The 72,089-nt window shown below is 40.3% G+C and overlaps 4 protein-coding genes across 14 annotated transcripts; all 4 read right to left on the reverse strand.

Annotated features, from left to right (window-relative positions):
* Positions 1 to 2,667: 2,667 nt before the first annotated feature.
* On the reverse strand, positions 2,668 to 19,089 carry LOC131228206 (uncharacterized). Of its 10 annotated transcripts, XR_009162751.1 has the most exons (8): positions 17,974 to 18,270; positions 17,765 to 17,854; positions 17,607 to 17,684; positions 17,404 to 17,491; positions 5,158 to 5,202; positions 3,575 to 3,651; positions 2,915 to 3,182; positions 2,668 to 2,821 (listed from the first exon to the last, which is right to left on the reverse strand). XR_009162751.1 is itself a non-coding variant. In XM_058224086.1 (7 exons), the coding sequence occupies exons 1-5, from the start codon at positions 18,087 to 18,089 to the stop codon at positions 3,612 to 3,614; spliced, it is 444 nt and encodes a 147-aa protein (XP_058080069.1). In that variant the 5' UTR covers positions 18,090 to 19,089; the 3' UTR covers positions 2,668 to 2,821; positions 2,915 to 3,182; positions 3,575 to 3,611. The 10 variants fall into 10 exon arrangements, 6 of the variants coding, with proteins under 6 accessions (XP_058080069.1, XP_058080068.1, XP_058080067.1 ...); XR_009162750.1 differs by lacking the exon at positions 5,158 to 5,202 and having other exon boundaries at positions 17,974 to 18,268; XM_058224086.1 differs by lacking the exon at positions 5,158 to 5,202 and having other exon boundaries at positions 17,612 to 17,684; positions 17,765 to 17,891; positions 17,974 to 19,089.
* Positions 19,090 to 23,519: 4,430 nt separating this feature from the next.
* On the reverse strand, positions 23,520 to 24,567 carry LOC131228207 (uncharacterized). The gene is made up of 2 exons (XM_058224090.1): positions 23,922 to 24,567; positions 23,520 to 23,827 (listed from the first exon to the last, which is right to left on the reverse strand). The coding sequence occupies exons 1-2, from the start codon at positions 24,276 to 24,278 to the stop codon at positions 23,810 to 23,812; spliced, it is 375 nt and encodes a 124-aa protein (XP_058080073.1). The 5' UTR covers positions 24,279 to 24,567; the 3' UTR covers positions 23,520 to 23,809.
* Positions 24,568 to 53,823: 29,256 nt separating this feature from the next.
* LOC131228208 (wings apart-like protein 2) lies at positions 53,824 to 58,994 on the reverse strand. Of its 2 annotated transcripts, none has more exons than XM_058224092.1 (6): positions 58,856 to 58,994; positions 58,555 to 58,586; positions 58,467 to 58,522; positions 58,247 to 58,335; positions 54,466 to 54,542; positions 53,824 to 54,077 (listed from the first exon to the last, which is right to left on the reverse strand). In XM_058224092.1, the coding sequence occupies exons 3-6, from the start codon at positions 58,477 to 58,479 to the stop codon at positions 53,954 to 53,956; spliced, it is 303 nt and encodes a 100-aa protein (XP_058080075.1). In that variant the 5' UTR covers positions 58,480 to 58,522; positions 58,555 to 58,586; positions 58,856 to 58,994; the 3' UTR covers positions 53,824 to 53,953. The 2 variants fall into 2 exon arrangements, with proteins under 2 accessions (XP_058080075.1, XP_058080074.1); XM_058224091.1 differs by having other exon boundaries at positions 58,223 to 58,335.
* Positions 58,995 to 61,061: 2,067 nt separating this feature from the next.
* Positions 61,062 to 64,222, reverse strand: LOC131228088 (putative disease resistance protein RGA3). The gene is made up of 2 exons (XM_058223918.1): positions 64,130 to 64,222; positions 61,062 to 64,028 (listed from the first exon to the last, which is right to left on the reverse strand). Exons 1-2 carry the CDS (start codon positions 64,220 to 64,222, stop codon positions 61,062 to 61,064), a joined length of 3,060 nt encoding a protein of 1,019 aa, XP_058079901.1.
* Positions 64,223 to 72,089: the final 7,867 nt, after the last annotated feature.

The raw sequence follows: 72,089 nt of genomic DNA on the forward strand, positions 1-72,089 counted from the left end.
GTTGGTGACACGAACTGAGTCACTTGGCTCTGCCATGATGTGAGCATATTAATAACTAGACAGGTTTGGAACATGGTTCTAAAACTCTCCTAGTTGACTCAAACCTCAGTTTTGTTGACTCTTGCCAAAGTCACTTAGGGCCCTTAAATAAGTTACTTTTTAACTTATGTTAAGTAATTAAGTTACTTTTTTCACTTAAGTTTGTTTGGCAAGCATAGTTGTAAAAGTAACTTATGTGCTAAAAGCTACTTATCTTAATAAGTAACTTTTTTAGCTTTTTAAATTTATGACTTTTCTACTTCTCTCTCATAGTTCATGTCAAAGGAGGCTCTCTCACGGTCCATATCAAAGGAAGCCCTACATGGTGGATTGTCCACCTTGAAGGTGGGCCTCACAAGGTTGACGGTTCACATAAAAGGTGGGTCCAAGATGATGGATGATCCCATATTAATGTGGGCCTATATATGGATGGTCCACATCAAAGGTCCAACCATGATGATAAAATGCCTACATCCAAAGTGGGCTGGTATGATGGACAGCCCACTTCCAAGGTGGGGCCTACATGATGGACGGTCCACATCAAAGTTGGTTCTGCATGATGGGCAGTGGACATAGAGGCTGGGCCCCACATGATGGATGGCCCATATTGAGGTGGCCCTGGATGATAGACGGTCCACATCAAAGGTTGGCTCCTATGATGAATGACCCACATCTAAGGTGAGCCCTGTATGATGTTCAACCCACATTGAAGGCGGGGCCCACATGATGGACTGTACACATCAAATGTGGGCTCCACATGATGGATGATCATGCATCACTACTATTCTATTCGACTGGAACCTTATTTTCTTCTGCTGGCCTTCTCCCATGTTTATCGACCCATCATAAATGGCCATATTCCACGTATTTTATAACGCATGATGTAACCAAAAGGCTGGACATCCTTTCAACCCAACCATCGTCAATGGGCATATCTTGACCCTTCATTTATGGCCGCCATCAGTCAAGTCCCCAGTGATTCATTTTTTCGTCCTATGGATCAGCTACATGGAGCTTTCACATGGTCAAGCATTGTACGGCTGATAGCTGATTAGGGCTGTTGTGGACCGCTTGGATGGGCTATGGGCCAAAAAATCGTGGGCAACTCTGACCATCCATTTGTTGTAAAATTTATGGCTGAATGTGGAACGGTTGCTCCATCTTTCCATTTGCTGTCAACGGATCGGACGGTTGCCTAAATCCCTTAGCTAATTTCTCCGATCCACGTTCTTCATCACCTAATGCCTCCCATATCTGACCTTTAGTATAACCAACGGCCCAAATGATCCAGAAAATGGGCCCCACAGTTCAATGATCCAGAAAATTGTTCTGAAAGGTCATAACAATGATGAACTGCACAAATAAACCATTTTTATTTTAAGAACTGATCGCCTACAGGTGCTTGTACCATTATTTGTGGTATAGGGCATTTTTAGCCATTCATATAATAATGTCCCACCTGATGAAAGGCCCAGATCTCATACCCATTCTGTGTTCAACATCTCACACCAACTTGTGGGGCATGGATGATTTCAATGGCTGAGATTTGATTTGTGATGATATAGACATGAAACTAGCCATTGATCTTTTCAATCAGTGGTCTGTTTGGAATTGGAAGTGACTGAGAATAATATGTTACTTATCACATACAGATTTGATATTTTCTTTTAAAAAGTTAACTTATCAATGTTGGATTCTGGTCCAAATATCGGTAATAAAGAAACCAGATCAGACTTGTTTGATGGTCCAGGTCCTTGTTGCTTGCATGCACGAGCATTGTACATGCAGAATCTAGGCCGTTCATCTGGCATCCTACCTGCCAACAAATGGGCCACTAACTAGATCTCATGGTGGAAATGCGTGGTTGAATTTGTTGATGAGTGTGGTGGACTCGCCTGGTTCTTGGACTGGAGCATGCTCCAGATCTAGCCCACCATTGCTGGATCCGCCACGCACATCTGATTGCCAGGTTGCAACATCCTACGGTGCATGTTCACCTCTACGAAATATCTAACGCTCCGACGAGAATTTGCTCAGCCCAATGAAACTGTAGATGTGAGGCCCACATTTTGGCGGTCCAAATTGTTCGTGTGATGTAGGGAGATGCCCAAAATCATTCCAATCGAGTTATTCTAATCATGTGATCAATAGCACGAAAATGGAGAGTCAAGATTCATTGGATAAATAAAATAGGTGCATTCATCATTTTGAAACATCTTATAGATAATCCTACTTTATATTTCTTATGATTTTAAAATAACATTTTGATTTGATAATTCTAACTATGGATGATTGAAACAAATGGGCCCATTCAAAGAGTTAAGATCATGCAATCAGAGTGTTTCTTATACCATGACTTGCTTCAAGTTGCATGAATGAATGAATGATTCGGATCAATAGTAGGTCACCTTTTGTTTGTTTAAAAATCTTGTGCAAACATTTCTACTTGAGATAGCTAACTCATCTAATCCTGATCATGCAACTTAAAATTTGGTCAGATTACCACTGCATATGTCAATGAGCTGGGCTCGGGCCCACAAGATGGGCTTAAGCCAACCTATTTTAAAATGTGGGCCTGAAATTTAAGCCCAGGCATGACATGCTTGAGCAGGAAACATGCTTCCCATATAAAAAATAAAAGGCCCCATTAAACTAGTAAAATACTGATTTATTTATTTATTTTTACATGGCAGTCCTACATTTAAAAGTGAATGGTTGCATATGGAGCTATAGCGCTGGTCTATGAGACTCCAAATGCTGCCATTATCAAAGCAAAGAAAACCTGCAGTTGAAAGCAATCACACAACCACAAATGAAAATCAGAGTAAGAACAAGAAGAATGAGAATGAGAAGAATGCAGAGATTCTCTACTTACCCTGAAAACTTTGGAAAATGTTGTCTTCCCATCTTGTACAAGATGAGCACCGGCATAGAAAATGAGGGTGTTGGTGCAGAAGACCACGAAGAAGGAGAAGCCAAAGCCTACGCCACTTACAATTCCTTGTCAGACTCCATGCTTCATTGGGACCTCGCATTTCTCTTGGTAAAGATCCATTACCTTCTATTCTCCACAAAAAAGATGCAATTGTCCGAATACCACCAGCTGCATCATTTGCCACTTGACTGGCTTCCTCATACATCTCCTGCAACCAACCTCACAATCTCTTAATACTTATATGCATAATGAGAAAATTTGAATGGCAGTGCCACTTCAAATAAGCTAGACTAAGCAGTTACACACAAGGGCTACTTTCAAAATGTCTGTCAGTAAACATTGGTATGTAACTGATCAAAAATTACAATAGAACGGTTGCCAATTAATAGTCTCGGCAAGTAAATGTTATGCAGCACATAGCATACTAATTAATCTTTTGGTTTTTCTTTTACACACTATGATGATCAATTCTATTTCTGACCGAAATTTCTAATGATGGGAAGCTTTTGTGCAATATTCTCCTTGAGATTTAGTCATCAACATACAACGCAATGAGCAAGCATTCTTATAGAAATTCAATGTTCAAGGTCAGTCACAAACCTTTTGGTGCTGATCCCTCTACTGCCCAAATTTACCTCTAAACTTTGGAAGAGCGCTGCAAGCTCTTCTTCAGTGACCTAAGTACACAAAGAAATGCATATTGAATGTCAGCACTTTTCAGTTGTAAGTTCTAAATCAAACATACCCAAATTACAAAAAGAAATAAAAAAAAACATCAACAAAAATAAAATTAGACAAAGGTAGAATGCAACAAATATATGTGTACATGTGGTAAAGTACAGTTAAAATATGTTTTTAACTGTATGTGTGGTACATGTGCACAGTGATCAGGACAATTGCTTTGTGGTCACTAGGTGGACTGCCAATACCTAAAAGGCAAGGCAATCCAACTGGGTAGCCATTCGGTCAGTGGCTGAAAAGGTACAGTTAAAATACAAACATCCATCCACATTCAACAGGTGAAATTTGCCATAAATGGGTGATTAGAGCAGTCCAATCTCTGTCATTTTTGGCTCATTGCTCACCAATGTAGTGACAACCAGCGAACAGTCCCAATCACCATATATACTTGCCATGTGCAGGATATACTTCATATAACTTCTATGAAACAGGTAACATGATAGCATTTCCTAGTGGAAGAAAAATTCTTTATGCACGATAATCATATGTAAGCATTTGTGCCATGAAAAACATATTTTAAATCAAGTTCAAAGGTCGCATTGGGATGCTCATTTCAAATGAACTGCAATAATCTAACTAAATATGGAAGAAATGACCAACACATGAGTGGCGCCATTTTTAGTTCATAATTTCATAATGACAGCTAGTTGTGAGTCCATGCATTTGAACCTGAACAGGAAACTACTATAATCTCAATTTGGGCCAAGACATATATCAATAATGGAATCGAACTATCCTCACTTTGGTCCAAATCCACTTTGGACCACTTTTGGGAGTTCTAAAATAGCAGCTGGGCAGAACTGATTGCTGCAAAAAGACCACATAAAACTGACAGGCAGCTTGATTTGAGTGGAATCTATATTTCATGCCAGCTTGACAGAAAACATGCTGCCCAGCTTGACAGAAAACACAATGAAGGCAGAACTCAAGCTAAGTCAACATCTTACTCAAAAATTCAACTCATGCCTAGTACACATTAGGATTTTCGAATTCATGTTTCAAGACTATTTCATGTTTGTATTGGAAAGAAAGAGTGCTACTGTATTTAAATGGTTTTAGAATTCACCTTGATTTTGGCACTCAAAGCATCGATCTTCTGAAAAATAAGGGGGTTCTGCTTCTAATATAAAAAGGGTATTTTTCTAGGTTAGGCCTGAAAGATATATATAAAAAAAAATAAAATAAATAAAAATAAAAAGACAATGGAAGAAGAACAATATAAAATTACAAGTTGGGGTAGCTTTTGATTCCATGATTTAAGTTGTTGTTACTTGTTGCTAATAGGGTTTCTTCAGTTTGATCTGAAGCAAAACCCCAATGAATCAGATCAACAACCATTCACCTAAAAAGGAAAATGCAACCCACATTGATTATTGGATAAGACAAAATTTACATGATTCATCGTAAGGTCGGCCAGACAATAAAATGGCAATGTACATCACTCAAAATATTGGAAGTCATGTATATGTGTTGTAAGGTTGAAAAACCTTTTTTTTTTTTTTTTAAAGTGAAGATATATTCATTTCAGAAATGAACTATACAACACACCCACCCTTCAGGCCCGCTTGGGAAAAAAAGGACTTAAGGACAACGACCTATCATAATACTTACAAAAAACCATCTACCCTCTACACCCACGTGAATGGGCCTGCCTAAAATCTCCCAACCCAACCTTATCCAAGAACAAAAGACCCCTAATCTCTGAGGAGAGGTCACCAAAAGAGGAAGAGAAGAAGAAATCTTGAACTTTTGAACCTCTATGAGCCATCCTATTCGCCAGTCTGTTTCCTTCCCTGAGAATGTGAGCAATGGACACAACGGCTCTCATACGTAACCCATGAATCCTCTGTAACCAATATTTCCAATGCCAGTTCGGCTTGGAAGTACCGTTCAAAATTGACACCACCAATGTGGAGTCCGACTCGATCTCAATACGATGGAAGCCCATTTGCAAAGAAAGGCACATGCCATTGTAAACAGCCTGAAGTTCAGCCCTGGAGTTCGACCCCACCCCGTACCCCAAAGAGAAAGCAAAGATGAAGAAACCATTATCCCTTCTACAAATACCTCCACCCCCGGAATTACCTGGGTTGCCTAAAGCGGAGCCGTCGACATTTAGAAAACAACAAAGACAAAGGAAATTAGAAAAGAATATTCACATAGTTCAAATAAAAATAAATTAGTAATCTAAACTAACAAATAATTAGCTAATGAAACATTAAAATCATGCATGATCATGTCAAGAACTAGCAGACTATCTGAACATTACCTATTCTCTTAAAAAATAAGAACTCCAACAAAAGAACAAAAGAGTAAAAAGGACAACAAAGCTTGCGCTCTTTTGTCACATGGGTCATCGTAGCTATAAAAGAAAATGAACTAAAACTTAGAGTGAGAGTAAGTCCTTGCAAGAAATTTCTTCACAACAAGAGAATTGAGGCAAGCTTGAGGCCTAAGAATCTTTGGTTTGACAAAGGAAATTGCATAAGAAAAAGAACTAATAATGATGAAACGAAGTTTGTAGAGAATTTTCATGCTTCAATTAAACTGTTCCATAAGCAACATTTTTTATGGCATTGCTAAGACTCTTTGTCCATGTAGATTTTGAAGTGGCATGTGTCTAGGACTGTCTACGTGTCTCAAAATGTCAGCTTGGCAGACCTCAGAAAGTAAGTGTCCAAGTAATAGCTCTGGCAAATGCCTAGAAGATGAATTGACATCATATCCAGAAAGGGGTTGTTTGTTTGTAATATATATCACGACAAGAAAATTGGCCTTTGCTGGCGGTCAAAACCGCCGGTAAATCTTTTACCCGCGGTCAGATAACAGCCGGTAAAGCCTCGTTCGGTAAAGGCTTTACCAGCGGTCAAGACCTTTACTGACGGTTGTGCTGGACACCGCTAAATCGTCAGTTTTTACTACACTACCAAAAAATTGGTCAAAAGCTCCGGATAAAATTCGTAGCTAAATGACTAGCCCCACGGTACGACCATAGCCATTGGTACTGTAGCTCTTTAAAAAGTGCCTACGGATTAAATTCGTAGCTATAGAAGTCATGGCCACCGACAATCCGTAGCTATAGAGAAAATTTTCTTATCAAAAAGTTTTTTTTAAAAAAAGAATAAAAAAAGAAAAGGTGACCCACATGTATCCTAGTTGTTGTTGTTGTTGTTGTTGTTGTTTTTTTTTTTTTACTTTAAAAAAAAAAAAAAAAAACACCAGTCTAAACAGCTAACATACCTTGGTTAATGTCAATGATCTCCTTGTTGCCAATGATTGCCATTGTTTCCAAGGGAGTGGTTTCTTCTGTCGATCTTTGGTGAGCTGTGTAGCAGTAAAAGGCATCAGCACCAGTTAGCAGTTAAAATTAGCTCACACTCCAAATCACCATTCATTGTGTTCTGAGTGGCTGTGACATGTAAAACACAGATCCGTCTTGAATTTACCTTGACATAATATAATAATGGCAGAGAAAAGGAAGTGTGCCAGTGTCACCTGTTTGAAGATAAAGCAGGGAATTTGTAAGACAATTAGAAACACTACATACATACATAAAAACCAAAAAGAAAAGATTCAAGGTCTAAGTCAGAAAATAGACAAAAAACAAAACAAAAATATAACTTTTTTCTGGAGTAATACTATGACCGTTGATTTTGGAGAAGTGGGGTCCATGTAGATAATCCAAACTGCTGATCTAATGGACCAATAGTGGATGGGACCGGACCAAACTCACTTTTTGCTATTCTAGGGGAAAATAAACTAGGTTACCTTTAAAACATCCATTGTCAATCCTTATAGATGCCTAAAGCCAAGAACACGAACTCGAACATGACTCCCTTGCTTGAACTTTTCATCCAGCTTGCAGACTTCCTCATCAACCACATCAGATATCTGTGACCCACAAAAGAAGAATCTTTACATTTTCAGCCTGGGTTGTAACAACAACACCAGAAGGATCTTTAAATATGAACCAATCACAAAAAAAGAAGGCAATGCCTTCATCAGTATATTAAGAAAAGCTAGAGAGGAAAGAATTCAAAATTAATGCATGAATTGGTATGTAAATGTTATATCTACTTTTGCAATTGATGCAATATTTGAATGTGGCCCATCATTTATATGATCTGGAATACACGAAGGGTGCAGCAGTCAGACAGTAATGACGGTTGTAGAGTGAATATGGGTGCAGAAATCTTGGGTTTTATCTAGTGACGTAAAAGAGCAAACCTGGCATTATTGATGATGAGATGAAGCCTCAAATCACAGAACGTGCCCCTGTTTACAACCAGATAGAATGTCACTAAGAAGTCTAAGATTGGTCTGTATTTTCCCAATTCCTTATAGGATTCTATGCATGTTCAAAAAGCAAAAGACAAACAAAATTTTAGAAAATGAAAATGAAGACAACCAGCTTCCTTCAGCTGTCCGTCCATTTCAATCATATTAAAATTTCATTGGTCTAAAATATTTCTGCAAGATGATAATAGCCTGGCAACAAATGTAACTGTATCAGCAACTTTTTGAAGACCTAAATCATGCTGTTTAATATACTTCATCAACAGAAAAATAAAAATAAAAAATCAGCAACTTACCTCAGTAATCAAGTAAAGGTTTTCTTCTTGCAACACATCCTCAAAATTTGAAGACATCTATCCCATGAATTAGATATACCCTTTCATGGTGGGCCATGGGCTTAAAAATGAGGCCAATCCACAACTTAGGTGAGCAACAACATAAACAATGGTTAAGAGTGGATGCACATCCATTGAAACCTTTTTTTTTTTTTTTTTGTACAGCGGACCCAACGAGATGTGGTTTATACATCTAGGCCATTCATTGTGACTTAGATAAGGGGTCACAACAGATTTTAGGCTATTTCAAAACTAAGGTGGGCTCCAACAAATGCTTTTAAATGTTTTAGGCATGATTTCTCATAATTTCATATGGAGAATCCAAAAAAACCAACAACAAGAAGAAAACTTAATGTCTATGGAGAATCCAAAAAAAACAAATTTACTAAAAGGTATGACAGCAACTCTTACAACTTGCGGAGAATCCAATGACCGTACTGCCTACGGCCTTCTGAGGACTCGGTGTTTCTTCCTGTCAAAAGAAAACAATCACAGTATAATAATCATCTTTCAGAAATTAGAACCCATATTCAAAAACCAGGAAATAGCAAACGAGAAAAATACCCAATAGAAATTCCATGTTCATTTGATCAGTTCCATGCAATTTCACACACCCAATTCATCCAAAAAATCAGAAACATGACTTGTATGAACAACAGAAGCTCCTTCCATTCAATCAGTTCCATGGAATTCCATGAGTTCACCAAATACAATAACAGAATAACCATAATGATTTGAAGCAACCTGCATAAGATACCGAGAAATCAATGCTTAAAAGAAAATAACCAAAACCAATCTAATGAAAGAGATGATATGACATTCAACCAAAAAAATAAAGTGCCAGAAGTGAAATTTCTTTTATTAGAATAATAAATGCATACAAAATATATATAATTTACTATTAAAACCACCTAGACCCAAACTGGACAGTACCTAGACCTGATTTTTAATCAGGTCCTAAAGTTGAGACCTGAACCAGTCCCAATTGCTTAATGGGTCCCATAAATGAGACCCAGATGTATTAACATTGGGTTGGATTCATCAGATACCCATTGACAGCCACACATGCAATTGAGTGCAATATTAGCCACATACCAAGTTGGTGCAAAAACTCTCTTGATTGTACTCATGTCTGGTCTTCTCTAAGCCCAACCATGGAGATGTTTGCATACGTCCCTTTGGCGAGCAATCTCAATTCGCAGATATGGTGGTCCCCAGCACTGATTTCTGAGTAGGAAGCTTCTTCAGCCATTGGATGAGGGGCACCAATTTGGATGTATATGCTATTGCCCCAACAGTAGGGTTGTTTTGAATCCAACAGCAGGCCACAGACAAATCCATCACCAGCAGTTAGGCCTGAGAATGGGAATTCTAGAATCAAGAACTGTAGAGTTAAAACAAACATGTTCACTAGCTGCACAAAAAGAAAAAAAATAAATAAATAAAATAAAAGAAGAAAGCAAAAAAAGAAGACAATACAATGTGAATTTTAAAGACAAACATTAATTTATTCTTCAAGAGCTAATACGGGATTAGTTACAATCGAAGTGGTCAATCAGATAAATTGGGAGATACATGGTAGAAAAGTCATCAGTAATACAGGCAATTACTGTGGCTATAGACAATAACCAAAAGAAGAGCTGAAAGAAAGCATTGACAACCATGCCTACCTTCTCCTTTTGCAGGGTACGAAGATGTGTCTTTGAAGATGATGATCAATTTGTCTTTACATTTCCAGCTGAGGACCTCAAAACCTTATAAGGAAGAAAGAGAAAAAGAAAAGAAATGAAAAAAAAAAAAAAGAACACAAAATCACAAGAAAAATGGAGCAGCAGGTTGTAACAAATCATAGAGAAATGGATACACAATTCAGATTGCAGATATTTAGATTGTACCAGAAAAATATCACAGGGAAGTAAAAAAGAAAAGAAAAACACAAAAACATAGGGATGAAAAAGGCAATTGAGTTTCAAAATCACACAAAATCCTGCAGCTGTTGTTGAGACTGCCACAAGGTACTGTGAAACCAATTGGATGAAATGAACCTTAGCAGGTCAGAGATGAAAATCTGGAATATGATGATCTGCTTAAATGGGGATCTACAATGATCTCTCTCGTAGTCAGATTTTGAATTGATAGATATCAGAGACACTGATACCATGTAATTTTACTGTAAAAACTATACCATTCCATCGGTAATCTCCAATATATATGTAGTGTTGTAGATAATATCTACAGATGATATGGACCTAATCTTTCTCTAATTTGATTTGAAACTAAGCTACAGATAAGGGATAAGATTACATGAACAGAATACACAAAATAAACAGCAGCAATCCCTAAAAAAGGATTTGACAATGCAAATCCCTAATTAGGGATTTGTCAATGCATATTCCTAATAAAGTCATTTTCATCTCTCTCTCTCTCAAAAATAATAATAATAATAATAATAAAACAATAAAACAAAAAATAAAACAATATGAACATGCCATGTATGAAAAATACTACCCATAAAGAGAGCAAGGAGTGAGCATGCATCTCAGGCATCATCAGCTGGTACGAGGTTGAAATGGTTATGTTGCAAATTCAAAATTTTGTCTTGGAATAACCTGGGTACTTGGGTTGACCATGAAGGTACCTTTATTCCCTAGAATCTTAACACTCTTCCTTCCTTGATGATTTAAAACAGGGCTGCCTTCAGATGGCCAAGCAACTTGAATTGAATGCTGACATGGGACTCAAAATTTAATAATTATAATTCAATGTGATAGTGCATCCAAATGCACTCAGGAGTACCATTTTGAATTTGGACCAAGATGTCAAGATATCTATGCAACTCAAGGGTGCATTTGGAGCACTTAGTAATGAACTGCATTTATTAGTCTAGTGAAGCGGAAATATCCAGATTGAAAACCAGCTGGCATTCATATCAGGGATTTCTTGTTCTGAACTCTAAATCTGTCAATTTCAATTTGGACTTGAAAAAAGAAGATGACCCCATAAGGCTCCAATGTTGATGACGACTTGGGCAAGCTCTAGCCAAGTTCAAGTCGATTTCTTTCTTCTTTTTTCTTTCCACTTCAATGATTGGGTCTTGATGTGTGGCCTTGATTTTCTTTTTTAAGCTTGTTCTTTGTTTTTGGAACTTGTATTGATTTCAATCTCCATTTAAATGATCGGGTTTTTGGATTTGTGAAATAGATTTTTGGGTTTTGCTTGGATTAGCTTTTTTTTTTTTTTAAAGGTTCATTCAGCTTCACAAGTCTTAATATGTAATGTAGGAAATATGAAGTGTTTCTTGTTGGCAATTCTGTAATGTTCTCAGTTTCTGTTTTGCATGGAAATTTGTGTAATTGTACTGTTGGGTTTTGTTTTCTTATTTTTCCAGTTTCCTCAAATGTTACTATTTTTCTATTGATCTCTATATGTTTATCTTATCATACTGGAGATATGTTATAAATGAACTTACAGAATGAATTTTTGTTGTGGTCTTTAGAAGATCTTTGTTTTTCACTGCAGATAGCTAATTGTTTGATGGCCATTTTCCTATTTGAAAACTCAAAATTTCTTTCCTGCCAACCTTTTATTGCTATAAGGTTGTGGCAGGATCAGCTAATGTACTTCTATGGAAATGATCTTGCCCATCCAAATTAAAGACCATTGATGGAATGTTTAATATTGATCAGATTGGTTGCCAATAAAATGCACGTTGGATCTGTGGATGGCACATGTGGCAGAGATCCAGCCCATTCAATGTAAGAGCATTTGGAGGGAGTTCCTGTAATCCAATGTTCTGTGAGGCCCACAGCAATTTCCGTGTGAAATTCAATCCGTTCATCAGTTTCTCTAGCTCATGTCATGACATAAATCTCAAATTCAATCCTTTTTCTCTAATTTCTATGGAACATATGCATGAAATTTTGACAAGAGAGATTATTAACATGTAGAACAATTTAAATAATTCACACATATGCTGAAAGAACCTGAGTAACCTGTACATATTCTCCACAGCTTTACAATTCCTCAAGTTCAGTACAAACTTAACTATGCCAAATTTACATATTAATTATCATTAGGACTCAAGTTCAGTACAAACTTTTTTCTTTTTTTTTTAAATGAAGAAACAATATGATCGTATGCTGTAGGATTTTCACAACAAAGGTGATGGGTGTTAATATCGGTATCTTTATGGCCTTACTGAATGCAGGCTTCCTTTTATTATTATTATTATTTATACTTTTATGAGTAAACTGAGAACTTTATTAAAAGAATAAAGAGGGATACATTAGGAGAAGCAAAACCAAGCCTTCTATGAGCAAGAACAACAACTAACAGAACACCAAGCTACCCATGCAAAACACCCATAGGCTATAAAAATCGTCTCCTATTGTCCGTATGAAGCTCATTCCTCAAAGCCCTAAGCTTTGCAAGCCCATCCACCCTTAGGCTAAGTTTAAATTGTTGAAGCCAATGGGGCTGGGGAACTCCACAAGAACCACTCCTATACTGTTGCAGACTAAACCCCCACACCAACAAGCCTAGGTTTGCCTAGTGGGCTTCCGTCAAAGTTTGCCTTGAAGAGCCTGAGTGGTGGAGGATTCTAAGTAGTAGACTTTGATTTTTTCCAATTACATTACAACACCTCAGTCCAACTAGCTTTCAACAATCTAGATCTTTGAGAATGCTATGGCTCTACCCGAGTTGCCATTGGACAATTGAGCCAATGATTTAACCAAAAACCTTCCATTAGACTCTAAATCTTAAATCCTCCAATCGGCACCAGTTTGAGGGATGTAACCAAAACTCAGCAGCTCCAGCCCTAACACAAAATAGGAAATTTTGTCCTCAGAGAGGTTTGGATGATGGGAAGGGTCACCTAACAAATTTTCCACCCAACCAAGCCTTCTCTGTTGCACCAAAAACCCGAAAGCAGGAAAAGCCAGGCTTCCTCGAGAGCATTGGATTCTCCAGCCACACCTCTACTAGCGAAACACTAGAAACCAAGCTACCAGCAGAGAGCACCACCAGCCCTGAAGCAATCGACCCCACAATAGCATATATTGGCAGAATGGGCATCTTCAAATACTAATACCAGAAGCAATCAGAGGATGCAGCAAAACAGGGGAGAATGCTACCAAACAGGGATGACACTCCAGTTAGGGCTAGGATCTTCCAATCAGGAAGAGTTTCCGTTCAGCCCAAATCTGTGGTGGGTCCTATGAAATCTACATTCTGCATTAGCAAATTAACATGTGCAAGTATAAAAACTCTTGAGTAAGGTTTGGAATAAACTTGTAATGATATAGCATGAAAAACCAAAGGCATCTTAAAGTGGTAGCATTCAACACTAACATGACAGTTTGAGATGACTTGCCTCTGCTCAGAGAGAGAGAGAGAGTTACATGATAGTTTGAGATACTTGCCTCTGGTCTTACATGGGTTTACATGATCAATAACAGTGAATCTTAATCTGTGAATACCGCTACAGCTGTATGGAAAGGTTAGATCTAAAATTTCTTATACATAGTAGAATAGGCATGCAAGAAATCTGAACTTCAACAATAAACTTGCATGCAGTGTGAAAAGAAAATTGCAAAGAAATGAGGAGAAACATCACCGTATACTCCTTCAACCAAGGTGCAATATGATCTGGTTCCAGATTTGGCTTAAGATATTTATGGCCATCATTGGTTTATATGATGATGAGGGGTACTTATTCCTCTTTAAGGCCAGAGTGTTGTTAAAAGAAAACCCAATTCCAAAAAAAAAAAAACACAATTGACCACACACTAGTTGCATTATATATAGCATCGATAATACTAATAATTGCATTGTATAGAAGTTTCTAGAGTTTTCTAAAGGGGTCCTATGATAGTGTCACATAGAGAAAATCTAAAAGTGGCTAGGGATTAAACACAGCATAAGACATCTTGAAAGTTAAATAGAAACAATGATCAAAGTCCAAGACATTCTTAAAAGCAACAATGTCTGGGACTGGAGCACTGAATGATTTAGGGAATTACAATAACTTGTAGAATAACCGTGATCATCAAATGTATGTAACAAGTTATGGCATCCACAAAAGGCATATCTCAACTTACAAAATACAAAATCTGAATGCTGTTCCACACACAATCATCAACCAATTGGCCAATCAGAATGCCCACCCACTGAGAACTTAACATTAGGACTAAGATTATTAACTAATCCATGACATTAAAATGGGCTTGTTTTGTTTCAAGCTTTTATTCAGCCTTCAGGCCTCTCTTTTCTTAATATTTTTTTGAACAGCCTTAATCTTTTCTTAATAAAAATCTTTGTCTGCCACTCAGGAAAAAACAATATGAATGTATTCATAATGAGAAACCAAATTCAAAGTCAGATCCAACAAGTCAGAAAAGAAAATGCCAGCACAAAGACAGCCAAATGGGCAGTGGACTAAGGCCCTAGCACTTCTACAGTTAGAAAAAATACTGAGGTAACAAGAATTATAAAACTAAAGTAGAAAACAGTACCAGTAAACAAATAGTGATTTAAACCAACCAGACTTAGACTAATTGCATACTTCAAGGAGACTCAGTTACATACAACAATTGCAGTGTTTGTCAAAGACTTCAAACCAGCAGTGAATACATGAGCCTCAGGCAATGTTGAGAAATCATTCGCTTGCAATCTCTGTCACATCCGTGTACAGCCATTTCAACCACTCACCAACAAACCTGAAAGCATAGGCCAAAGCCAGCAATGGGAAGAGCCTGCTTTGCTGAGTTTTACAATCAATCACCTAGATCCAGAAGGAACATGATCAATACCAGTAATCATAGAAGGTGTAAACAGTGTGAAGACAATCAATCAGCTCAGTTAAAGCTTTTGAGTACAGAAGAAAAACTTGAAAGTGGGCAAAGCTGATCAGATAATAACAACAGCAAGTCATATTAATAGGTAAGGAAACATCTCCAAACTCCCTAGAAGAAAATGGTATGTATAGACAATAGTGTTTCACTGATGCAAGAGCACATCCTAAAGGATTGACAAATCAGGCCATCAAATCTGTCTAGGGGCATGATCAATAGTTCTGATCACATTTTTGGCCCATTACAACTGGATAGAACAAGATGTGTTTACATCATCAGTTGGGCACCATGTGTTGTCCCACTGTGTGGATCTAATCCCAGTCCAAACAACAAGGCTTGTACAGTCCATATAGTTTGAGGCATTGAATAGTTGAGTCCTCTTCCTACTTCAATTCTTACTTATTTTGACAGCAGTTGGCAATTAATTTCTTTCCTTTTGTTACCAAAATATCAAAGTCCTCATTAAGTTTGAACTCCATATTGCTGTATAGGCTTTATAAACAGAGCCAGCAAGCCATGCAGAAGGGTCTAAAGACACTTATTACAATAGGAAAAGGGATTTATTTTTTAAGATCAGCCAACCTCAACTTAGTCAGGGCGCAAGGAATATTGCCGATGAGTTGCTTTAACAAGCACAGGTAGTTATATCAGTTCTGAATTCCAGACTAGGAACTTTCCTTTTATTTTTTCTTTTCTTTATTTATTTATTTATTTTTTTCCCTTTTGCAAGAAGGCAAGAAACTATTTCTTCTACCTAGCATCCGCAGTTCACAATTAGCAACTTTGCCCTTTAGGCTTTTGTGCTAGCTTTTGCATTATGGAATTTTCAAAGTGGACTAGAAAAATTGGCCAAACGCTTCTCGCATTATATACAGTAGAGATGGCATGTGGTATGCAGTTTTAATTATTAAAAGATCAGGTTTGATGATGATAATGATTAAGCTTCTATAAAAGAAGATATTCATGTTTGCTCCAAAGAGATTATGCAACTCTAAAAAAAAAAATTAATTAAACACTAAGAAGGCATAAGGTTCCATGATGATAAAGACTAATAAAAGAAGGAAACTAAAATTCCACATAAAATCAATACATTGTTCACCTGATCATTATACAACATAAAGTACTGGGGCCTATCCACCAATGTTTATGTCACATGAAACGATTTGAGAAGTTACAATCATGACATACAATCTAATAGAATATTATGTTAAATAGAGGCACAAGACTTGGACTTTTGAAATTATCCTGAAATCACACTCACCAGATTTCATATATCCATCAAACTGCAAATCTTCTATCTTGGGAGGCAATAATACAACTCTCTTATTGAGAAACCAAATAAGCAAAAGGGTAACAATATACCTATAACATGTAATTGTAATGATCATTAGAAAATTTACAAAATTGTTTGAATAGGTGATATAAATCTCTGTTTCACAACTAACATATTGAATATGCATTTAACGTGAAAGTTCCAAGTTTCTATCATACCATTTCTCCTTCAAATCATTACCAAAGCTACTCGTCGTATTTTCTTGTATGGCGCAACCTGTAGCAAGAATAGTAAGACAAATGGAAATCCCTAAAAATGGATTCGACAATGCAAATCCCTAATTAGGGATTTGTATAATTCGACAATGCATATTCCTAATCAGGTATTCCAAATTGTAGAAAGCAACAGCAAGAAGGGAAAAGCCTTACATCATACCTGAGAATCCGAGATTCACGAGCAACGAAAGTCCGAACTACAGCAGAGGGCCGAGGAGATAAAGAGAGAGAGAGGGAGAGGGCCGGAGACGGAGAAGGAGAGGCAGAGAGAGAAAGAGGGAGAGAGCGTGAGAGGGAGAGGGAGAGGGAGCGGCAGAGAGAGAGAGAGAGAGAGAGAGAGAGAGAGAGAGAGAGAGAGAGAGAGAGAGAGAGAGAGAGAGAGAGTTGGCGCTTAGGGCTTTCTTCTTCTTTTTATATATATAATGTAGGGAGCTTTGCCCGCAGCCCTTAAAACTGGCTGTCAACAAAGGATGCCCCATTGGTCGGCTAAGGCCCGATTTCTTGTAGTGTATAACTGCAATTTTCTAATTCCTGCATGGTAATGACATATAACTATTGTCTCCACTTTACACATTCAAGATACTTTGATCATGGATGTCTTAGATGAGATCAAATCAACATGCAAGCTCACCTCCATAACAGAGTGGCAACTTACAGCAAAATCAAAGACTGCATCAAGTCCTCCAAGTCTTGTAATCTTTCCTTAAAATTTCCCCCAACCCTTCTCATAATACCAGATGTATCTGAAAATTACAGGGCAATGGTTATTAGCAAAGGCAAAGAAACATGATCTACTACAAAACAGTGAATCTTTTGTGTCTTACAACCACATATGCCGGGCGAAGGACCTCTCCTCACCACGCCCCCAATTGCCTTCTTTCCACCCTTCTTCTCAGCATAGTACCTTTCTTTCCACCCTTCTTCTCCCAGCTTTATCTGTTAAATTTAAGCTTGAATGAGCACATAATTATGAACACCAGGAATTGGGTATCATGATCTTAAATGACATGACAAACCTTATCAACTATTGCCTCGCTGGATTCTGAACCATTTGAAACAATATGATGAAATCCATTCACTGAGCTCCATAACTCCTTCACCTCAAGCTGTATCTTTAATAAAATGCCATGAGTATGAAGAATACTGAATACATGTTTGTTCACCACTCACAATTTCTTTTGATGGATCACAAATTAAAGCTTGTAATTTAATATTGAATACTCACACTTTGTGAGGCCTGAGAAATTTGTGTTCCCGTGTGCTTAACAAATGACCAGAAATCCTTCGATGCCTTCCTCTGCTCAACATGTCGTTGCAATGATGAGCCACCATTGCTGCCATGCCTGATATTCAAAGAATTCTGAAAGCATATTTCCTTTCTCTTCTGTAATTGAAAAAAAAAATCAAACTATTGCCAAACTTAGTAACCAAAACCAGGTGATTAAACAGCTAGATGAAAAGGATACCTATCAACAACAAAATAGAATAGAAATATGCATTCTCCTTCATGTTTGCCACCAAAAAAAAAAAAAAACAGAATAAGCAGCCTCAATTAGTAATATGAGCACGAAGCATACCAATAAGATGAGTTTTTTTAACAATTAGCTTCTAGGCAAAATTTACAAACCTAATTTAACATTATCCTCCCTCCTGATTTGAGACCTTGTAAGGACTGATCAGTTTCTAAATGTAGTACATGATTTACATAGAGAATTACAGCCACTTGATTGTTTTTTCCTTTAGTTCCTATAAGAAATTCTACCAATTAAAGAAATTGCAATAGTAAATGCATATGTTAGTAGAAAGCAATGTTGATTTCTATTTTATAGTGAAGTGACACACAATGTTTGAAAGTCTCAAGAATAGGTAGTATCAAGCGGTAGAACCTGGCTACATCTCCTGAAGATGGCATTTTCATAAGTATGTGCCTTATATCCACACAGTCCATCCATTTCGACAGATCATTTTAGGATATGAGCCCAAAAATGCAACAGGTCCAAATCTCATGTGGACTATACTATATGGAAAAGTTGTGATTGATCATTAAAAGCTTCTTGAGGGCCAGAAAAGTTTTGACCCAAGCTGATATTTATGTGTTCTTTCATTCAGGTATTTGTGACCTCATCAACAGGTTGGATGGAAAATAAACATTTCAATGGCCTTCAAGAAGTTTCTAATGATGGGTGTTCAATTACCACCATTTTTTTGTGGTATGGTCCTAACAAAGCCTGACAAGAAATTAATTTTTATATGCAACTACCTAACTACACATTAAAAATTACGTATTAAGAAAAGTGATTTCATTCATACCTTCCAATTAAATAAAATTAATTATAAATAGATTTGTGTTGGGAAGCGCGGAAGGTGAGCCCTCAAGATCTGACGGTCTACACGATGTTTGGAACCTTTACAAAGTAGAAGAACGGTGCTCCAACGGCCCGCCTATCTACTACTGGAGCAGATGGAACTATTCACACCTCTGATCCTACGGTATATAGTGGTCCCGGATTGCGATCTATGGATCAGATCGTCCCAAGGACAAGCTAAGATGGACAATCTCTCGTGCACAATGTTTCTCTCTCCGTATACTCTCAGTATTTTGTATATCTCTCCTTATGTGAGAGAGAGCGCGTGCCTTTTATAGGAAAGGAGGGGAGATTGGATGAGACCATATCATCCGGTCTTATCCCTATCTCCTATCATAAATCAAATTCAATTTTGAATTTGAAATATAACCGAAAAGGAGAAAGGCCGGAAGATGCCTAAACATGTGGGACCCACCCACTAGTGATTGCTCACCAGTGGGCCCCACTGGCCTACGTCCAACATCTCCCACTCAATCACATTGTGGAATAGGCACATAAATTTGTCCATTTAACTCGCCTAATAACAATCAAAGATCAAACATCGCGATCAAAAGAATCAGAGGTGTGGGACCAGCTGGATCACCATAATCTTCTCACAGGTGCTTAAGTACTAAGTGACCACCTGACTAGTACTCAATAACCCAAGCTTTGCAATGCCTGTCCTAGTCCGCATAACCACACCGGATGGAGTTAACTCCCGACCTGGAGTACTCGGCCAACATACGCACTTATCCAACTTATCGAGTTATTATGAAAACTTGATTTTTCACAAACTTCGAATAAAACCAATTCAAAGCAATACTTATATATATATGCTTTTTAAGAAAAATACTGTTTGCAAAAGTCTAATAAAAACAACTCGATACTGCCGGCGGATAAGTCTTCAAGTGCGTATTTATAGTTCTAGAAACTTGGTGTAGCTGTCACGGGATCTTCCCCACACAGATGTGTAATTTGGAATTAATCAAGCTGCTTTCCTAGCGTAACTAAGTCTGGCCAATCAAGGACCTTTCGTCATAGTACACTAAAGTAGCAACACTCAATTTCATCCTCATATACACAAGAGGAGGGTAGCTAAGGACACAAAGAGTCACCTACGGGACTGGCTACTCGCACGTTGCAATGATTAGATCGAATCAAAGCAATCTGTAGGTAATAGGTCCCAGCACGTAGCTACAATCCACGTCATAAAGTAGACAATACTAGGTGAATGTCGGGTCTACAATACGCAGGTCATTCTACATAAGGTACGACTCATCTCATAACCTCATATCCTGGCTTTAATTTCAGGCCATAACATTGATCGCATGTAACGGAATGGTGCGATTATGTTATTCGACTTTATCAGTCTCATCTTCAATCTTTATAAGATTGTAGGCGGATACGACTCACTCATATCCTCATCCTTTATTATTCACAATAAAGGGAAGTTCATACCTCAATGTATAAACATAGCCCTAAATGTACCTCTCTTGTACATTCAAGGTTGGTCAACCCGTGCGAGTGGGTGACTGGCCTGCCGACAAAAATAGAAATCCTACATGATTTTAAGGTAAATGCTGATGATCTTCATACCTAGTTATATTAGTGTTCAATACTGAATAAAAAGGAATATATTATTCATTAATGAAAGATCAAAGGTACTACAAAACAAGTACATCAGTCAAGCTTTCTTCAATCCCATCTGCTTGACGTGAACCTGAAATAGATCTCTAGCTGTAGGTTTCGTCATGGGATCAGCCATCATTTCCTTAGTAGGAATGTAGCTGAGGGCGACCTTCTTATCTCTCACTTGATCACGGACGTAATGATACTTGATCTCAATGTGCTTGGATTTCTTGTGGTGTTTAGGGTCCTTTACCAAGTCAATGGCAAAAGTATTGTCTATCTTCAGCGATATAAGCTGACTAACACTCGTTACAACACCCAGACTCAATAGAAATCTGCGAACCCATACACACTCCTGAACTGCAGCACAACATGCAATGTACTCGGCTTCCATAGATGAAAGAGCTGTGGATGTCTGTTTTTTACTCGACCATGAGATAGCTCCTCCTCCGAGTAAGAATACATATCCTAAAGTAGACTTTCCCTCGTCGGCGTCATTACCCCAAGCAGCATCTGAATATCCTTTAAGCTCGAGGCTTGTTCCTTCATAACACAACATTAGGTCTTTTGTTCCTCTGAGATAGCGGAATATACGTTTGACGGCTTGCCAATGAGACTGTCCCGGGTTACTCTGATAACGGCTGACTATGCCAACTGCATAGCTAATATCCGGTCTGGTGCAAAGCATAACATACATTAAGCTCCCTACTGTGCTTGTATAAGGTACTGAGGATATAGCCAATTTCTTGGCTTCAGTCTAAGGACACGATTTTCTGTCTAGCTTGGTAGCTTTATCCATAGGGGTTTCAACAGCTTTTGAATTTTTCATCCTGAACCGCTCTAAGATCTTTTGTATATAGGTTGCTTGAGACAAGCCTAAAAATTTCTTAGGGCGATCCCTGATGATTTTTACCCCAAGAATAAAGTTGGCTTCACCGAGGTCTTTCATCTCAAAGTTCGAGAATAGCCAATCTTTAGTCAATATTAACAATTGCATGTCATTACCAGCTAACAGGATATCGTCTACATATAGAGATAGTATCAGAAAAGATCTTCCAGACCGTTTCATGTATACACAATGATCTTCTTCACTCATCGTGAATCCAAAAGTGGTGATGGCCAAGTGGAACCTCATGTACCACTGTCTTGAAGATTGCTTCAGCCCATAGATAGATTTTAACAACTTGCAGACTTTCTTTGGATGCTTTTTGTCCACATAACCCATGGGCTGTTGCATGTATATCTCTTCATCCAAGTCACCATTTAAGAATGCGGTCTTTACATCCATCTGATATAACTCTAAGTTTAAACTTGCGACAATGGACAAGATCATGTGGATTGAGGAGAACTTTGCAACAGGTGAAAAGGTCTCCTCGTAATCAATGCCTTCTTGTTGTGTAAAACCTTTAGCAACTAATCGTGCTTTATACTTGTCCACTGTACCATCTGCCTTTCTTTTGATCTTAAGTACCCATTTATTACCTATCGCTTTGCGATTGGAAGGCAGATCAACAAGTTCCCAGACTTTATTCTTCTCCATGGAGGCGATCTCTTCGTCCATAGCATTTACCCAATCGGCCGAGTTAGAAGATAATAATGCATCCTGATATGAATCAGGTTCATCATCATCAACTGCAACGCAAGAGAATGTTTGCCCCTCAATATCGAAGTATCTTCGGGGAATCAATCCTCTTTCGCTTCGACGTAACTCAGGAGCCTGCTGAGATGTCCTCCCACTGTCCTGGTGAACTATAGGAGCATCTTCATCTTGAGGAGCAGAACTCCCACTCTCCTGAGATACATCGGGTATTTCAAAAAATTCTATTGGAACCTTTTGCTTCATTCGGCTTGGGTATCTATCTTCAACGAAGGTCACATCTCAGGATTCTATCTCAATCCATCGTCCATGGTCCTCACAAACTAGAACGTATCCCTTTGAATGCATAGGGTACCTAATGAACACGCATTCAATGGTTTTACTATCAAGTTTACCTCTATGTTGAGTAGGTAGCAAAACATATGCCAATGATCCCCAAGGGCGTAGGTGGGCAAAAGAAGGAGGCCTCCTAGACCACATCTCATATGGAGTCTTAGGAATGGATTTGGATGAGACTCTATTAAGGACGTAGACGGCTGTTAACAGTGCGTCTCCCCAGAATATGGTAGAGAGATTGGCTTGTGCCATCATCGATCTAACCATGTCCAATAGTGTCCTATTCCTTCTCTCTGCAACACCATTTTGTTGTGGAGTGTAAGCCATTGTGTACTGCCGAACAATTCCAACATTTTCACAATATGATTTAAACGTTTCAGATGTATACTCGCCACCTCTATCAGATCGAAGGGTTTTAATCTTTTTCTCAAGCTGATTTTCCACCTCAGCTTTATATTTAAGAAAACAATCAAAAACCTCAGATTTGTGTGAGATGAGATACACATATCCATAGCGCGAGTAATCGTCAATGAAAGTGACAAAGTATTGACATCCGTTTCTGGCATGTACATTAAAGGGTCCACAGATATCTGAATGGATTATCTCTAGTGTGCCCTTAGACCTAGCCACTTTGGGAAATGGTTTCTTCGATGTCTTTCCGGACACACAATGTTCACAAAATGGTAAATCAACTTTGGATAAGGAGTCTAACAGACCAGAACGTACTAGTCTTGTCATACGATCCTTTCCGATGTGACCTAACCTCGCATGCCATTTTTGAGATTCAGATACTACATTTTTATTTGACATAGCAGATAAAGCAATATGGGCATTATCACTATCTACGTCTAGAATAAATAAATCTGAAATTAAATTTTCCCATGCAAAAATGAGGTTATTCAGTCTCAAAGAAACTCTAGTCCCAGAAAATTGAATATCAAAACCATCAAATAATAACCTAGAAACAGAAATTAAATTCCGACGCATCCCCGGTGCAAAAAGAGTATCACGAAGGATTATTGTTTGCCCTATGCGCGTACGGAGATGGAGAACGCCAATCCCTAGTACGTCTTCAACAGCGTTATTGCCCATGTACAGCTTGTAACTTCCTTTGGCTACAGGCTGGAATTCCTCGAGTCCTCGACGACTCTGTGTCACGTGCTTTGTTGCGCCTGAATCCAAAATCCACTCGTTAAATATAGTATCAACGGAAAGGATTTCAGAACAAATGCCTACATACAAAGTATCTTGTGACTGAGAAATTACCGTCTTTTTGTGGGCACACTGCCGAGCATAATGGCCGAAATTTCCACAGACAAAGCAGATTACATTTGTCTTTTTCTGCTTCTTCTTTCCATTCCCCTTCTTGAGATTTGGAGCAGGTGTTGTGGTCTTCTGTTCTTGATTATTCTTCTTCGCCTTCTTGCGAGCTTTGAACCGTTTATTATTAGCTTTTCGCTTATGGGTCTCTGCTACAAAGGCCTTGGCCGAACCTGGCTGAATTGCATTCATATCAACCTCACGTACCAAGTGGCCACAAAAGTCTCTGAACGTAGTGATTGAATCAGTATGGTTCAGAATTCTTTTGATTTGGGCCCAAGATTCAGGCAAGGAACGGTGCATGGCTATAATCTTCTAATTTTCAGTCAATTTGCACCCAACATTCCTAAGGGCACCTATCATTTGCTCCATCTTACGAATATGATCTTTGATGGGACAGCCGACAGGCATCCTGTACTCCTGGAATTCCAATTCCATTGCCCTAACTCTCGCATCTGACTTCTGCGCATAGGCATCTGTCAGTGCTTCCCAGATTCCCTTAGCGGTTTCATGCACTTCATACGTAGGTATGAGTTCTTTATGCATAGTGCTAAGAAGGACATTACGGGCTGAACGATTTTATTTTCGCCACTTATTATAGCGAGTCATCGCAACCCTATGTTCTTGTAAATTTCCGTTTTCAGATAGGATGGGTTCCTCTTGAACTACATCGAGTGTGTGAGATATGTCGTCCTCGTTCAGAAGGCATCGCACTGCTCGGGACTAGTCTTCGTAGTTGTTGTCGTCGAAATGTTGTCCTTTTAGTTGTTCAGCGATTAACGCTTTGGTGGCCATCTCTACATTGCATGGGTATCACTACTTAGCTATGAACTAAGGTATGGACACTAATCATCAGCATTTCTACGTGTTATATAAAATTTCAAAGTATAAAAGCAGTTAACACATCTTAATGAGATCTGAAAGTCCACATACCCGAATGGGCGGTGTAGAACAATCAAGTTCTCAAATTAAGATGAGATTTAATGCTTTTATAAGAATAAATTTATATAACGTGCAACCTTCCATTACATGGTTGCATGCATCATTTGGTGTAGGAGAATAAACTCCCACTCAGGTTATGCACAACCTTTATATGTGTATATATATGGAGTATCTAAGCACTAAGTTTTACAATTACCAATGAAAACAAAATAAATAAATATGGGGCTTAGATCTAAAACACATCAAGCCAAATATTTTCTCATATATAAACATCATCATCAGAAAGAAAAATGAAGTGCTAAGATATTAAAGAGAGTACAATCTTCACCTGTGATCATGACTATTAGTGATGGATCTGATCATTACCGATAATGATCATTGTTGATGATGGATCCTTTCATCAACATTGATCATCATGGTTGATGATCGTTTCGTTCACTAATGAGCAATAGATCAACAATGTATGGTACCAACACGTGTATGGTACAAACACGTGTACACATGTACAGCATGTATAACACATGTATGGCTAACATATGTATGTATAACACATGTATGGCTAACACATGTATGTATAACACATGTATGTATAACACATGTATGTATGGCTAACACATGTATGTATAACACATGTATGTATAATACGTGTACAACATGTACAGCACGTGTGAACTTGTAATTAACGTATACAGGTACAACATGTATGGTAGCATGTACAGAATCTAATTAACGTATACAGGTACAACATGTATATATGGTAGCATGTACAGGATCATGTATGGAAGCATGTATGGTAACATGTACAGTAGCATGTACGTGTGAACTTGATAATTAACATGAATGATAGCCAACACGTGTACAGCAGCTAATGTACAGTGGCTAAATAACACGTGTACAACAGCTAATGTACAGTGGCTAAATAACACGTGTACAACATGTACAACACGTGTATAGAAGATATACAGGTAGCCAACATGTGTACAGCAGCTATACAGACAGCTAACACGTGTACAGCAGCTATACAGATAGCCAACATGTGTACAACAGCTATACAGATAGCCAACACGTGTATAGCTAGCCAACACTTGTGAAGCAGCCAATACGTGTACAATACAGCAACTTTAAAACATGTATGATGTATGATGTACAATACACTAGCATGTACAGGATCATTGTACATGATTGATTGTTACAATATAGGCATTAACACATACATACATGCTGGTGTACATCAATGATTGGCTGGTGTACACGTATGCAATATAGGCATAAACTGTCCAGATGTTACAATATAGGCATTAACACATACACATGTATGTACGCTAGCATGATCATGTACAATACATGCTGGTTAACATCAATGATTGGCTGGTGTACACGTATGCAATATAGGCATAAACTGTCCAGAATTTATCATTGATGTACACCAGCCAATCACTCCTTACATTTTATGGATTCTGTCTAGTGAGTCCCACCGTTAGTTAATGCCTAAGAATTCTAAGTCTGTGACTTATTTCCATAACACACATCCTTAGAATTTATTTATATGACAAGTGATCTGTTGCACATTGTACTCATAATTCTAAGTATGATTTAACTCACATACGTAGAAATGATTTATATTAATAAAAGGCTCTTATTACTGTAATGGATTAGCTAAGAAAACAATCCATTGTGCACATTGTACACACTGATTGATTTGATACTAAAATCATAAACATGAATCTTGTCCATAAAAAAAATCTGAACCGTCCATTTCCCTCATATGATTTTAGGGGTTGGGCCATTATTCCATTCCTAAAGGAAAAGACGGGCCACTTACCTTTTTAGATGATAATAATCGGAGATCCGCCGTTAAATATGCTCTGATACCACTGTTGGGAAGCGCGGAAGGTGAGCCCTCAAGATCTGACGGTCTACACGATGTTTGGAACCTTTACAAAGTAGAAGAACGGTGCTCCAACGGCCCGCCTATCTACTACTGGAGCAGATGGAACTATTCACACCTCTGATCCTACGGTATATAGTGGTCCCGGATTGCGATCTATGGATCAGATCGTCCCAAGGACAAGCTAAGATGGACAATCTCTCGTGCACAATGTTTCTCTCTCCGTATACTCTCAGTATTTTGTATATCTCTCCTTATGCGAGAGAGAGCGCGTGCCTTTTATAGGAAATGAGGGGAGATTGGATGAGACCATATCATCCGGTCTTATCCCTATCTCCTATCATAAATCAAATTTAATTTTGAATTTGAAATATAACCGAAAAGGAGAAAGGCCGGAAGATGCCTAAACATGTGGGACCCACCCACTAGTGATTGCTCACCAGTGGGCCCCACTAGCCTACGTCCAACAATTTGTCCTCTAACAACTTCTATAACTTAAACTTTATCTAAAGTAATACTGATCTATATGAGACTTATTGACGTAGGGAAGCATGTGATGAGGTCGATCACCGTCTTCCTTAAGGATAATTACTCTAAATCCACGGAGCTTCTCTAGACTCTTCACAGAGATTCCTCAAATCCACGAGGGATGAAAATAGAAATAATTTCTAATAATTCAAAATAAATTGATTGACGATATAAAAAACAAAATTACAATCCTTTAAATAGTAAACTCAAACCTAGGAAGAAGTTTTAAACTCAAACTCCTTAAAAACATGACTTACTATAAATAGTAAACTTACTATTTACAAACGGCCATGATTCCTACAAGACTTCATGGTTTTCGGCCAATGTCCAATTTGGCCTAACCATGTTATTCTCCTAATTTTTTTGAGACTTCTTCCTAGGATTCATATCACTATTTAAGGGGTTGTAAACTCATTTTTATCATCAATCAATTTATTTCAAATTTTTAGAAAAATATTTCTATTTTCTTATTTTCCTCGTGGATTCAAGGTATCTTTGTGAGGAGTCCAGTGAAGCTCCAAGGATTCGGAGTAGTTATCCCCCTGAGGAAGACAGTGCTCGACCTCAAGACATCCTTCCCTACTTCAAAGCATTATATTTATTTTGAAACTACTATAAACACAATAAATAGTAGAGGCAAATTTTTTAATAAAATTAGTTTTTTAGTCCACTAATCTTGATATTGCTATGGTATTTACCTGACGTGTAGGTAAGATGCTAGCATGTGTGGCCACATTTTGTGGTGTAAATAGAGAGGCTTTGTCTGAGCTTCACTAGTTTTACATTGACAAACATACACATAGGAAAGTGTTTTTCAGGCCCACATAATGGGAAGTTTCACATTTTTGTGTGCCCCACACACAACTAATGGTGGGCACCCACATCCGAATCCTTCCCTATGGTGTGGCATACCTAAGTTTTGGGCCAACCTAATTTTTGAGTTCCAGGTTGAGCACGAGGCAGTGTGGATCTCATTCACATTATCTGATGAGAGAGAGTACCTGGTTGGCCGTGATATTCTTTGAACCTTGTCTACCTCATTGATCTTCTCATCTTTAGTGCCTCATTTGATTCTTTCCAAATTAATCTCGATGTTTGGGATGTGTGATATGTTGCTCCAATCCTTCCCTCTACATCTCTTCGCCAGCATTAGACTGATGTTGATTTTGAGATGGGTAAGGCCTTGCAACCCTTGAGGCAATGACCACAACCCAGGGCAGCCTAAGATCTCCAGATTCCTAAGCAACTTGAGCTGTCCCAAATCATCGGGAAGAGACCTCAATTTAGGGCAATTGATGATACTAAGATTCTGTAGTGACTCCAATTGTTTCCCTCCGTAGGGGAGACACGTCATTTCATAGATGCCGAGGGACGTTAGACTTTTCGGGAAGTGTGTTGGTAGTGCTTTCAATTTCGGGCAGTTGCTGATTGTTAATGAGTGTAGAGACGGCATTATCTCGCTATCTTTAAATCTCAACTTCTACTCCACCAATTCATACATTTTACTAACTTGAGCTTTTCCAGCTTCGGGAATGCCACCCCGTTTATGCCCCCACCACTGCTATTCCCGTAAAACTAATTTCCCACCCGTTTTACAAGACCTGCCGCTATTTGAAGGTATTTAAGCGAAGGTAGTCTCCCTAGCCCAGGCAACTGTGTACACTTATTGCAATCTATTAATTTCAACTTGACTAACTTTGAGAAAGATGAATAATCTCCTATCCAGGTTGGGAACTTGTAACCAATGTATCCCTTAATTTTCAGCTCTTCTAGGTTAGCAAGTGGCGGCCGGAGGGCTTCAAATACATTTTCCATCCTCTTCACTTCCTGAAATTTCAAGAGCATCATCTGGTGACATATTTAGAGACAATACGCGAAGTTGTATGTTCTCAGTTGTGCTTCCTTAGCCTCATTCACGCTCGCCACTCTCTCCAAGTGTTCTATTCGTAGCTTTCCTTGGAGAGAGTCAAGTCGCTTCAGTTCTTCAATCTTACATCCTCCATCGCCTCCCACGATAAACCTACTCAACGTTCGAAGGGAACTTATTCTCCCCAACCCTTCCGGTAAGTACTTTAGTTTTGCTGTGCCTTCGATTTCCAGATGTCTCAAGCAGACCATTCCACTCATCCCACTTGGCAGTCTCTTGAGTTCACTACAAAAATTCAACTTCAAGGTCTGCAAATTGCGGAGATGAGTCACTGATTCCGGCAACTCAACTATGTTCGAATCAGACAAGTCAAGATATCGTAAATGCTTCAGCAACCCAATTGAGCTTGGCAATTCTTCAATTCCGGAGTCAATATCACCGAAATCCAATGCCGGGCGTGTTTGGGCAGTGGGATTAGAAGGGATTAGGTGGGATGGGATTCATCTGGTCCTGTGCCAATTCTACTCCATGTTTGGAAAGAATGGAAAAGCTTGGAATTATAATAGAGGAATTGCATTGGGTCCCGTGCCAATTTCACTCAATTTTAGCAAGTTGTGTATGTCCCACCATGATGTGTGGGCTATATCCACACCGTCCACCCATTTTTCAAGATTATTTTAGAGCATGGGCCACAAAACCAGGTAAATGTAAATCTCAGGTGGATCCCACCATAGAAAGCAACGGGGATTGAATACTCACGTTGAAAACTTCTTTGGGGCCACATAAGTTTTGGATCTACCTCATTTTTAGGTAAATGTCATAAAATGAGGTTACAAAACAAATGAATAACTTAGATATAATACATGTGTGTTATTCTTAGTAATTTCAAATGATGGTAGGTATATTCATTCAATGTACTACAATGTTACCAACAAAGCATGGGATTAATCTTATCCCGGGGCAACAGGGGACAATCAACCGCCCAAACACGCCCTAAGGGCATTTTTGGCGGTGGGATTAGGAGGAATTCGGTGGGATGGGATTCAAAATAACATAATTATTACCCATGGCAGGGATTGTCCCTGTGGCCATGGGATAAGATTAATGCCCTGCTTTGTTGATAATATGGTAGTACATGAATGGATATACCCATCATCACTTGAAATTACTGACAATAACACACATGTGTTATATTTAAACTGTTCATTTGTTTTGTAAACTCATTTTATGATATGGGCTTAAAAATGAGCTAGATCCAAAACTTATGTAGCCCCAAAGAAGTTTTCAACGGTAAGTATTTAATCTCCGTTGCTTTCTATGGTGGGGTCCATTTGAGCTTTAGATTTACCTGATTTTTTAGTCCATACTTTAAAATAATCTCAAAAAACCGGTGGACGGTGTGGATATAGCCCACACATCATGGTGGGACCTACACAACTTGCTAACATTGGGTGAAATTGGCAATGGACCAATGCAATTCCATCTGATCTAATTCCAAGCTTTACCATTCTTCCCAAACATTGGAGTGGAATTGGCACTGACCAGATGAATCCCATCTCACCTAATCCCTTCTAATCCCACTACCCAAACACGCCCCAAGGGAACTAGCACATTGGAATAAATGATCAGGGATGGTATTAATTAATGTATTTCCGATTTGGAGCAGTGTTCGCAATTTTTTGCATCACATAAGAGGGGCAGGAATGTGTGACGTTTCCCTGGTGGCAATAAATGATGAATGACGGACTGTAAGTACAGAGCTGGAGTCCGACTTTCCATTCTCATAGATGCAACATTCATTCTTTGTAATGAATTGGATGAGATCACGAAGGAGATCGTGCATTTTACACAGAGTTACTCGTTCCTTGTCTACAGATGTATCTTGAAGCAAAGACCGCCTCAGTAGATCATCAAAGTACTCTCCCCCAATTGCTTCCATCTCTCTTCTTCCCTGCGGCTTGATGAAACCCTGAGCTAACCACAACTTGACCAATCTATCCTTCTGCAACCAATGATCTTTCGGAAATACCGATCCATATGCAAAACACGGCTTCAAATGGAGAGGCAGATTAAAATAGCTCAGCAACAAAGCTGGTAAGATACCATTAGCTGTTGGGTCTAAAACCCAGCTTCCTGCTGACGTGTGGCTGCAGCCACCATGAAACAAAAATCAGCAACTTTTGGAAGAAGAAGAAGAAGAGAGAACAGCAACTGCCTTTTGGAATGAGAAAATCGTATTACACTGCTGCCTATTTATAGGCTTTCTTATTGTGTGCAATTACTAAACTATCCCTGTCTAGATTCATCCTAGGGGTAGCTAAATAAAGAAAAAATAATTCAGAGAAATCTAGAAAGAAATCTTCATAGCTAGCAATCTAATCTTAGAAGAAGAAAAAATCTAAGCTAACAGCTTGCTGCACACGGTTTTGGATTTGCAAATCTCCCCGTATCTAACACTCCCCTTCAAACCAAAACCGGCTTCATTCCAAGCATTGATCTAAGTCTCCTGAATGTGTCAGTTGGCAATGCTTTGGTGAAGATATCTGCCACTTGCTCAGTGGTGTGACAGTATTCCAGCTTTACCAATTTCTGCTTTACTTGATCTCTAAGAAAGTGATATCTTGTGTCGATGTGCTTGCTCCTTCCATGCTGAACTGGATTTTTGGCAAGTTCGATTGCCGACTTGTTCTCCACATATATAACAGTGGATTCCTCCTGTAGATGCTTCAGCTCCTTTAGCAGATTCCTTAGCCAGATCGCCTCACATACAGTAGGTGAAGCTGCTACGTACTCAACTTCACATGTGGACAGGGCAACCACACTCTGCTTCTTTGAATTCCATGTAAATGCTGTCGACCCAAGATAGAAAGCATAGCCTGTGGTACTTTTTCTTTCATCTTGGTCACCACCCCAATCACTATCAGAGTATCCATACAACATCGCCTCATCATCGTATGGATAAAAGAGACCGAATTCAATAGTCCCTTTGATATACCTCAGTACTCGTTTTGCAGCTAGCCAATGTGACTCTTTTGGGGCTTCCATATACCGGCTTAGAATCCCAACACTGTAGACTATATCTGGCCTAGTGATTGTGAGGTACCTTAAGCTTCCGATTAGGCTCTTAAATAGGGTTGAGTCGACGTTTCTTCCTTCTCCATCTCTTGTGAGCTTCAGGCCTGTTGTTACAGGTGTATTTACGGCTTTACAATTGACCATCTGAAACTTCTCAAGAAGTTCCTTTGTGTACTTCTTCTGGGATATATATATGCCGTCGACTTGTTGCTTCACTTCAATGCCCAAGAAGAAAGACATCAATCCACCATCAGTCATCTCAAACTCTTTGAACATAGCCTGCTTGAATTCTTCAAACATCGCCTGGTTGTTCCCAGTGAACAACAGATCATCAACATATAAACAAGCGATAAGGATATCACCACGGGCATTCTTCTTTGTGTAGACTGCATGCTCATACGGACATTTGACGAAGCCATTCTCTTGAAGATAACTGTCAATCCGTGCATTCCAAGCACGGGGAGCTTGCTTCAACCCATATAGGGCTTTCTTTAGCCGATACACCTTGTGTTCCTCCCCTTGCATGACAAAGCCTTCAGGCTGGTCAACGTATACTTCTTCTTCGAGTACCCCATTTAAGAATGCAGATTTCACATCCAGTTGGTAGATCATCCAACTGTGATGAGCTGCAAGGGAGATAATCATTCTTACAGTGTCAAGGCGAGCAACTGGGGCGAAAACTTCTTCATAGTCTACCCCATATTTCTGTTTGTAGCCTTTTGCTACGAGCCTTGCCTTATATCGTTCGATCTTACCATCGGCGTTCCGCTTGATTTTGTACACCCATTTGAGACCAATGGTCTTCTGGCTTTTGGGGAGTGAGGTCAACTCCCATGTTCGATTCTTCTCGATGGCATGAATCTCTTCTTCCATCGCCTTTCTCCAACATTCTTCATTCACAGCCTCCTCGAATGTGAGAGGCTCGTGGTCCGCATACAGGCAGAGTAAATTCACTTCCTCAGTTTCTGCATAGATGTCGTTGAGGCTTTTCATTTTAATAGGAGCCAAGGGTGAAGGAGAATCGGATGAAGATGTGCTGGATGAATTCTGATTTGATGTACTTCCAGGAGAGATGGAGCGTACTCCTGGACTTCTGCGATCCGAAGGGGGTGATGTGGGTGTCTGCTCTTGCTTCTCATGTCTCTCTTCTTCGTATTCTTCGATCTCGACATGCTTTTCTTTGGCCGAGTTTCCTCGTTCCATTTCTATACTTCTTCCTCACAAAATACCACATCTCTACTGACTACCAGCTTATTGGTTAATGGGTTGTAGAGCTTGTATGCCTTTGAATCTTCGCTGTAGCCGATGAAGATGCACTTCTCACCACGTTCATCAAGCTTTTTCCTTCTCACTTCTGGAACTTGAGCGTAGGCAACACACCCAAAGATCTTAGGGTGTGCTACGCTCGGCTTGTATCCACTGCATGCTTCTTGTGGTGTTTGGAATCTGACACTTTTAGTCAGACACCTATTGAGCAGATAGGCAGTACATGCAACTGCCTCTGCCCAGAAATTCTGTGGCAGATTTTCTCCTTCAGCATGGTCCTCGTCATATCGAGGATGGTGCGGTTCTTCCGTTCTGCAATTCCATTTTGTTGTGGCGTGTATGCTGCAGTGTGTTGTTGCTTAATGCCATGTTCCCTGCAATATTCTTGAAAAACATTTGAGGTGTACTCCCCACCTCTGCCAGATCGGAGGGTTTTGATTTTAAGACCACTTTCTTTTTCAACAAGGGCCTTAAAGTTTTTAAAAATAGTAAAAGCAGCAGACTTCTCTTTAATTACATACACCCATAATTTTCTACTGAAATCGTCAATGAAGGTAATAAAGTATTTATTACCTCCAAGAGAGATTGGCTCCAATGGTCCACAGATGTCAGTGTGAACCAACTGCAACGGTTCTCTTGCTCTTCGGGATACTCCACTCGGAAAGGAGTTTCTTTGTTGTTTCCCAAGTGTGCACGCCTCACACACATGTTCTGAAGCTTCAATAGTAGGCAAACCATGCACCATGCTTGATGAGGACAGAAGTTTTAGGCCACTGAAATTTAGATGGCCAAAGCGAAGATGCCACATCCAAGAATCATTCTTTGCTTTTCCATAAAAACACTTCTCAAGCATTGTGTTTATATGGAGAGGAAACATACGGTTCTTTGCCATCTGGACTTTTACAATCAAACTTCCATGCAAATCTCTAATGGAAAGAGAAGAGTTCTCCATGTGTATGACATACCCTTTTTCGAGGAGTTGTCCGAGACTCAGTATGTTACTCTTCATGTTAGGCACATAGTACACATTGGAGATATAGTTTGGAACACCATTCTTCTGAAAGATTTGGATTTTACCTTTACCTTTCACAGGTGTTTTTGATGAGTCTCCAAACGTTACATCGCCATGAACTCCTTCTGTGAGTTCCACAAAGAGTTTCTTGTCGCCGCACATGTGATTACTTGCACCCGTGTCGAGATACCATACGTCCTGCTGATCACTACCTTTCTCTTGTGCAAGGAGAAGTGTGGAGCTTTCTTGTTCATGTCCTGATGCTTCGGCATAGTTGGATCGCTCGTCTTGATTCATCGGCTTGCTCCAACAATTAGATGCATAGTGGCCAAGCTTGTTGCAATTATAGCATTGGATGTTCTTTGTACTTCCCCGTCCACGCATAGATCTACCTCTACCATTTCCTCTTCCATGGAAATTGGTATTTTTCTGTTGGTTTTGGGCATGACTTTGTTGGTATCCGCGCCCTCTGCCTCTTGCACGATTGTTAGCAAAACGTCCACCACGTTGTGAACTTCCACGTCCACCATTGTTATCATTTAGAGTCAATCTTGACTCCAAAGCTTGTTCCATCGACATGGAACTGGCATTCTTCCGCATTCATTACTCATGAACTTGCAACGATCCCATCAACTCCTCAATGGAGAGTTTCTCAATATCTTTTGATTCTTCGATCGCCACAACCACATGCTCAAACTTGGTTGTGAGGAATTGAAGTATCTTTTCAATAACTCGGACATCTTCAATCTTCTCACCATTTCTTTTCAAATTATTGACAGTTACAAGCAAATGCGAAAAATAATCAGTAATATTCTCACCTTCCTTCATGTGAATCAATTTGAACTCGGCTCTTAATGCTTGAAGGCGAACCCGCTTCACTCGATCTACACCCTTGAAGATGGTGCCAAGGGTATCCCATGCTTGCTTGCTTGATATTGCTTCGGCAATCTTTTCGAAGGTGGATTCATCCAACCCTTGATAGAGGAGAAACAAAGCTTTATTGTCTCTCTTCCTCTGATTTTTTAGAGTGATCTTTTCTTCATTGGTGAAGACGGCTTCTTCTTCCATAGTGGGTTCTTCATACCCATCCGTGATGATTTCCCATAATTCTTGCGACCCGAACAATGCCTTCATTTGGATGCACCATTTTTCATAGTTGTCCTTTGACAACTTAGGAACCTGCGGCTGGATTGTGCTAGCCATTTTTTCTATTTTTTAAAGGAATGACTGTTTTTTTTCGAAAAAAAATGAAGGGAGATGGATGAAATAGAAATCTGATTTTTTTTATATAAAAAACAGATTTTTTTTTTTTTTTTTTTTTTTGTTGCAATCTGATTTTTTTTGAAAAAGCAGATTTTTTTCAATCTGATTGTTTGAAAACAGATTTTTGCTACAATCTGATTTTTTTTGAAAAAAAAACAGACTTTTTTTTCAATCTGATTTTTTTTTAAAACAGATTTTTTTTCAATCTGATTTTTCTGAAAAACAGATTTTTTTTGCTGCAATCTAATTTTTTTCAATACAGTTTTTTTTGAAGACCTGCGGCTGGAATCTGATTTCTTTTGAAAAAAAAACTGATTTTTTTTGAAAACCGGGAGTGCAGGATCTGCCTCTTGCTGATGAGGCCCAAGGATCGTCGTCTCTGATACCACTTTGTTGGGTCTAAAACCCAGCTTCCTGCTGACGTGTGGCTGCAGCCACCATGAAACAAAAATCAGCAACTTTTGGAAGAAGAAGAAGAAGAGAGAACAGCAACTGCCTTTTGGAATGAGAAAATCGTATTACACTGCTGCCTATTTATAGGCTTTCTTATTGTGTGCAATTACTAAACTATCCCTGTCTAGATTCATCCTAGGGGTAGCTAAATAAAGAAAAAATAATTCAGAGAAATCTAGAAAGAAATCTTCATAGCTAGCAATCTAATCTTAGAAGAAGAAAAAATCTAAGCTAACAGCTTGCTGCACACGGTTTTGGATTTGCAAATCTCCCCGTATCTAACATTAGCGATGTCTGGTATTTCCCATGTTTGGCTTTTCAAGATATTCTGCCAATCTTGTGTGGACTTCTTGGAACGCATCGCACTTCCCATTACCTTTGCTGAAAGAGGAACTCCTTTACACTTCTTCACTATCTCTCTTCCGATCTTTTCCAACGCCAGGCAATCTTCCGCTTTCCTCCCAGCGAAAGCTCTGCTACTGAACAGTAACCAGCAATCATCATCGGATAAACCTTTCAATTTATGCATGTAGGCGGAGTCCCTGCATGTAATTGCAACCTTCCCGCTGCGAGTGGTGACCAAAATCTTACTTCCGAGGCACCTCTTTGCAAGGAAAGCCATGGTCTCTCCCACCTTTCACTATCATCGTTCCACACATCATCGAGGACAAGAAAGAATAGCTTGTCCTGTAATGTTTCCATAAGCTGCTTTTGCAAGGAGTCAAGGTGAGAATGCAGTGGACTTGTCCCTCCAGCTGCTTGTATAATTGCTTTTGTAAGATTTATGACATTAAAATCATCAGAAACACAAACCCATAGAACCCTATGGAAATGGCTCTTCACCCTTTTATCATTGCAGATCAATTGAGCAAGAGTCGTCTTCCCCAATCCGCCAACGCCTACGATCGAAATGACATGAATCCGTCCCTCATAAGTGCTACCGCTTATCAACTTGCTTATTATGGTATCTCTGTCTTCGTCCCTCCCGTGAATCTGTGATTCATCTACGAGCGAACTCGTTTGAGACTCGGCCTTGTCAAGCTCACTACCTCCACCCAAACTGTTATTCAACTGAAAACTGAACTTATTTGTGTCAGCTGCAATCTGATCCAGCTTCGCCCTTACTTGTTTTATCTGACGAGCAAAATCGTGTTGTGATGCGACTTTACTGACAAATGTCCGAACCTTATCTCTGATGCTGCGATTATCAGTATCGTCGCTGTCGGACATTGATTCATGGGCCAACCTTATCCAATCTTCTAGACCGCAACATGAAAAGAGTGAAAATAAGCAGGCCCATGCCTAGTTTCCGATGAGTCGATCGTCACCGTCCTGGGTCTCTGATTCAGATTCTGGCGATGGAATCATCTCATCCACCACGTCCTCCAAATCGTAAACCACATCTTTGAACTTTTTTAACCAAACTTGCATGCTTTCATTGTGAAATTGCATAATCTCAGCATCATTAAGAAGTGCTTGAATGGATTCCAAAGTAGAAGATAACTTTTCAACTTCTTCTTTGGCATCACCCTCCAAATAAACCTCTTCTCGTAGTTTGTTCACAACCATTGAAACAAGCGCATTCGCCATTGTTCCAGAACAGAGAGAGAGCTCCGAATCCCCAGAAAAAGGAGAGAGAGAGAGAGAGAGAGAGAGAGAGAGAGAGAGAGAGAGAGAGAGAGAGAGAGAGATCAGATTGCAGGAAATTGAGAGGTATAGAGCGGTCAGATCGCAGGAAACTGAGAGGGGGAGAGCAATGATAGAAGAAATGAGGAGAGATAGAGATGAGGAAGATGAGATGATAGAAAGGGAGAGATGAGAGATGAGATGCCAGGAAAATTGAGAGAGACAAACAGAGAGATTGCAGGAAACTGAGAGGGAGATAGGGATCAGATCGCAGGAAACTGAGAGGGAGAGAGCGATGATCGTCGAAGGAACTATGAGAGAGATGAGAGACAGAGAGTTCTCTAAGTCGAAGATTCTTTGAATGTTTAAGAGAGGCTTGATGCATCAATCTATAGCGTTCAACAAAGCCCCGTGGGACCCGCAGAAATGTCCGTGTAAAATCCACTGTCCATTAGTTTCTCCGTATCATGTTACAACTATAGCACAAAAATGAACCAGTTCCAAGTTTCAAGTGAGCCTCAACATTAGAAACAGCAGTGGTTGTGTGGCCATGGTTGGAACCTTAGTGGGGCCCACATAAGATTTTGATCAGGCTAATCTTTGTGCTGTTCCTTCGTTCTAGTGGGAGTCACCTTTTGAAAGGGTTGGATGGTAGATAAACAATATAGTGAGCCCATGAAAATTCAATGGTGGACGTTGCTATCCCCACTGTTTCTGTGAACGTGGCCCACTTGCGTCTTGGATCTGCATCATTTATGGGCTACCAGCATATGTAATGAAACTGACAGAAAGAGTGGATTTTACACAGACATTGAGGTGACGTGGGCCCACGGAGCTTGGTGTTTCATGGGAGCGGATTAGGTGAGACCCCTGACTCACCCAAGACGGTACGGCCTTTGCCCTGGGACCACCTTGATTGATGTACGTCGGGTCGTGCATAATTTTATGGTCAAGATGGACCAGAAAAGGCCCGGTCGGAAATTGAGATGATCCGGGCGTTATGACGTAAGTCGCAAACCAAAATTAATTATTGCACATGAAATATATAATTTTGAATATAACTCTTCATCCGTTGGGCCCAACATGAAAAGTGCTTTTAGGATGGCAGCGTGGTGAAGCCAAATAGAACGCTTACTAATTTTGGCCAAAAATCTTGTGCACTAGTAGACATCACGACCATTTATAAATAGTAAGTTACTATTAATAGTAAGTCGTGATTTCGGCTTAGTATCCTTATTTAAAAGGTTGTAAACTCGTTTACTTTAGCCATCAATCAATTTCAAAATTTATAGAATTTATTTTATATTTTTCTTGTTCTTTTTCTCGTAGATCCGAGAAGTCTATTTGAGGAGTCCAGAGAAGTTCCGTAAATTCAGAACAGTTATCCCCTTGAGTAAGATAGTACTCAACCTCACATCCTTCTTTGTGTCATTGACGTATGTATTCCACTAGTTGTCCATTTTTTAAAGATTATTCTAGAGCATTATCCAAAAAAAAAAAAAACGAAGGAGATCCAACTATCAGGTGGACCATAACGTAAGAAAAGGTGGCGGTTGACCATAAATGAGCCACAAAAGTATGGAATGAATTTGATATTTGTTTCTTCCCTTCAGTCAAGCTTATGTGAGTTTGAATCAAACAATAAGAGATCAAAACAATATATCACATCGAGAACACAAGGTTTTATGCGAAAAAATCTTCGCAGAAAAAAGCCATGACACGAAGCGGCAACAAATCCACTATAACAAACAATGTTACAAGAGATGAATGGACTTACCGATCTAAAGAACCCTGAAAACCCTAGCTTTTCATTCCCCTTTGCTCCAAAACAGTCCTAGTACGTTCTCAATACCCTAATCCCTAGTTATAAGCATTTACATAAAGTCAAAACCAAATTAGGAAACAAAAACTATAATTCTGCAAAACTACTTAAGTCGGTCGATAGAACCTTCGATGGATCGAAGCCATCCTCGATGGGATCGAAGATGCACTTGAAATTGCCTAGTGAGCAAACTTATAAAATCCGGAATTACTCTATGAGATTGAGCAGTACGCCGATGGGATCGATAGTGGCTCGATGACATTGTTTGGTCTAGTGGATCGGCTTGAACTGTCTTATTCCTGATTGATTTAAGACATCAATCAACAATACATACATTAGGTGTGTCCCCACTGTGTTTACTGAATACACTATATCATGTTAAGTTCCTTGTAATTTGTCATTAGTGTCATGTGAAAATGTATTGTAAGAGGTATCGTCATACTGAGTAATGAGTAGAGCTTTTTTTTATTTAATTTATATGACACCCCCTGTTCGAGCTTTACACAAGCCGCACTGAAAAGAGTTTGACCAAAGTTTGGTTTGGCTTGTTTATATGACACCCCCTGTTCGAGCTTTACACAAGCCGAGCTTCGAGCCTATCCACATTGTTTGAACTTAGTTTGGTCTAGATTATATGAGCTTGAGCTTGGTTTAGTTTGGTTAAAATATCAAGCCGAACCAAGCTTCTATCCCCTAACAAATTTAGATCCTGTGTTGTGTTCTATCAGAATTTGGATCTTCCTTATTTTTTGTCTCATACCGTAAAATGATTTGGAAATTTTGATGGATGGCTAGATAAATCACATATATTTTGGTGGGCCCTATAGAGCTTTAACACTATCTGTGTAGCGGGTGTTGAGGTCACCGGCCAATTTGAATTCCGTTTTAGCATAGTGAGTAAACATTGTCCATCCATTTTTACATATCATTTTAGGACATGATCTAAAATTGAATCATATCCAAACCTCAAGTGGACCAAAGGAAATAGTGTGCATTCATGTATATATGTATTATGTATTATCTTGGTCGTAATGTATATATATTATCAATGTTGTTCATCCGTTTTTACAGACAATGTGTGTACAATCTACGAGCCGAATCAAACTGAGTTGAATCAAGCTGAGCTTTGAGCTGAGCTAGGCTTGTACTACCCTAGTTTGAGCTTGGTTTGTTTGTTTGTTTAAAATAAAAAAATAATAATAATAATAATAATAACGAGCTTGACACTAAAGCTTGGTTTGGTTTGAATTTCTATTTGAATCAATTCAAGCCGAGCATTTTCATACCAATCCAAGCCGAGCTTTCAAGCAGTCTTGGTTTGTGTCCGACTCTGGTAGGGTACTAAGCAAATTCTATGTGGCCCACCGTGATGTATGTATAATTTTCCATGTCATCCATTTGTTTGTCTAGCTCATTTTAGGGAAAGAGCTTTGAAGCATATCCAAATCTCAAGTGGATCACATCATAGGAAACAATGGGGATGATGGTGTCCACCGTTGGAGCCTTTCAATGGCCCATAGTGATGTTTATTTGTCATCCAAGATCTTCATAAGGTCACAGGGACATGGATGAAGCGAAACATAAATATCAACTTAATCAACCTCCGTCAATTTGAGTTTCAACATTTGTTCATGTTCCACTATCACATATGGTGTGGTGTTAGACTCCAAGTTCGTGGTGAATTCAATCTCGGGGTAATCGTCTTACTCATGGCATTGGAGGCACTGAGTGTCCAGGATTAAATCCCTTATGAGATGTGGCTCGGTTTTGGTCAAGCTCATTCCGAGAGAAGGCAATGGTCCGGCAGACGTGATGGCCCAAAAGGATAGTAGCAACTAAATTTCTCTTGTTTTTGACCGGGTGTGTGATCTTCCTGGGCCTATTATAGGTTTGGTGTTCCTTGATAGGGTTGGCCTGGGAGCCACCTGGGTCATCCCAGTGCCTACCTAATGGGTCTTCTGGTTTTGTTCTTTTGATTTGTATAGGGGAGCGTAGTGTGGGCCCCTTCTGATGGAGTTTTCCTCCTCAGTTCAAAGGAGAAGTAGTGCAGTGCTAATGTCCTGATTTTTGCTTGACCACGCTCCTCGACCAGTTGAGTGGGCCGCTTGACCAGTCGAAGGGGCCTGCTCGACCGGTCGAGGGTCGCTCGACTCGAAGTCTAACGAGCAGTATTTTTTTGGCCTCGACCAGTCAAGGGCTTGGCTCAACCGGTTGAGGGTTCGCTTGACCAGTTGAGGGCCTAGCTCGACTAGTCGAGGGTTACGCAAAATGAGCGCAAATTTTGTGCGGACTGCATAAATTTGAGGTGGTTTTCGCAGATGTGCGGAAAAGAGTTTCTTAAACTATAAATAGGGGTCCCTGGGGCTATTCTAGGGCAATGAGAAAGGTTTTCTAAAGGGATTCCATTAAGGGTTTATCACGGCCAAGGTAAGAGAGAGGGGAAGCTTGTGGAAGGGAGGATTCTGCTCGTAGAGGTGATCTACTATGCAGTCCACGTCTTAGCACTTCTACGTCTTCGTGATCGGTGAGATCTATCCTTTTTCGTTATTCTCTTATTGTTTATCCACTCCTATATGAGTGAAAAAGGTTTGATCCAAGCGGTGTGTGCCTTTGATCGGTTGTAACGTTTTACTTCATAGTGAATTTTTGTTCTGAATGAGGTCTTATGGTTTTACTTCTTTGAGAGTTTTTCACATAAAATCCCTTGTGTCGTGTGATTTGTGTTTTAATTTATTTCATAGCTTTATTATATCTCCTAATTCTAGTGTTTTGGGAGGCAAGATCCTAAGGTTTTTATGCAATACCCCCAACAAAGTGGTATCAAAGCGTTCAGGTTGGTTGAATGGAGTGGGATCGATTCTGAATTATGGAAGGTGACTCATCAAGGATGTTAAGTCTCAATGGTTCTAACTGGACCATATGGAAGGCTAAGATGGAGGACTTATTTTATTGTAAGGACTTATATGCTCCAATTCTAGGCATATCAGCAAAATTAAAGGATATGTTAGATGATGATTGGAAAAAATTGGACCGGAAGGCGATGGGGTTTATAAGACAATGGTTGGACGATTCCGTATTCCACCATGTGTCTATAGAGACCTCAGCCGCTAGCCTATGACTGAAATTGCAAAGATTATATGAGAGGAAGACAGCTGGCAATAAGATTTTTATAATATGATGACTTATGAATCTCAAGTTCAAAGATGGTGGTTCTGTGGTTGAGCACATGAATGAGGTCAATAACATATTGAACCAGCTCTCCGCTATGAAGATGGTCCTAGATGATGAATTACAGGTTTTGCTATTGCTTAGCTCATTGCCTGACAGTTGGGAGACATTGGTGGTATTTCTGAGTAACTTCGCGCCAGACAAAGGTGTCCATGAAACAAGTAACTAGTTGTCTCCTCAATGAGGAGATAAGGAGAAAGTCTTAGAGGTCTACTCAACAAAAGACCCTTGTGATAAAAGATCGAGGGAGAAGAAAGAACAGAAAGGGCGGGAAGACCCGAGATAAATCATGAGGCAAGTCGAGTAATAGGAATGATATTGAATGCTGGAATTGTGGTAAGAAGAGCGACTACAAGCATGGATGTCATAAGAAGAAGAATGACAAGAAAGGAAAAGGAAATGAGAAGGAAGATGAATCAGACTCAATTGCGGTCGCTTTAGATGGCGACGTTGTAATTATTCTTTCAGCGGATCATGATGTTTGTCTCACGGTTATCAGTCAGGACACCGACTGGATGATAGACTCAGGAGCCTCGTTTCATGAGACTCCACGCAAGGATTTCTTCACAAGCTACAAGTCAGGTGACTTTGGGACCGTGAAGATGAAAAATTCTGGCATATCGAAAATCGTAGGGGTCGGTGATATTTGTGTGAAGATTGATGTGGGCTGCACATTAGTTCTCAGGGATATGAAGCACATTCCAGACCTTTGCCTCAACTTGATATTGATGGGAAGGTTAGATGATGATGGCTATGAAAGCCGATTTAGTGGTGGGCGCTGGAAGCTCATCAAGGGTTCGTTGATTGCAGCCAGAGGAAAGAAGTGTTGCACCCTTTACAAGGCAAGTGTCAGTGTGTGCAAGGGTGAGTTGAACGTAGTGAAAGATTCAACTACTGACATGTGGCACAGGCGTCTACTGTAAGACATGTATCCTATCCCATACCGTTCCGTAGGCCTTCACAGTCCTCCGGTCGAATTCCGGCAACCCACGATCTGTTATCAACGTTTGCGCCCGATCCTAAGTCGTGTCCCGTATATCAGAGTCGGCTCAACTCGAAACTTGTACCATTGCGACTGTGCTATCGTCGCGATTCGAATGCCGCGTCTCGCCCGCCAAGGCGATACCCGGGCCAGAAGATGTAGGCATGCATTCGGTTCAAGGAAAAATGTCGTTGCATTTACAAACCTAAGAGAATGTCCCATCAATCATATCAATCAAGTACACATCAATCACTTCACATGTCAACTACAAGCAACCCTAGTCAACTCTCTCTCTCCACCCATACCTAGTCAAGTACACCCATCACTCCATCACTCACTCACACCCATCTCTCTCTCTCTCTCTCTCTCTCTCTCTCTCTCTCTCTCTTACACCTCTCTCTCTCATATCTCTCTCTCTCATTCTCTCAAGTAACCCCACGAGAGTCCATCGTCCAAACTCCATGAGAGAAGCTTGGCATGACCCACTCCCTACCACCTAATTCCATCCTCTAAAATCAATCTCGACTGTTGAATCGCACCCTTTGGAGCTCTAGGGTGTGTTAATGAAAGAAGAAGTCTAAGAAGAAGTATAAGTGGGTGATTTTTATTTTGATTTGACGAATTGAGGGCCCACATGTGGTGGGACCCATCTTGATGTATGCATTGTATAGGGAGGGCCCATAGTGGCAGGGTCCCTCTCCCTTTATCTCACCGATCTCTCTCCCCATCTCTCTCCCTCTCTTTCTTCTTTTTTTTTTGGATGGTGTTGATTTGGCCCACCTGATGTGTGTGATTTATCCACGCCATCCATCAGGGTGGAGCCCACCTTGATGTATGTCTTCTCCACACTGTCCAGACCGTCTGGACGGTGATGGACTGTTTTGGACGGTACGTGGGCCACACTGATGTATATGTTTATACCCACACTGTCCAGCTGTGGGCCCATTTTGATGTATATCCCAACCATCCATTTATTTTTATTTTATTTTATTTTATTTTCTGTGAAAAGATGTGCGGGACCCACCTGGAGTATGCCTTCATCTAAGCTGTCTATTTACCTGGCCTAGCGTGTAGCTGCTGATTGACGTCAGCAGTGTGGGCCACCGTGATGTATGTGTTTCATCACCTGCCGTCCATCACGACGCTGCTGGATGGACGTCCAGCAGCTGTGCAGGGACCATGATGTATCTGTCACCGTCCGTCCAGTTTGAAAGGGGACGTGGGGCCCACCTTAGTGACGTGCTGAGTGCAGCACGTGGACCTTTGACGTCACCAGCATTTGTGGGACCCACCGTATGTGTGTCTCATCCGTGCTGGCCTGGGGTCCACTCTGATGTATGTACCGTCCCTCTGGACGTGGCCCCACACCTTGGATGTGTACATCTAGACCGTCCGTGCATGGGGCCACACGCGATGTCTATGTTTGGTCCACACCGTCCATCTGCAGGACGGTGGGTCATCCCTTGATGCATTTGTTTTGGCATGCAACCATCCATCAGCTTAGACGGTGGTGGATGAGCCACCTTGATTTATATATTTTATATCTGGTTGGGCCCGCTAGTATATGTGTATGACACCCACACGTGGGGCCAACTACATCCAGACCGTTCATCTGGACGGTGGCCAGCAGGCCTATATCCAATAAATAAATAAATAAATAAATATATATATATATATATATATATATATATAATCTTGCATATATCTGGTGGGCCCACGTGGGACCCACCTGCTGGGCTAATAGTTTGGCCGGTGTGCCTCACACCAACTATATATTGCTGGTCTTAGCAAGATCAGCGGGTCCCAATTGATGTATGTGATCCCCATGCCATCCACTTGTTTTGCCATCGTGGACACCTTCGTGATGTATTTGTTTCATCCACACCGTTCGGGCAGTGCTGGACGGCGCTAGACAATGTTTGGTTAGTGCTGATTTACATAGACGATGTTTAGACGGTGTTGATCATCATGAGTGTGCTGTGTGAGACCCACCATTGATGTATTTATTTTATATTCACGCTGTCTATTAGGTGGACCACTGTATAAAACAGTGGAGATTGAACGCCTACCATTGAAACCCTTTTTGGGGTTACAGAAGTTTAGATCAATGTGATATTTGTCTTTTCTCTTAATCCAGGTCTTTGTGACCTTATGATCAGATTATATGGAGAATATGGTGGGTCCTACCTTGATGTATTTATGGCCCATCCATGGGGCCCACCCGGATGTACTTATGGCCCATCGATGCGGCCCACCTTGATGTATTTTGTGGCCCATTCGAGAGGTCCACTTTGATATACTTGTGGCCCATCCATAAGGCCCATCATGATGTATTTTTGGCCCATATGTGGGCCACCTATTTGTATTTTTGGCCCATGTGATGGGGCCCGCCTGTTTTATATTTGAAGCACATACGAATGCTAGCAGATCCCATTGTAAATAACATTATAGTACTACTCCAGACCTTCCCCGCTATACACAGCCTTGTAACGTAGCATATGGCAGTTTACTTCACAACAGTGTCATTTCAAGCATATCATACATGGGCCCACCATATGAATATTTTCAAATTGAGGCTGTTGTATGAAGGTACAGGAGTCCTACACTGACGCATACAACCTGCAAATTTTATCAAAGAGTAATGTCATTGAAGTACAAACAGGCGTCAATGGCAAGGTAGCAGTCATGTGCATAACTTTTTCTTCTTCTTCTTTTCTTTATTATTATTTTTATTATTATTTTTTTTTTCCGAGAAAAGTGCAGCCCAGAAGATGGCCCACTAGCTTCATAGATAAGGAAAATATTACATCTTAGGCTAATTCGGGCGCGCCAGCAACATTTTAGCTGCCCCACCCATCATATCTTATACAATTTAAGATTTTTTTTTATATTCCTAATAGAGCCAAGGTAAGTTTTGTCCAAACCAAAAAGGGCCCCTAATCAAGCAAGGGAGGAGAGGGACGCCCGAGAAGAACCTATCAGATTACGTCTTACTCCCCTCTTTGGCCAAATCATCTACTGGCCGGTTTGCTTCCCTGGGGCTGAGGGATATACAGAAAGTTCCCCTACCCCATAATTCCTTGATTCTCGCCACCTAGTATGTCCATTTCCACGCGATTGTGGATTTGCTGGATAAACACCCGACCACCCAGTTAGAATTTGTTTCAATAAAAACTTTGTCAAGGTTGGAAGATACGCACAACTTCATTCTGTCATAAACAGCCTGAAGCTCGGCCAAATTGTTGGAAGCATTCCCGTAACCATTGGATAATGCAAATAACATGTTCCCCTGATTGTCTCTACATATACCCCCTCCACCTGCGAGCCCTGGGTTGGATAGTGCGGACCCGTCTACGTTGAGTTTGAAGCAGCCGACAGGAGGCCTAATCCATTTGACTATGAGGACTGACGAGTCCTGAAAAGAGGGCCTGTTGAGTCAAAGAAGGGGAGCCGGAGGACACTCATATCATGGGAGAATATAGTTTCCATCCACCCTTTAATTTTACCAACCACTCCAGCAACTGCCATTGAATTATCATCAAATCTAGCACCCTTCCGAGCTTTCCAATTTTTCCAAAGGGCAAAGGCTGGGATTAACCGAAGAAGGGCCAGAATTCTTTTGAAAGGGAGAGGCCGAAACCACCACCAATGAAGCTGGTCCTGGACCGAGAGGCGATGGGCAAGGGAGATCCCAAACGATCTGGCAAGGAGGGTCCAGACCTTGGACGCCAATACCCCTGATAGGAAGATGTAAAAAGCTAATTATAAAGTCCATATAGTAGTAGTATCTCTTAACTCTTCCTCATAAATAGATATTGTATCAAAGAGATAAAAGAGCCTTTTAGAATCTATCCCCCCCTGACGTCACTGCCTATAAAGGGATTCGAACCTTTAATATGTGAACAGAGAGGGCACGCGGTCATCTTATAAAGGGTAATGGGCTCATCGCTGACTCTAATGCCTCCACATCTCCATGGAAGCGGATTGGCTGGTTTACCACACACCAGCTATATAGCTGGTGTATGTAGCGTGTCATGCGAAGACGATCGTTGACGCTCCTCAAGCTCCGAGTTGTACGAACGGTTCAAAGGATGCCAAAATTACATGGGCCACACAATGATGTATTTATTATATCCACACCGTTCATTCATTTTTCAAGATCATTTTAGAGTACTATAAAAAAAAAATCATATCCAAAAATTAATTGTACCACACAACAAATAGCAGTAGAGATAATAATTTTCACCGTTAAAAATTTCATAGGGCCCACCATAACGTTTATTTTCCATCCAATTTATTCATAACGTCACAAAGACCTGAATGAAGAGGAAAATTTTTTTCATATTGATCCAAAACTTCTGTGAACCCTGAAAGGGTTTCAATGGCAGACGTTCAATCCCCCACTGCTTTTTTCATTGTGGTCCACTTGATCGTTAGATCTGTTTTGTTTTTCGTCTCAATCCTTACGGCGAGGTCTCAAAATAGATGGACAGTTTGGATATAACATATACCTCATGATGGACCTATAGAACTTGTTGATGTCAATACACCAGCCAATCCGCTTCCCATCTCCATCCTGATGGGCTTCCTGGTCTGGCCCACCTTGGTCTGGGCTTAGAATGAATTATCAAGTCCAAGAGCCGAGTTCAGGCTTATAGTTTTAGCACATTTTCATTCGGGCTAGGCTTCAACTTAGCCGTCCAAAAGCCCGCCCAGCCTGATATTGGCTTCAACTTAGCCGTCCAAAAGCCCGCCCAGCCTGATATTTTTTCAACGCTTAAAATCCCTCGCATTTCAAAAGCTTCCCTCCTTTCCATGAGTTTGGAAAAAAAAATCCCCTCTCTGCCTGCTGAGAATGGGACCTGAGTCCAATTACATTCGCATGGCCTCGGGTGTTAACGTGGCAAAGATCCAGAGGCTCCATCATAATGTATGTGTTATATTCACACCATCCAATCATTTTATAAGATCATTTTAGAGCACGATCCCAAAAATGAAGTGGATCTGAAGCTCAAGTGGACCACACCTCAGAAAGCAATGGGGAATGAACGGTTACCATTGAAAAGTTCTCAAGGGCCAATTTCAAATTGGTTATAAATCATAAGGACTCGCAACTCAGCAGTGCTTTGTGGAACCCACCGTGATGAAGTGTTTTTTCTGGGTTCTCCATCCATTTTTCCACGTCATTATAAGGTATGAGCCAAAAAAATGACAAAGGTACTTAAGTTCACGTGGGCTACAAAAGTTCTGGATCAACCTGATATTTGTGTTTTCCCTTCATCCCAACCCCCTTTTAACATAAGGTTAGATGGCAAATAAACATTATAGCTGTCCTTAGGAAGTTTTCAATGGTGAGTTTTCAATTACCACTATTTTTCTGTGGTGTGGTCCACCTGAGATCTTTATCTGCCTTATTTTTTGGATTAAGGCTGAAATTATGATCCAAAATGGATGAACGCATGATAAAAAATATAAATCAATTGGGACCCACATATTAGAGTCGAGGAACTACGTACATTGCTATTGCCATTGACAATGTCAATGTTGGCCCCCAATACGTGTCCCTGAATCCTAGCAGATGAGGTGCGGACCCTGCCACACCAAAGATGGTGTGTGGCTCTTACGATGGTGCCCACCTTAATGTATGAATACTATATCCATGCCATCTATCAGTTTTGATATATTATCTTATGGCATGAGCCTAAACATAAAGTAAATCTAATTTTAAGATGGACCATATTATAAGAAACAACAGTGGTTGATTAATAATGGGCCACAAACGTTTTGGATAAGTTTGTTATTGCTGGAATTTAGATGAACCTGCGGCTGCACCTGTAGCCTCCATACAATTATTGGGTACCTGCACCAGCTGAGAATATAAGACATCGGTGGCTGGAGACCCTCCGATGCCTAAGTCAAATAAGTTGAACCGGAGTAGGTGTAGTTGGAGTTGGGTTTGTTATGCATGCTTATTTAAGTAGATGATTCATTCGGCTTAGTAGATAAATTTTAGTAATTCAGGCGTCATGCCTATAGAGACTTTGTTCGGACGATTATCGAGTACAAAAACTTAGTATAATCAGAAAAGGTTTTTTTTTTTTTTTTCCTTTTTATTTATAAAGAGAACCTTTTATATGTAGCAATCATCTATTAATAAGTAGCTCACACCTAAGGTGAGCAGTTGATGCATTGTAGGTGTTCCTCGAGTTTATCTTCACTGATAGTAGATCTTCAGGTGCTCGACATTTTATAGATATGATATGAGTTAGTTATACATATCTTCTAGTCGGTACATCCTTGTCCGGACTATATTTGCTACCCTGTATGGTCCTTCCTAGGTTGGTCATAGTGCCCCGGAGCTAGGCTCCTTGGTGCTCTCTGGAAGACTTCTTGGAGAACCAACTCTCATGCTTAGAATTTTGCACCTTAACCCTCATGTTATAATGTCGAGCTGCCTTGTGCTGATAGGCAGTGACCCTTAGCCATACTTTTTCTCTTAGTTCTTTAATTAGATCCAGACTCATCGTTAGTTGTACATTGTTTTCTTCAATTTTGAACAGCTTAGTTCAACTCGAGGTCATCCCGATCTCAACTGGGACTACTACTTCTGCTCCAAAAGTTAAGGAAAATAGGGTTTACCCAGTCATTTGTCGCGCCATGGTTCGGTATGCGCACAAGACAAGCGGTAGCTCATCAACCCAGGCTTTGGATTTCTCGAACTTAGTCTTCAAGTGGATTTTCATTATCTTATTTATAGCTTCCATTTGTCCATTAACCTGAAGATGTCAATCCAGTTTACACCCATATATATAGCTTTGGAAAGAATCCCAAACAAAATCGGAAACAAATCCTGCAAATTTGTAGTTTTGCATAAAATCTGCACAAAATCTGTCGATGCCATCGACAGGGACAAAACATAATTTTTCAGAAATTCGTAATGGTATCGTACACTCATCGATGGCATCGAAAAATTGCCCAATTAGTCCAACGATCAATTAAAGAAAATTCAGAAATTATCGATGGGATCAAGGACTGTTCGATGCCATCGAAGGAGACATCAAACAAACTGTCGATTGCATTGATAGGCCCAGTAACATACTCGGTTTAAGACATCTATTACAACACTTCATCCTTGCGTCAATGATGGCCTGTCCACATGGTGACCCATCAGATGGACAGTCATGATCACCACATGTTTTCCATGTAAACCATGCGGACGGAGCTACATATATAGAACTGACTACAACACGAGTTGCATACTAGAATTCATCCGGAAGACGAGCAATTTCTTAAATGGCATCGGCAGTTATATAGAGTGAGTGCTTTCCGCTTAAAAAGGTAGCCCACAGTTAATTGACGTTAAAGACATCTAACCTCATCAGCCAAAGAAGTTTCAATTTTAATCACATAAACAACATTGATAACTTCCACAACAAGGATGATTCTATCATGAAATGTATTAAAAAAAGCAAGGAATAAATTATAGATACAGGAGAGAAAACCCAATTCTAATGAGCAAATACGTTTTATTGCATGTTTGGATGCTTTAACCACTAAGGCAGCAACGTAAATAAGCATATTTCTACCTCTGCTACGTGTTAGGGAATCTAAACATAGCACAAACACAGTACATGGTAACATGGGCTAAAATATACTTGCTAGATTGCTGAAAAGCAATTTCTTCCTCTCCCTCCCCGTTTTGGAAAAGCATCAGTCGCCTTCTCCCCCTCCTCGTCCATACTGCCCAATCAGAAGTTGGACAGGGGTTGGATAATTTGTGGTCCACTAACTGGATAGATCTCGGCCCACTAGCTCTCTGAGTGACCCAGCCAATTCTGCCTGCTCTGCTGTCGCTCCAGATTAAAGACTTCTTAAGCCTAGATGGCCCTCTTTCCCCGTCCTCGGTACTCACCTTCTCACCTTAAGCGGTTTTACATCTCATCTTTTCGGGTCGTTTCTCAGTCAAATATGCCTGGACAGTCATTTGAGACAAGTCTCTTAGTGTGGCCTGGGTCAAGTGGGTTTGGCATGCCCATCTGCCTCCCAAGATCTCTATTTTTGTGTGGAGGCTTCTGAAAAATGTTATTCCGGTCGACGTGGCTATCTAGAAAAAGGGGTTCAGCTGGCATCTAAATGTTCATGTTGTTCGAACGCTCAAGGTTCCTATCACACCTCTGAATCTCTTGTGCATCTATTCATGGATGAGAGTTTAGCATCCGCCGTCTAGGCCTTCTTCTCCTTTGCTTTTGGCTTCTCGTTTCCTCCCTCTGCATCCATTGAGGGATGCCTCTTGAATTGGTGGCGGCCGACCCATCCTTCGAGTCATATTCCTCTTCTTCAGGGCTTTACCCCCTGTCTTGTCCTATGGAAGATCTGGTTGGCCAGAAACTCAACCAGGTTTGATGGGGCTCCCCCTATTGCCGCTTCGGTGATTGCCAGGGTGAAGTGGAGGCTTTCTTACATGATTTCGCAGGTGTCGCAGAAGACGAGTCCTCCAGCAATGGATCGATGGGCTGGGCATCCCCGCCCCTTCCACTACTCCTCCATCCTTTTCCGTTGTTAAATGGATTAGGCCATGTAGGGGGTGGGCGAAACTCAACGTAGATGGGTCCACCTTGGGAAAGCCTGGGATGTCAGGAGGAGGCGGTGTCTGCAGAAGTCACGATGGGGAGCTTTACTTCGCTTTCTCGGTGGGCTACAGCCCAGGCTCTAATACTAGAGCAGAACTCAAGGTCGTCTATAATGGTCTAACTCTCTGCTTGGAGTATGGCATCTGGCTGGTGGAGGTCGAATCTGATTCAAAGTCTGTGGTGGCTCTTCTCAACGGATTGTCCGGTCTAAGTTGGCACTGGAATTCCTAGTTGAAAAGAATTGATAGGCTGAGGTCCTCCAGATCCTTCAAATTCGGCCATGTGCTAAGGGAAGGGAACGGCCGGCGGGTGGAATGACCCAATTGGATTCCAAGCTTCAAATTTCATTCCTAGCCCATCATGTGTCTGATCTCCCACCGGCAATTAGAGACTCGATTCTTCTGGATAAGGTGGGTCGCGCAGTTCGCAAGACCCGTCATTTTTCCGTCCAATCCTAGGGTACAGTACCCTATGTATATTTCCCATTTTATGATAGGTCTTGGCCTGGGCTTGCTCATCTAGCCTTGGCCCGAATGTCTTGTAAATCCTCATTTTCATGTAATATACTCCCCATCCATTTGGGACTTTCATTAACATGTTAAAAAAAAAATTAAAAAAAATTAAAAAAGAAAGATTGCTGAAATTACTACCAAAACAGAAACAACAATTGAAGACAAACAAAAAAAAAATCAATAGGTTAAAAAAACACCTCCAACTTATTATTAAGAACGAAACAAAAACGACCATCAACAAATAAACCAACTAGTTTTAATACTATGAAATATTTTTTGTGGTTATTAATATGCTAAGAAACTTAGACATGGCCATAAATGTCAGTGTTAAAAACAGACAAGGTATTGAATTCGACAATGACCAAAATAACGAAGTCTTTATTCATACCATTAGAAAGTAATACAGATTGGACTCACCAATATAAACACATTGGTCCATATGAAGTTAATTTTTTAACTTAGAAACTTGACCAGTAAACATACTTCATATAAAAAATAGAAGGCCCCATTAAACTTGTAAAATACTGATTTATTCATTTATTTTTACATGGCAGTCCTACATTTAAAAGTGAATGGTTGTATCTGGAGCCATTGCACTGGTCTATTGAGTCTCCAAATGCTCCATTATCAAAGCAAAGAAAACCTGCAGTTGAAAGCCATCACACAACCACAAATGAAAATCGGAGTAAGAACAATTAGAAGAATGAGAATGAGAATGAGAAGAACACACAAATTCTCTACTTACCCTGAAAACTTTGGAAAATGTCCCATCATGTACAAGATGAGCACCGGCATAGAAAATGAGGGCGTTGGTGCAGAAGACCACGAAGAAGGAGAATCCAAAGCCCACACGCCGCTTACAATTCCTTGTCGGACTCCATGCTTCATTGGGACCTCGCATTTCTCTTGGTAAAGATCCATAACCTTCTGTTCTCCACAAATAGATGCAATTGTCCGAATACCACCAACTGCATCATTTGCCACTTGACTGGCTTCCTAATACATCTCCTGCAACCAACCCCACAATCTCTTAATACTTGTATGCATAATGAGAAAATTTGAATGGCAGTGCCACTTCAAATAAGCTAGACTAAGTAGTTACACACAAGGGCTACTTTCAAAATGTCTGTCAGTAAACATTGGTATGTAACTGATCAAAAATTACAATAGAACTGTTGCCAGTTTATAGTCTCGGCAAGTAAATGTTATGCAGCAGATATCATACTAATCTTTTGGTTTTTCTTTTACACACTATGATGGTCAATTCTATTTCTGACCGAAATTTCTAATGAAGGGAAGCTTTTGTGCAACATTCTCCTTGAGATTTAGTCATCAACATACAACGCAATGAGCAAGCATTGTTATAAAAATTCAATGTTCAAGATCAGTCACGAACCATTTGGTGCTGATCCCTCTACTGCCCAAATTTACCTCTAAACTTTGGAAGAGCCCTTCAAGCTGTTCTTCAGTGACCTACATACACAAAGAAATGCATATTGAATGTCAGCACTTTTCAGTTATAAGTTCTAAATCAAACATACTCAAATTACAAAAAAAAAATAAATAAATAAAAAAATCAACACAAATAAAATTAGACAAAGGTAGAATGCAACAAATTTTTGGGTACATGCGGTAAGGCACAGTTAAAATATGTTTTTAACTGTACGCGTGGTACATATGTATAGTGATCAGGACTTTGTGGTCACCAGGTGGACTGTCAATACCCAAAAGGCAAGGCAATCCAACTGGGTAGCCATCCAGTCAGTGGGCTGAAAAGGTACGGTTAACTCAAAATACAAACATCCATCCACATTCAACAAGCGAAACTTGCCATAAATGGGTGATTAGAGCAGTCCAATCTCTGTCATTTTTGGCTCATTGCTCACCAATGTAGTGTCAACCAGCGAACAGTCCCAATCACCATATATACTTGCCATGTGCAGGATATACTTCATATAACTTCTATGAAACAGGTAACATGATAGCATTTCCTAACAGAAGAAAAATTCTTTATGCACGATAATCATATGTAAGCATTTGTGCCATAAAAAACATATTTTAAATCAAGTTCAAAGGCTGCATTTGGATGCTCATTTCAAATGAACTGCAATAATCTAACTCAATATGGAAGAAATGACCAACGCATGAGTGGCGCCATTTTTAGTTCATAATGACAGCTAGTTGTGAATCCTTGCATTTGAAGCTGAACAGGAAACTATTATAATCTCAATTTGGGCCTAGACATATATCAATAATGGAATGGAACTATCCTCACTTTGGTCCAAATCCACTTTGGACCACATTTGGGAGTTCTAAAATAGCAGCTGGGCAGAACTGATTGTTGCAAAAAGACCACATCAAACTAACTGGCAGCTTGTTTTGAGTGGAATCTATTTCTCACGCCAGCTTGGCAGAAAACAAGCAGCCCAGCTTGACAGAAAACACAATGAAGGCAGAACTCAAGCTAAGTCAACATCTTACTCAAAAATTCAACTCATGCCAAGTACACATTAGGATTTTCGAATTTGTCTCAAGACTATATCATGTTTGTATTGGAAAGAAAGAGTGCTACTGTATTTAAATGGTTTTAGAATTCACCTTGATTTTGGCACTCAAAGCGTCGATCTTCTGAAAAATAAGGGGGTTCTGCTTCTAATCTAAAAAGGGTATTTTTCTAGGTTAAGCCTGAAAGATTTAAAAAAAAAAAAAAAGACAATGGAAGAAGAACAATATAAAATTACAGGTTGGGGTAGCTTTTGATACCATGATTTAAGTTGTTGTTACTTGTTGCTAATAGGGTTTCTTCAGTTTGATTTGAAGCAAAACCACAATGAATCAGATCAACCATTCACCCAAAAAGGAAAATGCAACCCACATTGATTATTGGATAAGACAAAATTTACATATTTCATCGTAAGGTCGGCCAGACAATAAAAAGGCAATGTACATCACTCAAAATATTGGAAGTCATGTATATGAATTGTAAGGTTGAAAAACCTTACATAGTTCAAATTTTGTTAGCTAATGAAACATTAAAATCATGCATGATCATTTCAAGAACTAGCAGACTATCTGAACATTACGTATTCTCATAAAAAAATCAGACAAAAGAACAAAAGAGTAAAAAGGACAACAAAGCTTGCGCTCTTTTGTCACATGGGTCATCGTAGCTATAAAAGAAAATGAACTAAAACTTAGAGTGGGAGTAAGTCCTTGCAAGAAATTTCTTCACAATAAGAGAATTGAGGCAAGCTTGAGGCCTACGAATCTTTGGTTTGACAAAAGAAATTCCATAACAAAAAGAACTAAGAATGATGAAACGAAGTTTGTAGAGAATTTTCATGCTTCAATTAAATTGTTCCATAAGCAACATTTTTTATGACATTGCTAAGACTCTTTGTCCATGTAGTTTTGAAGTGGCATGTGTTTAGGACTGTCCAAGTGTCTCAAAATGTCAGCTTGGCAAACCTCAGAAAGTAAGTGTCCAAGTAATAGGTCTAGCAAATGCCTAGAATATGAACTGACATCATATCCAAAAAGGGGTTGTTTGTTTGTAATATATATAACTGCAAATTTCTAATTCTTGCGTGGTAATGACATATAACTATTGTCCGTATAACTATTGTCTCCACTTTACGCATTCAAGATACTTTGATCATGGATGTCTTAGATGAGATCAATCTCAGATTTGCTCAATGACCCTCAATCGAGTGGTCCTTTTCTTATATAGAAATCCAGTGTCCTCTTCCACTGCTGGGCAGGTGTAGCAGCAGTGGAAGATGACACTGGAGCGAAATTTTGAGTGTTGGTTACCCCATCCGAAGTGTGGCCAGTAGCAGTAGCATGATAAGCATTCACGGGTCGGTTTTGAGGACGTGTTGGGCATTCTTTGATGATGTGCCCCTTCTGTTTACAGTAGTTGCAGAACTTTTTAGCACAATGGGCAGCAATATGCCCATAATCTTTGCAACTGTAGCACTGAACTGTACGTATGTCTCGAACCCTCCCTTTGCCTTGAGCAGCGTATGCGACAGCATTCTCTTGCGAAAGCGAAGATTGAGTAAGAAGATGTTGTTCCTCTCAAAGAAGTGCTCCAAACACACGTCAAGAGATGGTGAAGGATCCTTGTGCATCAGGTTGGAGCGAATAGACTCGAATTCTGGCCTTAGTTTCATTAAAAACTGGTCTCTTTTGCTAACTTCATGGACTGCTTGAACAGCAGAGAGGGACTCAGCCGACACGTTGGCATACACAATGTCAGAAAACTCATCTCAAAGATTCTGAAAACCACAGAAATATTCCTGAATAGAGAGTGTACCTAGGGAATAGGCAGCAAGATTAGTTTCCAACTGAAATCGCTGAGCAGAATGATCGTGACGATAGACCTTTTTCAAGTACTCCCACATTGATTTAGCCGTCTTGTGCGGCCTTAAATTGAGTATAAGCAGTAGATCAATAGACCCAAGAATCCAAGTCATCATGCGAGCATCTTTTACCTTCCATTGAACCAGCGTTGTAGGATCAATAGGTGCTGGATCACTCCCATCAACATGACCCCATAACTCCTTTTCCATGACAAAAAGTTGAAACTGAAACTCCCAGGCAGCATAATTCTTCCCTTTGAAAGACTTCTGAGTTAGAGTTGTTAGCCATAACTAGAATCTCTCAAAATGCACCAAAAAAACTGCAAAGCAAAACCCGCACCCAAGAAACTAAAAAACCAGAGCCTAGAACCACGAAAATTGGATCAAAGACAAGGTTGCAGAGAGTAGCTCTAATACCATATCAGATTTGCTCAATGACCCTCAATCGAGTGGTCCTTTTCTTATATAGAAATCATTTTCCCTAATTACAATATATCCCTTAATTACAATATCTCCTAATTACAGCAGCGTCTATATTCCCTAATTACAGCATAATATCTCCTAATTACAGCATCTATATCCCCTAGCTAATTACAGCAGCATCTATATCCCCTAATTACAGCATAATATCACCTAATTACAGTATCTATATCCCCTAATTACAGCAGCATCTATATCTCCTAATTCAGGAAAGATATTTACAGATCTGTTTCCTAAATAACTGTACAATTTATTTATGGTAAGTATGTTATCAATCCTACTAACAATCAAATCAACATGCAAGCTCACCTCCATAACTGAGTGGCAACTTACAGCAAAATCAAAGACTGCATCAAGTCCTCCAAGTTCTTGTAATCTTTCCTTAAAATTTCTCCCAACCCTTCTCATAATACCAGATGTATCTGAAAATTACAGGGCAATGGTTATTAGCAAAGGCAAAGAAACATGATCTACTACAAAACAGTGAATCTTTTGTGTCTTACAACCACATATGCGTCTTACAACCACATATGCTAGGCTACGCTATCAGGACCTCTCCTCACCATACCCCCAACTGCCTTCTTTCCACCCTTCTTCTCAGCATAGTACCTTTCTTTCCACCCTTCTTCTCAGCACAGTACCTTTCTTTTCACCCTTCTTCTCCCAGCTTTATCTGTTAAATTTAAGCTTGAATGAGCACATAATTATGAACCCCAGGAATTGGGTATCATGATCTTAAATGACATGACTCCAGTCATTGAGGTCCCTTTGAAACCATACGATGAAATCTATTCATTGAGCTCCATAACTCCTTCACCTCAAGCTGTATCTTTGAAAAAATGCCATGAGTACGAAGAATACTGAATACGTGTTTGTTCACTGCTCACAATTTCTTTTGATGGATCACAAATAAGAGCTTGTAATTTAATATTGAATACTCACACTTTGTGAGGCCTGAGAAATTCGTGTTCCCGTGTGCCTAACAAATGACCGAAAATCCTTCGATGCCTTCCTCTGCTCAACATGTCGTTGCAATGATGAGCCACCATTGCTGCCATGCCTGATATTCAAAGAATTCTGAAAGCATATCTCCTTTTTCTTCTGTAATTGACAAAAAAAAAATCAAACTATTGCCAAACATAGTAACCAAACTAGGTGATTAAATAACTAGATGAAAAGGATAACTATTAACAATAAAATAGAATAGAAATATGCATTCTCCTTCATGTTTGCCACAAAAAAAAAAAAAAAAACAGAATAAGCAACCTCAATTAGCAATATGTGCACGAAGCATACCAATAAGATGAGTTTTTTTAACAATTAGCTTCTAGGCGAAAATTACAAATCAAATTTAACATTATCCTCCCTCCTGATTTGAGACCTTGTATGGACTGATCAGTTTCTAAACGTACTACATGATTTACATAGAGAATTACAGCCACTTGATTATTTTTTCGTTAAGTTCCTATAAGAAATTCTACCAATTAAAGAAATTGCAATAGTAAATGCATATGTTAGCAGAAAGCAATGTTGATTTCTATTTTATAGTAAAGTGACACACAATGTTTGAAAGTCTCAAGAATAGGTAGTATCAAGCTGTAGAACCTGGCTACGTCTCCTAAAGATGGCATTTTCATAAGTATGCGCCTTATATCCACACAGTCCATCCATTTCGACAGATCATTTTACGTTACGAGCCCAAAAATGCAACAGGTACAAATCTCATGTGGACTATACTAATTGATCATTAAAAGCTTCTCGAGAGCCAGAAAAGTTTTGAACCAAGCTTATATTTATGTGGTCTTTCATTCAGGTATTTGTGACCTCATCAACAGGTTGGATGGAAAATAAACATTTCAATGGCCTTCAAGAAGTTTCTAATGATGGGTGTTCAATTACCACTATTTTTTTGTGGTATGGTCCTAACAAAGCCTGCTAAAAAATTAATTTTTATCCGCAACCACCCAACTACACATTAAAAATTACGTATTAAGAAAAGTGATTTCATTCATATACCTTCCAATCAAATAAAATTAATTATAAATAGATTTGTCCTCTAACAACTTCTATAACTTAAACTTTATCTAAAGTAATACTGATCTATATGAGACGTATTGACGTAGGGAAGCACGTGATGAGGTTGATCACCGTCTTCCTTAAGGATAATTACTCTGAATCCACGGAGCTTCTCTAGACTCCTCACAAAGATTCCTCAAATCAACGAGGGATGGAAATAGAAATAATTTCTAATAATTCGAAATAAATTGATTTATGATATAAAAAACAAAATTACAATCCTTTAAATAGTAAACTCAAACCTAGGAAGAAGTTTTAAACTCAAACTCCTTAAGAACATGACTTACTATAAATAGTAAACTTACTATTTACAAACGGTCATGATTCCTACCAGATTTCATTGTTTTCAGCCAATGTCCAATTTGGCCTAACCATGTTATTCTCCTAATTTTCTAAGACTTCTTCCTAGGATTCATATCACTATTTAAAGGGTTGTAAACTCGTTTTTATCGTCAATCAATTTATTTCAATTTTTTAGAAAAATATTTCTATTTTCTTATTTTCCTCGTGGATTCGAGGTATCTTTGTGAGGAGTCCAGAGAAGCTAGCTCCATGGATTCAGAGTAGTTATCCCCCGAGGAAGACAGTGCTTGACCTCAACACGTCCTTCCTCGCTTCAAGCGTTATATTTATTTTGAAACTACTAGTTTTTTGGTCCACTAATCTTGATATTGCTAGGGTATTTACCTGATGTGCAGGTAAGATGCTAGCATGTGTGGCCACATTTTGTGATGTAGATAGAAAGGCTTTGTCTGATCTTCACTAATTATACATTGACAAACATACACATAGGAAAGTGTTTTTCATGCCCACATAATGGGAAGTTTCACATTTTTGTGTGCCCCACACACAACTAATGGTGGGCACCCACATCCGAATCCTTCCTATGGTGTGGCATACCTACGTTTTGGGCCAGCCTAATTTTTGAGTTCCAGGGTGAGCACGAGGCAGTGTGGATCTCTTTCACATTATCTGATGAGAGAGAGAGAGAGTACCTGGTTGGCCATGATATTCTTTGAACCTTGTCTACCTGATGGATCTTCTCATCTTCAGCGCCTCATTTGATTCTTTCCTAATAAATCTGAATGTTTGGGATGTGTGATATGTTGCTCCAATCCTCCCCTCTGCATCTCTCCGCCAGCATTGGACTGTGGTCGATTTTGAGATCGGTAAGGCCTTGCAACCCTTGAGGCAATGACCGCAACTCGGGGCAATCCGTGATCTGGAGACTCCTAAGCGACTTGAGCTGTCCCAAATCATCAGGAAGAGACCTCAATTTAGAGCAATAGTTGATAGTAAGAGTCTCTAGTGACTCCAATTGTTTCCATCCATAGGGGAGACATGTCGTGTTTTCTAAAAAAGAGATCTCAAATGTCTTGAGGCTTGGGAGGTTTGGTAATGGCCACAAAATCCCACTGCTCGACGTCACTTCAAAATAATTAACAAGCGGTAGGGAGCACTGCATCCCACTAATTTCGTAACATTCCCAGATGCGAAGGGACGTTACACTTTTCGGGAGGTGTGACGGCAGAGCCTTCAGTTTCGGGCAGTAGCTGATTGTTAATGAGTGTAGAGACGGCATTATCTCTCTATCTTCTAATCTCAACTCCCACTCCTCCAATTCATACATGTTACTGAATTCGAGCTCTTCTAGCTTCGGGAATGCCACTCCGTTTATGCCCCCACCACTGCTATTCCCGTAAAACTCACTTCCCACCCGTTTTACAAGACCTGCCACTATTCGAAGGTATTTAAGCAAAGGTAGTCTCCCTAGCCCAGGCAACTGTGTACAGTAATTGCAATCTATTAATTTCAACTTGACTAACTTTGAGAAAGATGAATAATCTCCTATCCAGGTTGGGAACTTGGAACCAATATATCCCCTAATTTCCAGCTCTTCTAGGTTAGCAAGTGGCGGCCGGAGGGCTTCAACTACATTTTCCATCCTCTCCACCTCACCATTTCCCGACATTTCAAGAGCATCATCTGGTGACATTTTTAGAAACAATACGCGAAGTTGTAACTTGTTCTCCAGTTGTGCTTCCTTAGCCTCATCCATGCTTGCCACTCTCTCCAAGTGTTCTATTTTTAGCATTCCTTGGAGAGAGTCAAGTCGCTTCAGCTCTCCAATCTTACATCCTCTGACGTCGCCTCCCACGATAAACCTACGCAACGTTCGAAGGGAACTTATTCTCCCTAACCCTTTGGGTAAGTAATTTAGTGCCCATGTGCATTCAATTTCTAGATGTCTCAAGCAGACCATTCCACTCATCCCACTTGGCAGTCTCTGGAGTACTGTACAAAAATTCAACATCAAGGTCTGCAAATTGCGGAGATGAGTCACTGATTCCGGCAACTCAACTATCTTCGAATAAGACAAGTCAAGATATCGTAAATGCTTCAGCAACCCAATTGAGCTTGGCAATTCTTTAATAATTGTGTGAGTACCACCGAAATCCAATGCCCTAAGGGACCTAGCGCATTGGAATAAATTATCAGGGATGGTACGAATTGCTGATTCACTGATCAGGAGGAGTGTTCGCAATTTTTTTGCATGACATAGAGGGGCAGGAATGTGGGAGGTTTCCCTGGTGGCAATAAATGATGAATGACGGACTGTAAGTACAGAGCTGGAGTCCGACTTTCCATTCTCAAAGATGCAACATTCATTCTTTGTAATGAATTGGATGAGATCATGAAGGAGATCGTGCATTTTACACATAGTTACTCGTTCCTTGTCTACAGATGCATCTTGAAGCAAAGACCGCCTCAGTAGATCATCAAAGTACTCTCCCCCAATTGCTTCCATCTCTCTTCTTCCCTGCGGCTTGATGAAACCTTGAGCTAACCACAACTTTACCAATCTATCCTTTCCCATCTCATGATCTTTCGGAAATATTGAACAATATGCAAAACACGGCTTCAAATGGAGAGGCAGATTATAATAGCTCAACAACAAAGCTGGTAAGATACCATTTGCGATGTCTGGTATTTCCCATGTTTGGCTTTCCAAGATATTCTGCCAATCTTGTGTGGACGTCTTCGAACACATCGCACTTCCCATTACCTTTGCTGAAAGAGGAACTCCTTTACACTTCTTCACTATCTCTCTTCCGATCTTTTCCAACGCCTGGCAATCTTCCCCTTTCCTCCCAGCGAAAGCTCTGCTACTGAACAGTAGCCAGCAATCATCATCGGATAAACCTTCCAATTTATGCATGTAGGCGGATTCACTGCATGTACTTGCAACCTTCTCGCTGCGAGTGGTGACCAAAATCTTACTTCCGGGAGCACCTCTTTGCAAGGAAAGCCATAGTCTCTCCCACCTTTCACTATCATCGTTCCACACATCATCAAGTACAAGCAAGAATAGCTTGTCCTGTAATGTTTCGATAAGCTGCTTTTGCAATGAGTCTAAGTGAGAATTAGAAGGACTTGTCCCTCCAGCTGCTTGTATAATTGCTTTTGTAAGATTTATGAGATTAAAATCATCAGAAACACAAACCCATAAAACCTTATGGAAATGGTTCTTCACCCTTTCATCATTGCAGATCAATTGAGCAAGAGTCGTCTTCCCCAATCCGCCAACGCCTACGATGGAATTAACATGAATCCGTCCCTCCTCACAACTGCTCCCGCTTATCAACTTGCTTATTATGGTATCTCTGTCTCTGTCCCTCCCGTGAATCTGTGATTCGTCTACGAGCGAACTCGTTTGAGACTCGGCCTTGTGAAGCTCACTACCACCACGGAAACTGTGATTCAATTGAAAACTGAAATTACTTGTGTCAGCTGCAATCTGATCCAGCTTCGCCCTTACTTCTTTTATCTGACGAGCAAAATCGCGTTGTGATGCGACTTTACTGATAAATGTCTGCACCTTATCTCTGAGGAATGAAAACCACTTTCGTTTTCCCTTGCGCTGCCGATCGTCACCGTCATGGGTCCCTGATTCAGATTCTGGGGGTGGAATCATCTCAAATACCACGTCCTCCACATCGTAAACCACATCTTTGAACTTTTTAACCAAAGTTGAATGCTTTGGTTGTGAAATTGCATAATCTCAGCATCATTAAGAAGTGCTTGAATGGATTCCAATGTAGAAGATATCTTTTCAAGTTCTGCTTGGGCACCACCAACCGAATCAACCTCTTCTCCGAGTTTCTCCATAACCTTTGAAACAAGTGCCTCTCGAATTTTCTCCATAACCATCGAAACAAGTGCCTCTGCCATTGTTTCAGAACACACACGCACAGAGAGAGAGAGAGAGAGAGAGAGAGAGAGAGAGAGAGAGAGAGATCAGATGCAGGAAATTGAGAGGGAGAGACCGATGAGATTGCAGGAAATTGAGAGGAAGAGACCGAGGAGAGATAGAGATGATGAAGATGAGATGACGCGAGATGAGATGAGAGAGGGATGAGAGATGAGATGCCAGGAAATTGAGAGAGAGAGAGAGAGAGAGAGAGAGAGAGAGAGAGAGAGAGAGAGAGAGAGAGAGAGAGAGAGAGAGAGAGAGAGAGAGAGAGAGATGAGATGCCAGGAAAATTGAGAGAGAGAGAGAGAGAGAGGGAGGGAGATTGCAGGAATCTGAGGAGAGAGCGATAAACGTCGAAGAAACGAAGAGAGAGAGAGAGAGAGAGAGAGAGAGAGAGAGAGAGAGGTCTGTGAGTCAAAGATTCTCTGAATGCTTAAGAGAGGCTTCATGCATCAATCTACACTACGGTGGGCCCCACCCCGTGTGTACGTGGACGTGGACGTGGACGTGGACGTGGTAGATTTCTCGGAAACATGCATGTCCTAAAATAAGCTCGAAAAACGGGTGGACGTGGTAGATTTCTCAGAAACATCACGGTGGGCCCCATCCCGCATCCTTGCGCAGGAACAGAGAGAGAGAGAGAGAGAGAGAGAGAGAGATCAGATGCATCGTCCATCACGCTCTGCCAGAGTTCATGGGAAACAACTCCGTCGGTAGTTGTAACACCCAACGTCATTTTGGGCAAAGCGATAGACTCTGTGATAGTTCACCACCGTTTTAAAAATGAAGGAGACTTTGACCGTACCCATGGTTTAGTTGCAAAGCAATCCAGATCGTCCAAATCTCTGATCCATCTGGAGATGAAGCGCAAGAAAAAGACACTGACAGATGATAGTGCCCGTCTTTTTTCCTCTGTTATTTTCTTTTCACTTGAATTCCGATTACCCAATTTTACTTTTGACCATCCATTTAATATTGTTCAATTGGACAGTTAAGATTTCTTCATCAGTGATTTTATAGATATACTCCGTCCACAACGTGCCCCACATCTAGGGGTGTACAAGGGTCCAGCCGAGCCCAACTGGGCTTAACCCAACCTGGCCCGGTCACCAGCCACACCCAGCCCAAACCCAGCCTGGCCCGGTCACCGGGCCAACATGTTCAGCCCGAACCCCGCCTGGTAGCAATCGGGCCGAATTCGGGCCAGTTTCGAACCTTTGAGTTCGGGCCAATTTCAAACCTAAGTTTGAGTCAGTTTCTGACATTATATGCCGATTAACCATGATAGTATTCCAATAGTAAAACTTAAAGTCATTTGCATCCAAAATAAGATTGAATGGAATATGTGCCAAAATGAATACAACAAAGGTGTGGTACCCTGCAATAGGTGATCAGTTCTATTTGCATCCTGACACAAAGGAATCCTAAGGCTACGATTTTGAAGATAGTGAAAGTAACGTCTTACCTGTTGTAGTAATAAAAACACTATTTATTCTTTTCTCTGACTTCCCGTCCATCAACTTGCTATAAATGAATGAGGGGAAAATGACTTCTATGTTAGTTTTCCACTATTTTAAAAAATGATAATGACTTATCCTCTTCATTGTGGCACTGATGTTCAGCTATCCAGATCATCCAAATTGTGAGTTCTATTGTAGATGGGCTGTATCTCTAAAATAGCACTGATCAATCAATTGTAACCATTCAATTAATGGCTGACAAATGGGTGGTTGGGAGTAAAGTAGCACTTGGTCCAAATTCAAAAGGAAAAATCAAATTGTTGGTTTATGTTAAACTATTTATATAATTTGAGCTGCTGCAACTACACCATGTGTATAGTTAAAGAATCTTCCCCATTTTTTAAGTTGTTTATAACTAACATATGGAATAATAAATACTTTGATACCCTAGCAGTGGAACGGATGATAGGCAAATATAAGAAATCATACATGTGACACAAATAATTCAAATTAAGTTCCAATTAATATAAACAAAAAATCAGAAAATATCTTTTTTCATACGACCGCCGCATTACTGAAATTTGTATTGAAATGAAAAATAACCTACGGTCCTAAATCAGCGAAGTAGTGTCGGGCCGAGTTAGGTCAGGTTGAGTCAGGTTTCGAATCGAGTTGGGCCGGGCTGAGAAAAATGGCCTGTCCCGACCCGAACTCAATTTCGAGTCGGACCGAGTCAAGCTTTTTCGGGCCAAGTCGAGCGAGCTAACCGGGCGAGCCAGGTTCGTGTACACCCCTACCCACAACTTAGGCACATGGGCCACCAAATGGTGGTGAAACTATCATAAGAATCTACCCATTTGGTCAAACCATTATCCTCACCAATAAAAAGATTCCTTTCAGGCAAGAGTAATTATATTTATATGATATGGCACTCATATTTCGACAGTATACATATATTTTATGACAATTCGTGCCTATAATCATGCAATCTAGACCATTGATCTGTTGTATACAAGCATGGATAGACTGATAAATCAAATATTTTATTGATAGGAAAATGATAAGGTTTTCATTAGTGGTCCACAAATAAACGCTTAAGGAGAGAAATGCAACAAGGATCTAGATTCAAATGAAAAAGGTCTTAATATTGATCATCTGAATCTTTCAAACCTGAAGAATTTTGATTCAAGCAATATCCACAGCTAAAATCAATAGACCAATGGCTTGGATTACCAAAAAATGCTTCCAACTTGTGAGATATGAGAACGCATGTACCGTGAAAATATGCGGGCCAGGTATCATTTAATTCCTCAACCGATAAAACAGGAAAGCTCACATCTAACAGGTTGTACGGAAAGTTTCTATCCGTCCAGTGGATATCTTATGACCTATCGTGTGTTTGAGAAATCCATGCCGTCAAATAGGTTTGTCCCACCATTGGAATGAAATTGAAATAAGTATTCCCATCCATTGACTAGATGGCCCACAAAATGGAAAATAATATCTGGACGCTTGTAAATAATAAGATAAATCATCGCCCAGTAAATTAGTGTATGGGGCTCATTTTTAAACACAGTAATCATGATCATGAGCCAACCTATCGGACAGTTTAGATTTCACACACACATGACATATTGAAGCTATTAGGTTAGTGGACGGAAACTTATCATCCAGTGGATTGGACGTGAGCTTTTCTCCTAATAAATTACTACATGTTGACCAGCTATTAGGTTCCAATGTTAGCTCTGCACCATTTAGAACATATTAATGTGGGTCCCATTTCCAATGGAGCATATTTCTAATATCACACTGAATCACTGATCAAGCAATGCCAACAATCCAACCAATAGCTATTAAATCAATTTAAATCTTAACTAGCCAGTAATCCGAATTCAAAAGAAAAAAAACATAAAATCACAATGCTAACATTATCTGCCTAGTGCTATTTTTCGGTTGAACTAAGTCCTAGTTATGTTCCTAGCAGAAAGTGTTTGAAGCAGACTTATTGTAACCCTCTTGCAAAGTAGTTTAAATATCGGTAGGGTGCGAATATCGCCTTATAAACTACGACATTATTATATTGCGCCTTAAGTTTATATTCAAGTGAATAATTTTCTATCTTTCTGCATCAATCCTTACATGTGCAACATAAACCCTAAAATTTTAATCATAATAATATACACAATTTTTATTGTTCGTGCCTTGAAAATCATATGTGATGATCTTATCAATTAAATCGAAGATCTTCTTTATAGATCAAGATGACCGGGAGTCCTATTGTAAGACCCGTGTCCTAATCCGTACTGTTCCGTTAGCTTCCGCGGTCCTTCCGGTCAAATTCCGGCAACCTTCGCACCGTATTCGGTGTTTGCGCACGATCCTAAGCCAGGTCCCGCGCACCGACGTCGGCTCGATCTGAAACTTATGTCTTGACGATCGCGCCGTCGCCGCGGTTCCAACGCCGTGACTTGCGCACCGAACCGATACCCAGGTAAGAAGATGCCGATCAGCGTTTATTTCGAAGAAACACCGCGCGTTGCGGATTTCGAGGGAATCTCTACACAACTAGTCCCATTAATTAACCATTAAATGCAACCTTACCTCAAGTACTACACCCATTCCCTCTTTTTCCAAAAGTCCACCATTCTTTCCACCTCACCACTCCTCTTTTCCAAATTTCAACAACAACCATACACCTTTACATTTTTTTCAACCCAACCCATCACTCCATCACCTCACCTCACCCCTCCATATCTTCTTTCTCTCTCTCATTTCTCATATCTCTCCCAAGCAACTCACCCCCCCCTCACGTCCAAGCTTTCTCTCTCTCTCAAGTGTGGTCCACCTTCCATCTTCCATCTACACCCTCTCATCTCTCATCCCCACCATCAAAAGTCCATCAACCTCCATTAAAAGTGAAGGTAAGGAGCTAAGGAGTCCAAGGGAGCAAGGAAAAGGAAGATAAGGTGGGTGATTTTCCATTATTTTAAATTTTAGGGCCCACTTGTTGGTGGGACCCATTTGGATGTATGTGATCTAATCAAGAGGGCCCATAGTGGCGGGGTTCCTCTATCTCACCGTATATCTCCCTTTATCTCTCTCTTTCTCTCTCTTTGTAATGGTGTGGATCCCACCAATATGTGCTACATCTACCCCGTCCATCTACACCAGACGGTGTGGCCCACTCCACTGCAGGTGATGATCCACACCATCCATTGTTTGGATGGCCCAATGCATTTATATATATATATATATATATATATATATATATATATATATATATATATATATATGTATATTTTATATAATATATATATAATATAATATGTATCATATATATAATATATATTATATCCATATATGATGGTGGGCCACATCTACGTGGGACCCACCATAGCAATGTGTTTAAGTGTATCGTCCAGCGTCCAGGGGACGTTGGCATGGATGTGTACTAGCATACAAAAAAAAAAAGGGAAGGAAAAAGCTACTTTTAGGGTGGACCATTCACATAGGCCCCACCTTGATTCAGATATTTGATCCAATCCGTCTATCCTCTTCCTTGGGTTATTTTAGACGTTGAGTCAAACTTTGGAACCAATCCGGTTCTCAAGCGGGCCATACCATAGGAAATAGACGCATCACCATTGAAACCCACTTTGACCCTTCCATTCGCCAACAACACATTGCATATTGGTCTCATTTCATCGATCATGAGTCGTAGAATCCCATGGCTGGGTCGGATCAGACTGATGTGGGCCCTACAATAGAAAATCCACAAAAAAAATTGTTTTGTTTCAAAAAAAAAAAAGTACAAAGGAGGCAGCAGCAGCGTGGTGGCCGCTGACGGACGGACATGCTGGGGCTCACGGCCCCAGCTGTGGGCCCCACCTTGGTGCTTTCAACCATCAACACCGTCCATTTGATGGGTCCCCTCAGGCCACACGTCCACTCCAAAAATCAGCCATAAACGGAACTCAGGCGGGCCATACCATTTAAAATCATGTGAAGACATGCCTAAAACATATAAAATCGTTGGTGGGGCCTACCTGAGTTTTGGATGCAAATGAAACTTGACTTGGACCATTAAAATTTTGGGACACACGCAATGAATGGGCTGGATTGTGAATCACATCTTGGTGGGCCCCAAAACAAAAAAAAAATATAATAATAAATTTTTTTAAAAGGGCAGCAGCGCTGCTGCTGCTGAGTGACGAGCGGACGGTTTAGCTGGGGGTCACGGCCCCAGCTGTGGGCCCCACCTTGATGCATATCTCCCATCCAAACCGTACATTTGATGGGTCCCCACATTTTATCCGTCCATGCCAAAATTCAGCTGTATATGGAACTCTGGTGGGCCACATCATTTAAAATCATGTGAAGACATGCCTAAAACATATGAAATCACTTGGTGGGGCCTACCTGAGTTTTGGATGTCACTGAAACTTGGTATGGACCGTCCGTCAGGTGGGACTCACACAATGATTGGGCTGGATTTGTGAAACACATTTCAGTGGGCCCCACATCCGCCCCAAGGTCCAATGACCTTATAACAGGTTGGACGCCAAATATCGCCACGGTGGGCTCCCTGCCTACGTGAACCCATCCACGGGTTAGGATGGAAATAAACATCATCGGTGGGCCTTTGGTCCACACCACCCTATCAACGGGGTGTGTGGAAAATAAATAATACAGTGGGCCCTATCCAGGCCCACGTGACTTTATGAATAGATTGGATGAAAATAAACATTATGTTGGGCCTTAATTTGGGTGAAAAATAAATATTATGTTGGGCCTTAAGTTGGGTGGAAAATAAACGTTATATTGGGCCTTAAGCTGGGTAGAAAATGAGCATTTTGGTGGGCCCCACTTAGGTAAGTATTGTAAACCGCACCCTCTATTAGTGTGGGCTCCATCATGATGCATGTGTTTCATCCAACTGTCCAACCATTTTGGAGATAATTTAAGGCCCATTTTATGAGGCCCATTGGGATGTATGCAGGCCCATGTGACTAGGACCATGTGGATGCATTTGTGGCCCGTCATTGAGGCCTACCTTGATATATGTATACGAGACCCATGCATGAGGCCCATTTGATGTATTAGAGGCCCAATGGGATGTACATGAGGCCCATTTCATGGTTTATGTGTTGACCCTCATAGCGACAATGCCTTGGGAGCAATGTTGGTTTGATGTCCACATTGAATGGATAATGTTGGTTAAATGTCCGCATTATAACTATCCCTAAGGCCCACTGATAGGCCTAAAATTATGGTAAGTAGGCCGTCTATGCCCATCTCCATTATACCTAGAACCCATCTCTTATTACATGTTTAATATAGATGCATGATTCATGATCATTCGCACCATATGTATGCCTGATGTGAGGAATGACCGATCATAGCATTTACCTTTGGATAGACTGTTTATGGGCTCCCTGATAGGCGGGGTTGCCTCATATAAGTGCATGGTATATTCAGGGCTGTTGCATGACTGATAGTATGACTCATGCACTTGCATTTGTGTGATTGTAGTTACTGTATGCCCTAGCGACATCAGGGCCATAGCCTCCCCAGATACATCGTGGATGGCAGGATTGGAGACCGAAAATATTTGGTTCTAGCATACGGGCACCATAGATGTCCCTGGGTGAAAATCCCTAAACCCGATGGTACCAGAGGATGACTCCAATGTCGAGACCGAGTGGATATATGAGCGCACGAGGGCCGAATACCAGGAGGCCGCGTCTCCCACTGTGTCGTGGTCGGTTGGAAAGGAGTGTGGCCTTACTCGCCCGAGGGTAGGGGGCAATACTAGGCTGAGTTTGACCAGCTCGTGAATGGGTCCGCTATCGACGTGCCGGATAGGTATTGGCAGACTATTGATCAGGCGGATAGTGAGGTTTTTTACGCTTACTTGGACTGTGCGGCTAGGAGAGCGACAGTGCCATTTGGAGTGTATTGGACCCCGGTGATTATCCAGAATGAGAACTGTACTGATACATGATGAGGATTGGCATGCTTGAGTTGCATCTCGCATCGCATGGCCATATTATGGCCGATAGCATTCATACCTTGTACCGCATAGCCTTGGCACGACTGATTGCATTCATGTGCTCATTACCATGATTTCCGCATTACTCTGACCTTGCATTTTGAGTATGTTTATATTACGCACACACTTACACCACCCTCTAAGCTTTTTATAAGCTTATGCACGATTGATGCGTGCAGGTGACGCCAGGACGCAGTCGCAGCCATAGTCTGGCCATAGTTGGAGCGTGCAGCCGAGCTTCTGGAGTTTTGTTTCTTTTGTTGCATTGTATTTCCCCTTTCTGCCGCATTGTACTCAAAAGTTTTTGATTATAGTGGATTTTGTGGTGGTGTT

The sequence above is a fragment of the Magnolia sinica genome, chromosome 15, assembly GCF_029962835.1.
Source record: "Magnolia sinica isolate HGM2019 chromosome 15, MsV1, whole genome shotgun sequence".
NCBI classification, from domain to species: Eukaryota; Viridiplantae; Streptophyta; class Magnoliopsida; order Magnoliales; family Magnoliaceae; genus Magnolia; species Magnolia sinica.

What these genes read in the sequence shown, in the direction of transcription:
- LOC131228206 (XM_058224085.1), bottom strand. Translation starts at nt 18,089, where the DNA reads ATGGCAGCAATGGTGGCTCATCATTGCAACGACATGTTGAGCAGAGGA. An exon ending in TTCGCCCGGCATATGTGGTT is followed by an intron (nt 17,492 to 17,572) that starts GTAAGACACAAA and finishes TGTAATTTTCAG; the next exon opens with ATACATCTGGTATTATGAGA. An exon ending in ATGCAGTCTTTGATTTTGCT is followed by an intron (nt 3,652 to 17,403) that starts GTAAGTTGCCAC and finishes TTGTGTACTTAG; the next exon opens with GTCACTGAAGAAGAGCTTGC.
- LOC131228207 (XM_058224090.1), bottom strand. Translation starts at nt 24,278, where the DNA reads ATGCACCGTTCCTTGCCTGAATCTTGGGCCCAAATCAAAAGAATTCTG.
- LOC131228208 (XM_058224091.1), bottom strand. An exon ending in GTTGCCACTCAGTTATGGAG is followed by an intron (nt 54,543 to 58,222) that starts GTGAGCTTGCAT and finishes TTGTGTATGTAG; the next exon opens with GTCACTGAAGAACAGCTTGA. An exon ending in AGAGGGATCAGCACCAAATG is followed by an intron (nt 54,078 to 54,465) that starts GTTCGTGACTGA and finishes GGTTGGTTGCAG; the next exon opens with GAGATGTATTAGGAAGCCAG.
- LOC131228088 (XM_058223918.1), bottom strand. Translation starts at nt 64,222, where the DNA reads ATGGCAGAGGCACTTGTTTCGATGGTTATGGAGAAAATTCGAGAGGCA. An exon ending in TCGGAGAAGAGGTTGATTCG is followed by an intron (nt 64,029 to 64,129) that starts GTTGGTGGTGCC and finishes TCACAACCAAAG; the next exon opens with CATTCAACTTTGGTTAAAAA.